This window comes from Monodelphis domestica, chromosome 7 (assembly GCF_027887165.1).
Source record: "Monodelphis domestica isolate mMonDom1 chromosome 7, mMonDom1.pri, whole genome shotgun sequence".
Lineage (NCBI taxonomy): Eukaryota > Metazoa > Chordata > Mammalia > Didelphimorphia > Didelphidae > Monodelphis > Monodelphis domestica.
This window is the reverse complement of record NC_077233.1, coordinates 1,704,482-1,770,747: the sequence shown is the minus strand read 5'-3', so window position 1 is coordinate 1,770,747 and position 66,266 is coordinate 1,704,482. Positions and strand designations below refer to the sequence as shown.

At 62.6% G+C, this 66,266-nt stretch overlaps 4 protein-coding genes across 4 annotated transcripts in view; all 4 read right to left on the bottom strand.

Moving 5' to 3' along the window:
- Window positions 1–6,995: 6,995 nt before the first annotated feature.
- OGN (osteoglycin) lies at window positions 6,996–13,680 on the bottom strand. The gene is made up of 7 exons (XM_056804024.1): window positions 13,440–13,680; window positions 12,590–12,819; window positions 9,477–9,555; window positions 8,870–9,028; window positions 8,135–8,337; window positions 7,875–7,970; window positions 6,996–7,329 (listed from the first exon to the last, which is right to left on the bottom strand). Exons 2-7 carry the CDS (start codon window positions 12,746–12,748, stop codon window positions 7,159–7,161), a joined length of 867 nt encoding a protein of 288 aa, XP_056660002.1. The 5' UTR covers window positions 12,749–12,819; window positions 13,440–13,680; the 3' UTR covers window positions 6,996–7,158.
- Window positions 13,681–19,469: 5,789 nt separating this feature from the next.
- On the bottom strand, window positions 19,470–28,013 carry OMD (osteomodulin). Its single transcript, XM_056804022.1, has 3 exons — window positions 27,528–28,013; window positions 20,196–21,153; window positions 19,470–19,912 (listed from the first exon to the last, which is right to left on the bottom strand). The coding sequence occupies exons 2-3, from the start codon at window positions 21,142–21,144 to the stop codon at window positions 19,599–19,601; spliced, it is 1,263 nt and encodes a 420-aa protein (XP_056660000.1). The 5' UTR covers window positions 21,145–21,153; window positions 27,528–28,013; the 3' UTR covers window positions 19,470–19,598.
- A 7,072-nt stretch (window positions 28,014–35,085) lies between these two features.
- On the bottom strand, window positions 35,086–48,032 carry ASPN (asporin). Its single transcript, XM_001362115.4, has 8 exons — window positions 47,772–48,032; window positions 43,034–43,319; window positions 42,041–42,153; window positions 39,710–39,923; window positions 38,293–38,403; window positions 37,182–37,275; window positions 36,936–37,074; window positions 35,086–35,454 (listed from the first exon to the last, which is right to left on the bottom strand). Exons 2-8 carry the CDS (start codon window positions 43,293–43,295, stop codon window positions 35,251–35,253), a joined length of 1,137 nt encoding a protein of 378 aa, XP_001362152.1. The 5' UTR covers window positions 43,296–43,319; window positions 47,772–48,032; the 3' UTR covers window positions 35,086–35,250.
- Window positions 48,033–55,120: 7,088 nt separating this feature from the next.
- The window catches only part of ECM2 (extracellular matrix protein 2), a 12,496-nt gene continuing 1,350 nt past the window's right edge, over window positions 55,121–66,266 (bottom strand). The window contains 9 exon segments of the mRNA XM_056804023.1: window positions 55,121–55,919; window positions 56,141–56,467; window positions 57,551–57,690; window positions 61,889–62,046; window positions 63,541–63,676; window positions 64,542–64,657; window positions 64,851–65,175; window positions 65,178–65,446; window positions 66,030–66,218. Of these exon segments, the coding sequence (XP_056660001.1) occupies window positions 55,754–55,919; window positions 56,141–56,467; window positions 57,551–57,690; window positions 61,889–62,046; window positions 63,541–63,676; window positions 64,542–64,657; window positions 64,851–65,175; window positions 65,178–65,446; window positions 66,030–66,218 (1,826 nt within the window). The 3' untranslated portion in view covers window positions 55,121–55,753.

The window sequence follows — 66,266 nt, the reverse complement described above, 5'->3', positions numbered from 1 at the left end:
CATCCCTCCATCTCTGTATCATCCCTCCATCTCTGTACCATCCCTCCATCCCTCCATCTCTGTACCATCCCTCCATCCCTCCATCTCTGTACCATCCCTCCATCCCTCCATCTCTGTACCATCCCTCCATCCCTCCATCTCTGTATCATCCCTCCATCTCTGTACCATCCCTCCATCCCTCCATCTCTGTACCATCCCTCCATCCCTCCATCTCTGTATCATCCCTCCATCTCTGTACCATCCCTCCATCCCTCCATCTCTGTACCATCCCTCCATCTCTGTACCATCCCTCCATCTCTGTACCATCCCTCCATCCCTCCATCTCTGTACCATCCCTCCATCCCTCCATCTCTGTACTATCCCTCCATCCCTCCATCTCTGTACCATCCCTCCATCCCTCCATCTCTGTACCATCCCTCCATCCCTCCATCTCTGTACCATCCCTCCATCCCTCCATCTCTGTACCATCCCTCCATCCCTCCATCTCTGTATCATCCCTCCATCTCTGTACCATCCCTCCATCCCTCCATCTCTGTACCATCCCTCCATCTCTGTACCATCCCTCCATCTCTGTACCATCCCTCCATCCCTCCATCTCTGTACTATCCCTCCATCCCTCCATCTCTGTACTATCCCTCCATCCCTCCATCTCTGTACCATCCCTCCATCCCTCCATCTCTGTACCATCCCTCCATCCCTCCATCTCTGTACCATCCCTCCATCCCTCCATCTCTGTACCATCCCTCCATCCCTCCATCTCTGTACCATCCCTCCATCCCTCCATCTCTGTACCATCCCTCCATCCCTCCATCTCTGTACCATCCCTCCATCTCTGTACCATCCCTCCATCCCTCCATCTCTGTACCATCCCTCCATCTCTGTACCATCCCTCCATCTCTGTACCATCCCTCCATCCCTCCATCTCTGTACTATCCCTCCATCCCTCCATCTCTGTACTATCCCTCCATCCCTCCATCTCTGTACCATCCCTCCATCCCTCCATCTCTGTACCATCCCTCCATCCCTCCATCTCTGTACCATCCCTCCATCCCTCCATCTCTGTACCATCCCTCCATCCCTCCATCTCTGTACCATCCCTCCATCCCTCCATCTCTGTACCATCCCTCCATCCCTCCATCTCTGTACCATCCCTCCATCTCTGTACCATCCCTCCATCCCTCCATCTCTGTACCATCCCTCCATCTCTGTATCATCCCTCCATCTCTGTACCATCCCTCCATCTCTGTACCATCCCTCCATCCCTCCGTCATTATCTCTCTTTGTCCAGCTGTCATCTGTTCCTATCCATCTCTACCATCTGTCTCACTAGCCTTCAGCATTCTTGGTGAGGGTTTGGGAATGGTGGCCCCATTCCCCTCCCAGTCCTCAGGTCTCCCCCTGCCCCATATCACTTGGGGCTCCATAAACTCTAGGATTCCATATTGATTTCTTAGCCAGGCTTAAGCGCCCGCTTCATCTCACACCGTTCTCCAGTGGCTGCAGTGGACGCCAAAAGGCCCTGCTTCGGACCCCTGTTGACTGAAGGGCCCTGGCCCAGCCACTTGATTTCTCTGTGCTTCGACGGTCCAATGGGATTCAAAGAGCACCAGCCTGCTAGGGTGCACGGGTGAGGATCCGCTGAGATGCTATCTGTGAAGCGCTCGGCACCGTGACTGGCACGCGGTGGCCCCTTTCCCTCTTCCCTAAGGTGGACAATCGCGCTTGTGGCCCGCCCGCTTCCATGTGACTCTCTGTTGTGTCTCGCCTGAAGTTCTTTGGGGTAAATCACCCTCTGTGCCCCCGGAGGGCCTTCCCCGCCCTTCCAGTTCCCCTGCCCTGCCCAAGGGGCGGCTGTGTTGGGGATGCCCTCAGGAGAAGGCGGCACTTCCCCTCTTTACTGTACTCCCTCCAGTTCGTTTCTCCCTAAACAGAAACATTCCCGAGGACGGACCTCTCTGACTCGGTGTCTCCCCTCCCACTGAGCCAGCTCTGAGAGCAAAGAATTCAAAAAGAAAAACCCGTTTAGCAACCCACTGAAAAGTCTGACGCTTGGCATGGTGGGAAACTCCTCCAACGGGCCCCCAGCCTGGCGCAGGCCCTCCTCCCCTCCCACAGCAGCCGCTGGGCGTCTCCAGCCTCCATGCAGGGCTTTCCTCACCCCCAGGGGCAAGTGCAGAGCCTCCCGCCCCCCTGCCCCTCCTCCCTCTCCTGTCTTCACACACCTCCACCCGCTGACTTTCTGGCTCTTCCATCTGTGACCGCCCCCTTCCTGCCCCTTCTCCAGGAAGCCTTCGCTGCCCTCTGCCTTGCGGCCTATTGCTTCGCTTTGTATGGAGTGGTTTGCTCACCTTCTCTCCCTGTTAGACCATGAGCTCTGGGGGAGGGGGGAGGGGGCAGGCTCTTCCCTTTCCTCGGGGTCCCCAGAGCCTGGCTCATAATTGATGGCTGGTGGCCACGGACGTGTCCCCGCTTCCCGCCTCCCTCTGGGCCAGCCCTCAGTCAGGATCATTTGGGGGCTTATCGTGCCCGTTGTGTTCCTGGCTATGGGTGTCGTCCTCACGGCGCTTCTGATGGCTTTTATTCCTCCAGGACCGAAGAGAAGCGAGACCTTTTCCTGTTCTTTAGAAGCCTTCACTTCTTCCTGGAGTGGTGCGAATGCCGGAAGCGCACATTTAAGTACTTCAAGGTAAGTCCCTAGACTGCCTGTCCTTCCTCTTGGCCCCCGGCACCGCCAAGGAGCCTTCTTGTGCGCGTTTCACTCTTGGCTCCCTCCTGGAGAATGGCGCCCCTTCAGAGTTGGGCCTCTGTGGCTCCTGGGCCCGGGGCTCTCACGGACCCCTCTGAGGAGACCAGTCCTGTTTTGGGGGGCTCTTGACAGACGCCGTCTCTTTCTGCGTGCTCCGTGTCCGCTTTTCTGTTGGACAGTCCGTCTCCCTTGGAACTCAGTGGGGGCCGACGTGTCCAGTTGGACGCGCAGACTTTCGCCAGTGTTGGCGGCCGCCTTGCTTCATAGATGATAGAGTTCCATCTCTGGTCTTGGCCGCTTCCTCCTACGTGTTGCCTCGTGACAGAGGACCGACTGGCGCTCTGCTTGCGCTTCTATGGGATGTTTTCCCTCCTGTGCGATCGATCGGTCAGACGCTGCGCCCGTGCCATTGGCCGTCGCTCTTTTCCGGGCCCTCGTGTTCCCCCAGGACTCTTCCCCCCGGCCTCCCCTGCTGCCGCGGGCTGGCCCGGCCCAGGCTCCCCTCCTGGGCCCCTTCATTCCAATTCCGGCGGCTGGTCATCTCTATTTCTGTTGCTTGTGGCGTGGCCAGAACTCGGAACCTTTGTGAAGGGGGGCGCGTCGCTGCAGAACTTATGGGCCCCAAGGCTGCGTGAGCACCCCCTAATCCACGGGGCGCTCACCACCAGGCGAGCCTGGCTCCTCGCCCCCCTGGGGGTGCAGCAACGATCGTGAGACTGGCCACATCACGGCTTTAGCGGAGGACTAGCCAGGCGTGCGGGGCATCACGTCCACCCCTCTGGCCGGGCAGGGCACTGTGTGAATTCTGGGGTACCAGACGGGATGGCGCCTGGCATGAGGGAAGGCCGCGTGGCGTCTGCCAGGATGAGGGCTAAGGACGGCGCCGACGTCATTCAGCTTCCCAGAGACAAAATCGAGACCTGAAGAGCAAAGATTAAATCAGCCTCCGCTTCTAGCAGCACCTGCCAGGCCAGCTGAGCCTCGGCCGAGGTCAGAGACTGGACGGTGGCTTAAGCAGTTACGGGACAAAAGGCACCCCCTGTAAATAGGGTCAGTGAGAGAGGGATGAGGGCAGGCAGGCCTTGCATTTCCTCTCTTTTACACCAGGAGGATACTGGTCCTATGAGAAGAACGTGTGTGTGTGTGTGCGCGCGTGTGTGCGTGCGTACATGCATACATGTGTGCACATGCGTGTGTGCACATGCGTGTGCATGTGTGTGCTCACGTGTGTGTGTATTCTTGCTCGCTTTCTCCCCATGGAAGAGTGGTGTCCCTGAATGTCTTCAAGTAGCAGAAACTCAGGCGTCTTTGATTGCCTGTGAGGAATTTCCCTCCCATGATCCAGGTCTTGGGGAACCTTTGCGACTGTCCACGCAGTCCTGCCGGGGTCCGAATTGTTGCCCAGAGTTCCTGTTCCTGGTGTTGGTGTCAGAGGGATCTCTCGGGGCATGATGGGTAACAGAACCGCACGGATTCTGCTTGTGGCTTCAGCTTTTGTTTCTTTGCGTTTGGAGCGTGTTTCCTCCATCCTTTTTCATTTGGGAGTCAGCGGCGCTCTTTGGGCTCCCTTTTCTAGCGCTGGGCCATCCGGCCCCTTGGAAAGCACGTCCAGCGGGCCTGCCCAGGGTTCGGTCCGTGGGGCAGAGACCACGAGGCTGGGCACGTGGAGAGCCACGTTGGGTAAGTGTCTGGGAAGGCTGGAGAATCGAGGGCGCGCTGGCCTTCGTGGTCGAGGCCGGACGCGCGCTGACCCCGCTTCCTGTCCCAGGGGGCGGGCAGGCTCCCGCGGGGCTGCGTGCGCACCGGGTTCTTCCTCGCCCGGCTGCTGGGAGAGCTGGGAAGCAGCCCCTGGCCCGGGGAGAGCGGCCGACGTCTGCACTCTTCCTGACTCCTAGTCTTCCATCTCTTCGGCCTTCCTTCGTGGCCCCCTGAACGCGGGTGCTGTTCAGTCCCGCCTCTGCAGCGGCGTGCCCCGCAAAGCTGGCTCGTGCGTTTGCGAGTGGAGGGCGGAAATCGCAGGGCGCCACCGGAAGTGACTCGCTCCTACGGGCAGGGCAGGCCGAGTCCCCGCTCTCCGGGGACGGGAAGACACCTGCGAGGCGGAGTCCAGCTAAAGGGGAGGCTGTTAGGAACGCCGCGCCACACTGGGACGACAGCAGCGTTGGGCAGAGGAGGGGACGCGGGGCTGCTGCTGGGCCTTTCTCCCTTGGAGACATGATGATCCTGTTCTGTGGGGGAGGTTCGGAGGGGTCTGAGGCGGCCCAGGAGCCCCCAGAGACAGGCCGATGGAAGAGAAGGCGGGGAGGAGGAGGCCCCACGGGGGCTGTGCGCGGCTGATCTGTGAAGACGGGGCCGAGGCCCGGTGCTTTGGTCATCCGTCCCCTGCGAGGCCTCCTCTTCCCGCCAAGGCCTGCCCTGCCGTGGCTCCTAGTCCATGAGGAATGATTGGCCCGCGTTCCAGTGACCATGAGAAGGCCAGTCCGGCAGGAATGGACGGCCTGGGGGGGCCTCGGGGAGGAGAGCTCCGAGCCCCGCTTGGAGCCTGGCAGAGCCGTCCCGTGTCGTGGCTGACTGGATCTGACATCTGGCCACGAGGAAGCTCCTTCTGGGTCCCGCTCAGCGTCTTGTCAGACGCACGGCGGCAGCGGCTCGGACAGCTTCGTGCCGTTCCCGCCCCCCGAGGTGCGGCCCTCAGAGCCTGAGAGGGTCCGGAGACAAAGGCTCTGGGCGGAGGCCGGCTGAGAAGCCAGGCTGAGACCAGCTGTCACGGGGCCTCTCAGCACCTTCCAAGCGAGGCCAGCGAATGTGTTCATGGGATCGAGAAGCTTTTAGGCCATGAGGCTGTGTAGACGGTCTGAGGATCGGCCAAGACACGAAGATGGCGTTTGAGTCTTCCCCTTGCAGGAATGGCCGAGAGCCTGGAAAAGCATTCTGGGAACGGGACGGCCTCAGAAGCCGTCCCGGCAGTGCCTCCCCCGCTCGAGCCGCCTGCGTGAACGTGCGTCGTATCGGGGCGCCGCCAAGGGCGGGCACGTTGGAAAGTTGGGCGCAACATGTGAATCCGTGTTTCGTGGCATAAAGCAGGGAGAGCTCTGCCTCCCGGAGGGCAGTCCGGCTTGCAGAAGCGGTGGGTGCCTCCTCAGGCAAACGCCGCTCCCGCTGGTGTTTCCCTTTGCGCCAGGGTAAGGGCACGGAGGCCTCCCTGCGGCACAGAAGCTTTAGGGCCTCCGGCAAGAACAAGAAAGACAGACATCAGAGAGGTGGTCCTTCTACACTGACAGCGTCCTAGTGAGGAGGAGGAGGGAGGGGAGGAAGGGGGAGGGGGAGGAGGGAGAGAAGGAGGGGGGGAGGAAGGGGGAGGGGGAGGAGGGAGAGGAGGAGAAGGAGGAGGAAGAAGAGGAGGAGCAGGACGAAGGGGAGGAAGAAGAGGAGAAGGAAGGGGAGGAGGAGGAGGAAGAGGAGGAGGAGGAAGAGGAAGAAGAGGAGGAAGAAGAAGAGGAAGAGGAGCAGAAGGAGGAAGAAGAGAAGGAGAAGAAGGAAAGGGAGGAGGAGGAGGAAGAGGAGGAGGAGGAGGAGGAGAGGAGGAGGACGGGAAGGAGGAGGAGGGAAGAGGAGGGGGAGGAGGAAGAAGAGGAGGAGAAGGAGGAGGAGCAGAAGGAGGAAGAAGAGGAGGAGCAGGACAAAGGGGAGGAAGAAGAGGAGAAGGAAGGGGAGGAGGAGGAGGAAGAAGAAGAGGAGGAAGGGGAGGAGGAGGAGGAGGAGGAGGAGGAAGAAGAGGAGGAGCAGGACGAAGGGGAGGAAGAAGAGGAGAAGGAAGGGGAGGAGGAGGAGGAAGAGGAGGAGGAGGAGGAGGAAGAGGAAGAAGAGGAGGAAGAAGAAGAGGAAGAGGAGCAGAAGGAGGAAGAAGAGAAGGAGAAGAAGGAAAGGGAGGAGGAGGAGGAGAGGAGGAGGACGGGAAGGAGGAGGAGGGAAGAGGAGGGGGAGGAGGAAGAAGAGGAGGAGAAGGAGGAGGAGCAGAAGGAGGAAGAAGAGGAGGAGCAGGACGAAGGGGAGGAAGAAGAGGAGAAGGAAGGGGAGGAGGAGGAGGAAGAAGAAGAGGAGGAAGGGGAGGAGGGGAAGGAGGCACCCAAGTTAGGCACGGATACCAAGGCGCATGATAGTGTGCCCAGCTTCATCCAGGAACCAAGTGGGTGCAGTGGCGATGTTCAGATTGACTAGTCTAAGAGGAACTCGAAACATAAAGGAGACGTAAAGTTTTCTAAATATTTTAGCTTAAAAACAGGACAAAGCCAGCCAAAGGCAAGTGCCTGGACGCGGCCGGGGGGTATACAAAAATAGAACTCAACTGGACTCCGGGACCCTTCAAACGAGGGGTGGGGCAGGCCGGCCAGCTCCTGCGCCCGCGAGGGGGCTCAATAGTATGTCCCCGTGGGGAGTCTTTTCAGGCAGATAAAGCTGTTGGGGTGCTTGGCCAGGAGGATCGGGTTGCCTTCCAGCCGGATCTCATCCACGCGGCTCCGAATGTAGCGCGTATCATTGGATCTGCAGAAGGTGTCGTCCGTGATGCCGGCTATGTTGTTGAACTGGAACGCAAAGGAGAGAGGTTGGGACGCGAACGTCAGCCCCGGGGGCTCACGCCAAGGGGACCCTGAGGAAACCAGGAAGGAGATGAAAAGGGGGTGCGCGCGAGGCTGCACACCTCTGCTTGGGCTGCAGGGATGAGGGTGATTCCAAGGCGCTGCGCACTCCCCGCTTGTTCTTAGTGGAACAAGACAAAAGCTACGTCATTCCTTGGTTTGGGGCCCTCAGAGGGGGAAGCGGGCCTCGGGAGCCCCCAAGGCTTCTAGGCTGCCGAAGCCATGCGGGCTGGAGTAGAAGGTCCCGGGCAGCAACAAAGGTGGGATTTGAACTTGGGTCCTTTGACTGCAGAACCTGGCTTGTCCCGCTTCCTTCCTTCCCACTCTTCCTGGGTCGGAACCAAGGCTTGCAGAGGACAAGGGAGGCCTCACTGACATTGAAAAGGATCTCAGTTAACTAAGCAGCAGCAGGCAGTCAGCCCCCGGCAGGCTCAGGCAACGCGGGGCTTCCTGGGGATTCCGGCTCAAAGAGCGGCCAACCATCGTCCTACCTGCAGGTGGAGGACTCGCAGGCTCTCGGGCAGGTGCGGCGGCACAGACTCGAGCTCGTTGTGGTCCAGATAGAGGTAGGACAGATTGGTCAGCTTCTGTAGGAGGAGAGGGGAGACCCCCGGCTGTCCTCAGGTGGCCCGGGCTCGTTTCTGTGCTAGTGCTCCCACCGGGGCCCGTTTCTGTGGTTCAGATCCGAGGCCTTTGGGCCGGCCCGCTGCCGCCCGCCTCCCCGGAGAGCTCTGCCCTTGGCGGGGCTCACCTTGAAAGTGTTGGCTTTGATGCCTTTGCTCCTGAGCTTGTTCTGCCTCGCGTTAAACAGCGTCAGCTTCGAAGGCAGCGCCGGAAGCTTGACCAGCAGGTTCTCGGCCAGGGAGAGCTCCTCGAGCAGCGAGAGCCTGGAGAAGGCCCCGTCCTCGATGTCCTCGATGACGTTCCCGGTGAAATCGAGTCTCCTCAGGTTAGCTTGCAGGAAAGGAGACAGAAGTTCTGAAACGGCACGTTTTTAGCCCATCCCCTCTGAAAAGCAGAGGGGCTCAGCAGATAGGGCCGGGCCCAGAGTGAGGTCCTGGGTTCCAATCTGGCCTCAGACACTTCCTAGCGGGGTGACCCTGAGCAAGTCACCTAGTGCCCATTGCCCAGCCCTTACTGCTCTTCTGCCTCGGAGCCAATACACTGTATTGATACCAAGACAGAAGGTGAGGGTTTCAGAGGTGTCCTTCAAGGCTTCTCTGAAACCTTCCCCTTGACGGCTTCTTATGGCACCGTCACTCAGGCACAGGAATTGGAGCCCAGTGTGTGCCTGGCATGGAAGATTGAGAAGGAGGCGGGCCCCGGCCTCCAGGAGCTCCCACAGGGATTCGCCCAGGCACTCTTCTCAGACTAGCTCAGAGCAGAGAGACTGGTCGCCCCCGCGGTCGCCCCTCTGTGGTCTCCCGCAGACGCAGTACGGACCCTCTGGGCCGTGTGCAGGAGAAGAGGAGCCCCGGTCACTTACGGATGTCTGCAAAGTCCTTGGCCGTGATCTTCTTGATCTTGTTGAAGCGGGCGTACAGGTACGAGGTCTCCTTGGGCAGAGGGGGCACGGCGTCGATGTCCGTCTCCTCGCAGTACACAGACCCACTGAGGCAGACGCACAGGAGGCACGTGGGCATTTCTACGGGACAGCAGGCCTGTGAGCCCCCCGAGCTCCCCAGGCTTCCCTATCGGCCGGAGGCCTCTCTGCCTTGGGTCTCTGGCTTCCGTCCCCCGCCTGGCCCCAGCCGGGTCCTGCCCTGGTGCCAGTTTCCCCCCAAACCCCTCTTTTCCTGGGGGATTTCTTTGTCCTCTGAAAACTTCCTCCCCCAGAGCACATGTACACACACGGACATACACACAGGGGCTCAAAGGCACACACACAGACATCCCACCCCAGACAATCTTGGCTCTCGGTAAAGGCCGTCATTGGCCCTGGCAGCGGCCGCACTCTGACTGTGTCCTGTGACCCATCGGCAGGTCTGGCCCAGGACTTGGCCCCGATCTTTGCCCCTAAGAGATGACATCTCTAAGGGCCATCTTCAGAGCTGGCCCGGCCCCCAGGCTGGACTGTCCACTTGTTCCCTTACCCCCATCGTCATTTCTGGCTGGCTGCTCCAGGCTACCTTCATCTCCTCGTGCGTCCCTCGGAATCATCAGGTCTTTTTTCTACAGGAAAAACAAGGATGATCAGGAAGTGAGTGGGATGGAGCCCCATTGTCAGGGTTCTTGGGGCCTAGTGTGGAGAGCTCTCCTGGGGGGCCATCCCAGCAGTCTCTATTGTCGGGGGACCCTGGCACTGCTATAACAATAACTGCTGCTGGAGAGCGGGAGCGCCTGCACATTCCCCCACTCCCCCACCTCCACACAGCAATCTCCGGGAGGCTGGAGGATTCAGAGGAGAGAGAGGCCTGGGGGAGAAGGAAACCCAGAGTGGGAGGAGACAAGCAGGCTTAGTTCTGATTCTTGGCTCTGGCAGATGGGCCCAACGAGTCAGATTGCGTGAACTCCTGGGACAGTGTGAGGGCCTGGCTGGCCCCAGGAGAAGCCTGGGTGGTCAGGCATGGAGGGAGAGTCTACCGCTGTCTGGAAACCACGCCTAGACCTGGGGGGCCTCAGACCCCCATTCTGATCTAGGCAGTGCCCATCCTGGGAGGGTCATGCTGGGTTTCCAGAGGGTCTCTTGGGAGGGTAGCTCAGTGCCTCCTCCAGCCCTGGGGCGGGCTGCAGCCCATTCAGACAGCCCCAGCTCTGGGCTCTTGTCCACGTTCTCCCATCAGTTTGGAAGAAAGAACTAGGTCGTTTCTCCCAAAGACAGCATCCTCCTAGTGTAGTGATGGCAGACCTATGGCACAGGTGCCTAAGATGGCATGCAGAGTGCTCTCTGTGGGCACCCTCCCCCACTCCACCATGCCTGACATTTTTTCACATCCCCACCCCTCCACCCAGCACCCAATGGAAACATTTCTGCCCCTGGGTAGGGTAAGGGGGAGGGCAGGGCCCAGCCCTTGGTCGGGGGGGGGGGGGGAGTTGGAGCCTGGCACTCCATCTCTAAAAGGTTCACCATCACTGTCCTAGTAGAACCCTGGCTGCTGCCCAGCCATTGGCCCTCCTGCCTTTTCCTTCCACTCTTCATGTCCTCGAGGCCCTCTCACTGCGCGATAAATGAATGAATAAAAAAATCATTAATTAAGCAACTGGACGCTACATCCTGTGGACACAGAGCGGCGGATAGCCCTGCCCTCGGGGGGCTCCCCCTCTAATGGGCAGGGTCCCTGCTGCGGTCAGACACTCTGGCCTTCCCTTCCCGTCGTTTCCTCTGACAAAGTCCCATCCATTCCTGATGGGAGTCATTGGATGGCCCATGGCGCTACGGACACGCTGGTCTGGAGTCACTGAGGCCGGGGGGGTGGGGGTGGGCAGTGGGGCCGTCTCCAGCCCGTGTGTCCACAGGGGTGGCTCCTGGGGATGGCGGTCAGGCTCTGCAGGGAGACAGCGGTTTGACTTGGGTGACCCAGGCTGCCTCGTGCAGCTCGCTCGGGAAAGCGGGCCAGTTCTCTAAGTAGGGCAGGTGGTCCTGCCAGGTGGAATGGAACGGCCTCTTACAGGAAGGCCCGATGCCTCTCTGGGAGCTACCTTGGCTCCTCCCTCCGGGGCCGCTCCATCCCCGGCCTCTAGGGAGTCTCGCTGCCGGGCCTCAGACTGGCCTCTTTCTCTCTGTTCTGTGCTCGCCGGCCTCTTGCGCCTCCTAGTCAGACGCCGAGGACGGGACTCCTTGCCAGGCTGTTCTCGTCTCTGATGTTAGCCCAGACATCGGTGCTTTAGGGGCAACTCCTGTTCACAGCCACTAAAGGGGGTGCCATCACCCTGCGTGCTGCTGGACAAGCGTGCTGAGACAGCTCTCAGATGGGAAAATATTCCGGCGGTCTTAGTGGACCACAAGTGCAGGGTGGACATTTATATACGTGGACACAGTGTCAGCACGAGGGAGGCTCCCTTGCCTGGCTCAGCCGTGCCTTCTTCAGGGTCAAAAAGGGGGCGGATGCCTAGAGTGCCCCACCCAAGAACACAGGAAGCATGAGGGGACGTGAGGTCTTGGGTCACGCATTGGAGAGGCCGTCCTGGGGAAGAGGCACTGGGGCTGGTCCTCCGAGGCCCAGGGACTGTTTTGGGCTGGAGAGAATGGAAGCATCCTCAGAAGGAGGGAATTGGCTCACCCATTTCTGGAGATCTTCCTGGACTTGTAGTCCAGCGGAGCCAAATTCAAATCCTGACTCATAATGCTGGCTGGATGGCTCTGAACAAGTCACTTGACTTTTCTCTGCCTCAGTTTCCTGATCTATAAAATGGGACGAGCCACAACACCTCCCTCCTAGGGTGGCTGTGAGGGCAGACTTGGCTCCTCTCTAAGCGCTTCGTCAATCGGAAGCACCAGGGAAACCTTGGTGGGTGGTATTTATTATTGCTATTTTTCTGTGAAGCTGAAGCCCACTGGTGGGGCTGTGTTGGGCCCAGAGAGGGTTAGAGGACTCAGAGGACTCTGGAAGTTGGATCCGGAGCTCCCTGAGGTCCCACTGAGTGTCCCACTTGGGAATTGTTCAATGGAGGTCAAGACAAAGTCCGTGTCCACTAGGAGGTCCTCCCTGCAATCATCCCTCAGTTCGAGAGTCCTTTCCCAAATCCAGCATCCCCAGGAAGCCTTGAAGGACGTCTTGGACAGCCTCACTGCATTGCCTGGCTTGTGCAGACGCCTTTGGGGGTGATGGGACCAGAACAGGAATTCTTGTGGGGTCAGAGGGATGGGGGACGGCGCTAGCCTCGGTTCCCCGGCTGGGCGGTTGTGGTTCCTTCTCTGGGAAGCTCCCCCGGCCCCTAACAACCCCTCTCGGCGTCTGGTCACAGTGAGAGGGATTTACAAGCCCCCTCCCCAATGGACCCCGCCCCGGCTGTGCATCCCCAGGAGGGTCTCCTCCCCTTTCCCCCGGCCTAGGTGTGCCCACATGGACAGGGAGAGCCTTGCCCAGGCGCCTCTGCCCAGGTTCTCCTTCCCCTACTATGGGAATGCAGCTGGACGTCTCCCACTTGGTCCAGAGGCTCCTGGAGATCTGCTTACTTTGGGGTCTTCCTTGTGGGCACCTATGACAGTCATTCGGGGCAAACGGGCTCAGAGTGGGTCTGGCTTAGACGAAGGGAAACACGGTACCTTCATGGGCTTCCCATCGGGCAATGGCTCTGCGTCGTCCCATATTTCCTCAGATGTCCTAGAGCCGGCTGGAGCCCGGGGGCTCTGGGTAGTGGATGGGGCCGGTTTTGCCCAGGGCACCAAGAGAAACCAGAAGAAGAGGGCCTGAAGGGTCTTCATCTCGGCCCAGCCCCAGGTGCCACGTGCCAGGTGCGAGGAACTCTGGAGGTGTCTCCCTGCCCTCTGGGTGCCTGGGGTAGAGACAGCCTGTGAGAGCCTGGAAGGGACAATCTGAGGAATCTGGGGACACAGGGCCCTTCAGGTGTGGCTCCCCAAAAAACCCAAAGCACCCCTTGACCAGAATGGGGTCCTGCTGCTGTGGCTATGAGCCACCGCTTCTGGCTGCATTTGTATCCAGGCTATCGAAAGCCGGGAAGAATGGGACACATCCCCCGTGGCAGAGTGTCCAGTTAATCCTGGGGCTAAGAATTCCTGGTATTACAAAGGCCCATTTCCCTTAAGAGAAGCAGAACTGTTCCTTGTGCTACTTTTTAAAGCCATGGATCTGTCCCGCTCTGGCCCCTTTCAGAGAACTCAGCTGCCCTGGCCTTCCTGGGGGTGGCAGGGAGCCCTCCTAAGCAGGCTCTTGCACTTGGTGCCAGCTGGCCGGAATGTCCTCCGCCCCACAGGAGGACCCGCTCTGCAGCACCTCGTCCCCAGCGTCAGGATCTGGATGTTGACCAGAGGGCCCCCCCCCCCCCCCGCGGTATTCCCTCCACAGCGACTTTTAAAGCCAACGGACTCCTGAAAGGGTCCCTCCCAGGGTTCCCACCACCTCCTGGGAGCCCTCCCCAAGCCAGAGCGAGCCTACCGTGTTCCACTGCTCCCGGGCTCGGCAGTTCTCTGTAGCAGATGCTCGCTGTGTGCCTGAGCCCACAGTGGGAGGGCGCAGGCAGCCGGGAAGCTGGGGATGCTTTTGGGGGCGGACAGCTTGAAAAGCACTTTCCATGAGGGAGCCGACGCTGCCAACATTCCTTCTGGTGGACGAAACAGCACCGGAGGAGAACATGCTCGGAACATTCTGGACCAGAGCCAGGCCGTCTAGTGCAGACTTCCCGCCCCCTTCAGGGGCCTCTCCTTGAGGAAGATGCCCGGCACGTTCAGGGCTCGGGAGCCCCCCGAGCCCAGGTGTTTGCAGCCTGTTCGGGGACCTCCCCAGAGTTCGTGGCTTCTCGGGGCTGAGTGGGATCCGTTCCAGTTTTCCCTGTTGTTTCCCTACAGTTACTTTTATGGGGAATTTCTCTGTGTGTGCACATATGGCCACGCTGGCTTTGCTTTTCTTCAGCAGCGTCTCCCTCCGTGCTTCGGGGGCCCAGAGATGCTTCCTGGGCTTTGGTTCGCCCCCGGCCACGCCGAGGGCCATCCTGTTCTGGAAACCGTTTCTCGATTTCCCTGTGCTGTGTAGATGGTGCCGTGACTGTCTGAGCCAGTCCTTAGCGGGTTAAAAATCACATCTTTCTTTTTCTTTGTCCTGAACTCTGAACGGCCATGCTAATGGCAACGCCTCTCTTGGGCGAGCCGGGGTTCCTGGAAGGAGAACCCAACGGGGAAGTGTTCCCTGGGAGTGATGGCAGAACAAGGGCTCGCCTCCTCCTCCTCGGCTTTGTCCTCCAATTGATTATTTGCACCCACGCTGAGACTTTACTTGTTGCTCCCCCCACACACTTTTCCAGAACCTTTCCATCGGGCCCCCTTCCTCGGCGTGCTGGGTCCGGCCAAGCCGGGCACCTTCCTGCCCCTTACCCGGGGCGCCCTCCTACGGGGTGGGCATTCTGCTGCTGGGAGTCTCTGGTCTGAATGGAGGAGTTTGGGTTGGCATCCCGTAGGCCTTCCCTGGTCCCTCCGCCGAGCCGCTCCACCCACAGAGCCTGGACTTCTCTTTGGGGCTTGTGCTCGGGAGGAGGAGCACCAGCAGTCACTCAGAGCCATCAACAAGCACTTACTGATCCCCTTACTGTGGGCCAGGCATTATGCCGGGGCTGTGAGTACAAGGAATAGTAATAACTCACAAGGCAGAGCCATGGCTTGGTGGATAGAGTGCTGGGTCTGGAGCTGGAAAGATCTGGGTTTAAATCTGCCCTCAGGCACTTCCTAGCGGTGTGACCCTGGACAAGTCACTTAACCCTGTCTGCCTAGCTCGTGCCCTTGTGTCTTAGACTTGTTCGCCTGACCGAAAGGAAAGGCTCAAACGCCGTTTGCCTAGCCCTCCTTTCGGGGGCCTCCTTTTCCTCCTCTTCCCCCTGCCTCTCCCTCCCAGCTCCCCTCGATTGTTGGCTCTGCCCCGTCACCTGTCTTTCCAGGCTCCTCTGGGCTCTGACCTTCCACTCTCGCGTCCCTCCTCTGCTCCAGGCTTCTCAGCAGGCGTGCTTGAGGCTCCTCTGTCCCCCACGAGGGGTCCTTTCTCCCCACACGACCGCCGTGCTTGGAAAGCCTGGGCTTTTCCCTTTGGAGCCGGCTCTCCTGGCGCTCAGTGCGCGCCGCCAGACTTTGTTTGGTGCATCTGCCTGGCCCTCCTCCGGGCCATCTTTCTGGGTGTTTGCAGTGTTTTTCTTGGGGGATGGGAGCCCTGCTTGGGTCCGGGGCATTCCTGGGACTTCTTTGGTGGCTCCTCTCGACGGGGATCAGGTATTCTTTCCGGCCTCGCTTTGCCCTCCTCTAGGGCTGTGGCATGGGGAGGTTTATAGCGATGCCTTCCCGCGTGGGGGCATGCAGAGATTTCTTCCAGGGTGCTCAGGACGTCCGGCCATGTTGACGGTCTCTAAGCGGGTTTCCCAGGACTCCTCTCTGGATAGGAGGGGCCTCGTTTTCCTGCTCTTTTGAGTTTGCTCTCCTGTTTCTGGCTGTCTCGTGAAGTCCAGGCTTGGTCCTGGTCTAGTCTAGTTTGCAGGGACTACGTCCTCGATAAAGGCTCCGTTCTTCTCTCCGGCCCCTTTGGGCCACCTGCAAAGGGAAGGGCTTTTCTGTCCTGAGACTCGCCCCCTCCTTGGACTCGAGCCCCGCCTGAGGGTTTGCGGGGAGGGCACTCATGCAAAAAGGCCAGCGTTTCCTAAGGGGGTCCTGTGTGCCAGGCGCTGTGCTAAGCGTCTGTGGTCCCCTGGGGGAGGAAGGGGCCCCCAGGCGTGAGTGGGGGAGGCCCGAAGCTCTCCTGACATCCTCGGCACCGGCACCCTGGGGAGAAAAGCAGCGCTTGTCACTGGCGTGGACAAGCCTCCTGGACAGCGTGGCAAGGAAGCACCTCACTCACGGGGTGGAGGCCCAGCAGGAGGAGCAACATCCTGTGGAGGGCACAAGGGGGCTTTCAGAGAGATCCTGGGCTGGGAGGGAGCTCCTGCAGGTGCCTGAGGCCCAGAGGCTTGAGGCAGGATGACCCACCTCAAGGCTGCTGCCATAGTGGTGGGGGATGCTGCCGGAGGACCAGCCCCAGGGGGGAGGCTGTCAGGAGGGAAGGCGAGGCCTGGACGAGAGCAGTGGTGAAGGCAGAGGCCGCCGGTGGATAGGGGGGATGAGAGACGGGGGGAGTCGAGGAGGACCTCAGGGGGCCCTCGGCAGGAACAGGGAAGCCGGGGAGAGGAGGGGAGGGGATGGGGGAGACCACGGATCCCTTTGGGCACGTCAGAGGCGGTTTGGGATGGGAGGCTGGCGCTGGAGCCGTGCCGCGGCTAGCGAGGGACATCTGGGAGTCATCCACGTGGAGAGGTGACAAGCAGGGCCCTGGGGGACAGCTATGGGCAGGAGGCTCCACTCGGAACAGAGATGCAGCGGGGGAGGGGGGAAGGAGCAGGAGCCAGCAGGGCCCCCGAGGGGCCCCGATTGCCGTGCAGGTCGCAGCCTGCAGAGGTCAGGAAGGAGGGCCGAGGAGAGGCTGAGATTGGGCAGCTCCCTGCCAGCGCAATGACGAGGTGGGAAGCGGGGCGACCTGGGACCTGCCGCTCCTTGTGGGCGGGAGAAGGGCGACGGCTTCGTTTGAGGGGCCTCTGAGACCCCCTGGGGCCCCATCTCCGCTGGCTCGAGCCCGGGGCGGCATGGAGCTCCCTCCCACCACCCCGAGCACGTGCCCGTTCTGGGCGAGGCACTTGGCGGAGCTCCAGGGGCGCAGGACAGAGAGGGGGTGCGGCCGCGTCCCCAAACCCTCCTGGCCCGACAACGCTTCGCCCTGATTAGGAAATGAAGGCGGCTCCCTCGGGAGGGAGAAAGGCCTCCTCCTGCCCCGTCTCCCGGCCCTTCTCCTCCCGCTCGGACAGTTGTGGCCCAACTTACACTGTAGAGCTCGTGGAGTGTCACAGTCAGGGATCAGGCCCGCAGCATGGCAGCAGGTCCCAGTGGAGGGCCCCGGGGTCTGGGGGAGGCGCAGAGGGCAGCAAGAGGAGGTCCTCCGGGGGTCTGGGGGAGGCGCAGAGGGCAGCAAGAGGAGGTCCTCCGGGGGTCTGGGGGAGGCGCAGAGGGCAGCAAGAGGAGGTCCTCCGGGGGTCTGGGGGAGGCGCGGAGGGCAGCAAGAGGAGGTCCTCCGGGGGTCTGGGGGAGGCGCGGAGGGCAGCAAGAGGAGGTCCTCCAGGGAATCGCTGTCGGCTCTCCCACTGGGGCCGCCGAGAAAGAGACGGGCGCCACGGAGCCCCCGAGCTGCCCCTGGAGTCTGGGTGGCACCGGCCACACCAGGTGCCACCATGACGAAGAGAGCATCAGCACACGTGGACGAGGGCCGTGAAAGGCTGTGGCAGAAGGAGGCCTTTAGCAGGGGGCTGAGGAGGGAGACGATGGCCTGGGGGGGCAGACAGCCGAGGCTCGGGGGCTGAGGAGGGAGACCATGGCCTCGCAGGGGCAGACAGCCGAGGCTCGGGGGCTGAGGAGGGAGACCATGGCCTGGGGGGGCAGACAGCCGTGGCTCGGGGGCTGAGGAGGGAGACGATGGCCTCGCGGGGGGCAGACAGCCGTGGCTCGGGGGCTGCAGGGCTGACGAGGGAGACGATGGCCTCGCGGGGGCAGACAGCCGTGGCTCGGGGGCTGAGGAGGGAGACGATGGTCTGGGGGGGCAGACAGCCGTGGCTCGGGGGCTGAGGAGGGAGACGATGGCCTGGGGGGGCAGACAGCCGTGGCTCGGGGGCTGAGGAGGGAGACGATGGCCTGGGGGGGCAGACAGCCGTGGCTCGGGGGCTGAGGAGGGAGACGATGGCCTGGGGGGGCAGACAGCCGTGGCTCGGGGGCTGAGGAGGGAGACCATGGCCTCGCGGGGGCAGACAGCCGTGGCTCGGGGGCTGAGGAGGGAGACGATGGCCTCGCGGGGGCAGACAGCCGTGGCTCGGGGGCTGAGGAGGGAGACCATGGCCTCGCGGGGGCAGACAGCCGTGGCTCGGGGGCTGAGGAGGGAGACGATGGCCTCGCGGGGGCAGACAGCCGTGGCTCGGGGGGCCGGCGTCCCTGGATCGGGAGTGGGCTCAGAAGCCTGCGGGAGGAGATGGGTTGTGAGGAGCCCTGAAGGCCAGCCAGAGTATTTCATAGCATTTGATTGTGGAGGTGATAGGGAGCCACTGACAGTTATCGGTGAGGGGGTGATACAGTCAGCCTGTGCTTCGGGAGATCAGGTGGGCAGCTGATAGAGGATGGCCTAGAGTGGGAATGTCCACACTGAAGGGAAGGAAAGAGGACAAGACGTCTCTGGGGAGCCAGTTTGTAGGCTTCCCGGGGAGGTTGAGGCAGGAGGGAAAGCAAGGAGGAGTTCAAGGGCCCCGAGAACCCCCCTTACGATAGTGAATTGGCACCCACTACCCCAGAAGGGCAGAGCGGAGAGTTCGGAGGACGAGGAGGCGGCGGCTGGCTACCTCGAGGGTGGCAGCTTGGAGAGTGGGGCAGTGTTTGGGGAAGATGGAGAGAAGAGATCTGGCCCGCGTGGGGCACGGATCGTGGTAGGCCGTGGGTCTGTCCGGGGGATACGCAGAGCAGCCAACAGGCAAGTGGGAAGGGTGCCACTTGGTGTAAGCTGTCCGGGAAGGGCCCAAGGGACCTCGGAGGCTGAACTCCAGAGCAGGAGGGAGCCCGGAAGCTTCGGGGACGGAGAGGTGCTTTAGGCTCCTCAGGAAGCCCCCGTCTTGGAGGAAGAAGGAGCGAGTGCAGCAGGTCCTACTGTGTTCAAAGGCTGCCCTGAAAGAGGGAAGGCGTGGGGGGCCCTTTCACTCAAGTGGGAGCCGTAGAGGGAAGGGGGCGGGCCAAGGGCGGGAGAGGGAGGCATGGAGGATGGCTCCCGGGTCGAGTCTGGCCCCTGGGAGAAGGGTGGTGCTCCTGAGAGCCCCGGGGAAGTGCGGGAGAGAGGCTGGCTTCAGCTTTGGGTGTGGGGCGCGAGACGCCTGGGACACAGCCTGCCCTTGGACCCTGCGCCTTTCTGCTTTGGGTTACTGCTGTGGAATGGAGGGACTCCTGGACAGTGGGGGGTGGGGGGCATCCTGCACTTGGCCTTCTGACCTCGGGCAGGTTGGGCTGGGCCCGGGCCCCCGGCACTTCTAGCTTCCTCCCGCTGCCCTGACTCGGGTGCCAGAGAATCAGATATGCAAGTCACGTCACATCTCCGGGGTTCAGTGGGGTTCGGGGACAAGCAGTGAGGCAGGGGTGCAGCCGGCCTCCTCCAGGGGGTGACTCGCTTTCGATCTTCACGGAGCGACCGTCGCTCGCTGGGGACGTGAAAGGGTCGAGTGCGGAGCCCTCTGCTTTGTCCCTTCCGAGCTCCTTGAATGCTGAGGGGGCACCTTCCCTAACCATTAAGAAACTGAGGAGGGGGCAGTGAGAGTCCCGCTGCCCCTGGGGGCGGCAGCGCGGGCTTGGGGGGGCTCCCAAAGGGTCAGACACGAACACGGAGTCGGAGCGATGCTGGCTTGTGTTTATTTGTAGTCGCGAGAGGGGAGAAGGAGGGCCGCCGCCTCAGCAGGGGCTGGTGAGCCTGGGGGAGGGAAGAGGCAGCCCCACGTCAGCCTCGTGCTGGGGCAGCTCAATAGAAGGAGGGATCCAAGTAGGGATCCTCTGCCGGGCCGGCCGGCTCCTGCCCTTCGGGGTCTCTTCCCTCTGCGTCCTCCTCTTCTTCGTCGTCAGCCCGAAAGCTGCGGAACAGCTGGGTCTTGAGGTGCACCGTCTGCCCGTCGGGCCTTCTCTGCTCACCGTAATAAATGCTGTGGATGTAGGGGAAGCACGAGAAGACGGAGGAGCCGATCGGCTCCTGGAGCCGATTTTGGTCCAGGCGGAGGTAGGTTAAGCGGTGATAATGGAGCGGATCAACGGACGGACACATCAGGGAGACGTTGATGTCTGCCAAGGCAAAACCGAGGGATTATTGGGGCTCCGTGCGGCGGCCCGCCCTGCCTCAGAAGCTCCCCTCCACAGGGCCCCCCGCCTCGCCAGCAGCCTCGGCCCCGGGAGAAGAGGTCATCCGAGAGGGCCCGACTCGGCAGCCACGCGCGAGGCTGCCTCGTCAGGGCCCCCCTCGGCCCTCTCGCCTTCCGTCTTAGGGTCAGTAGCGCGGATGGGTCCCAAGGCAGAAAGAAGAGGCGCCGCCCCCCCCCCCCCCCCCCCCCCGGCAAGCCCGACGTACGCTCCATCTCGTTGCCTTCCAGGTACAGGTGCTCCAAGCTCCTCGGGACGTAGAAGGCTCGCCGCAGGCGGTTATGGCCGGCGTGGAGCTCCACGAGGCTGGAGACGTTGAAGACGTCGTAGGGAACGTCTCTCAGCTGGTTGTGGGATATCCTCAGCGCCAGAAGGTTGGGGAATCTTTGGAAGTACTTGTCCGGGACCAGCGCCACGGAATTGTTTTCCAGAGACAGCTGCAGGAGCGAGGGAGGCAGCCAGGGAGGCAGCGAGCGCAGCCTGTTGCTGCCCAAGTTCAGCTGCCTCAGGTTGGCGCTCTGGGAAAGCGTCCCTTTGAACGAGGCGTCGTGCAGCCGGTTGTGGCCGAGGTCCAGCGTGGTCAGATTGGGCAAGGCCCGCAGGGCGTGCTCCGCCACTCGGGAGATCTCGTTGTGGCCCAGGAGGAGGCTCTCCACAGAGCCGGGGAGAGGGCCCGGGAAGTCTTCCAGGCCGTTGTGATCCAGGTGCAGCTGCCGCAGGCTGCGCAGCGCGCCGAAGGCGTCGCGCTCCATCTTGGGAGACCGGATCTTGTTGTGGCCCAGGTGGATTTCCCTCAGGCCGGTGGCGTTGGCGAAGGAGCGGCTGCTCACGGCTTCTATGTCGTTGAACTGAAGATAGACTTGTTGGATGTGCGGCGGGATCGTCGGGACGGTCTTGAGCTGGCGGTTGTCGCAGTACATGGCCGTCGGGAAGGCCAGCGGGCAGAAGCATTCGGCGGCACAGCCGAACGGACTGGGGCGGGCAGAGGCCTCGTCGTCGTCGTCGTCGTCTCGGTCTGCACGGAAGTAAAACGCGGGCGAGTGCGCGTCGCCCCCTTCGTCGTCGTATTCCTCGTCCACTTGGTACGGGTCGTGCTGACCAGAGACGGCGGCCGCCAAGAAGAAGAAAGCGACGGAGAGCTGACGGAGGAGGCTCATGTTCTCGCCCTGATGAAGCCAAAAGAGAAGGAAGTCAAAGGGGAGAAGCGCAGCCGACCCTAAAGCGACCGTCACGCATACACGAAGAGCATCGTTTTGCCCACAGAAACAGACCGTGTGGGAAGAGAGGGCCACAACGCAGGGCTTCCTGCTTTGCCCACAGAAGGCACCAGAACTCTCAGGACAAAATGGCTTCTCCTCCGGTCCACGCTCGGGTTTGATGCGAGCCAAAATGGGGACCACCAAACTTGGGCCACCGAGTGACTTAGAAAACCCCCATTGCCGTAGCACTTGTGGGTTATTTCCTTCACTGTTTCCAGTTACATGTTTGAATCAATACAACATGTTGGTTCCAAGGCAGAAGAGCAGTAGGGGCCAGGCAATTGGGGTGAAAGGACTTGCCCAGGGTCACCCCACCCAACAGCTGTGTGTTTGACCCAAGATCCAGCCTTGGGCCTTGCTGAATCACAGCAGCAGCTTAAGCTTTCCTGGAGATGCTGCCCCGGGCCCCAGGGCTTGAGTCTGTTTCTACTTAATGAGCCCTCAGAGATGTCCAGCCCCCAAGCAAGGCACAGAGCCTCCAGGCCTTTTCCTTCCTTCCTGCATTCCTGCCCCCTCCCCTTGCCTTTCCACTTTTCTGGCTTTGCCACTGTGGCTGACCGCCCGATTCTGGCCTTCCTGCTCCTGTCGACTCTGCGCTCAGGACCACGAGACACCGTTGGTTTTTCTAGCATTTATTCATGAGGGAATCTGCAGATCCAGAAGTGGGAGCCCCGGGTGACCCTTAATGACGCGAGGGGCTCCGGGTTCTCTCCCTCCTCACCGTCACCGCCCACAAACTGTGGCTGCGGCAGTAGCGGTGCTCACTCTGCTCTGGCTCTTTGTTCTGGGGGAGCCCGAGCCACTCTGAGGGGAGCGCCTGCCTTGGGACTCCCACCATCGGTTCTGAGCATTTCTTCACAGCTGCCACCCCCCAGCCGTGGGTGTCCCCGAGGGTCCGGCCTGGGCTCTCCTGCCTTCTGTCTGCCAGATCGGACCTGGTTCGGGGGTCACCTGGATACGGCCCCAGATCCATCCATTCTGTTCTCACCTCTCACGTCACCCGCGGCCTGTTGGACCTTCTGAACAGGCCTTCCCGGCGCCATCTTGAATCGCACGGTCCGGGCATCTTCTGAAACTCGACGTAGCCCGCACAGAATGCTTCATGTTTTCTCCCCAAACCCTCCCCTCTTCCAGTCTCTCCTCCTACTGTCCAGGGCCCCACCCCCCCTCCCGTCCACTCAGGCTTGCGAGCCCACTGCCCCCCTTGACTCCCCACCCGCGTGTCCAGTCGGTGGCCAAGCCTCGTCGTTTCTACCTTCACAAGATGCCTCGTGCACGCCTTTCCCCAGGACGGAATTCTTGCGGCGGCCTTCTGGTGGGTCTTTGTGCCCCCCCCCCCCCCCGTGCCTGGGTCTGTGGGGCCTGTCCATGCCACCGTGCCCTGTCCCGCCCCCACAGCTCCTTGTCCTCTGCCCGTCTGCCCTTGCTGCTCTTGGCTTCTCTTCGCCCTCTCTCCGGCCCTGGCTTGCCCTCACTTCAGCAGCTACCCAGGCAGATGGTGGTGCCCCGAACAGCAGGACGGACGGTTTGGGAGAGACAGAACGAAGTCCGTTTGTGACGCAGAGTTTGGGGACCCTCTTAAGACTCAGCCGCTCGTTGGCTGGCCTCACAGCCAAGGCCTTCCTACACACTCAGCGTTGGAAAGGGGCCTCTCCAGGCCGAGCCCAGAAGGCATCTCCGAGCAGGGATGGCCCACCACGACGCAGGGGACCAGAGACCAGGTGGGAGAGCTGGGCCCAGAGGCTGCTCCCACGGGCTGCCGGCCTTCCCCCTTGCAAGGGGCGCTCTAGAAACACTTGAAATGAGCCCTGCAGGTGCGTTGCGTAGGACCCCCAAGAACAACGCCCCCCAGTTCTCCTCTGCGTGGGAGTGAAGCTAGTCCTGCCTCTCTGAGCTGTTGGGGTCCCTGCTGGCCTCTTGCCCCACCTCCCAGCCTCCGCGGTTCACGGATTGTGGAAACAGAAGGTTGTTTGGGGAAGTGCTTGGGGGTGGGTTGGCAGCGGGCCGCTGGGTTGTCTGGCACAGCGACTGGCAGCGCCCGCCGCATGCACGGTTTCTCTGTCAGAGTTCCCTTTAAGCAGTGGGGCCCGTATGAAACCCTCGATGATCCCCCTGGAGCCTGCCCTTCCCCCAAGATGGTGAACGCTGCTGGAGCCTTGGGCCGTCATGGCAGCCAGAGGGGCCTCCGGGACGAAGGAGGCAGCGCTCCCAGGAGTCCCGTTCTAGGGTGCTGAACGGGCCATAGACTCCACCCTTTGGGAAATCCACCCCGATTTAGTCAATCGTCGATTCCAAATGAGAGTTCGGGGAGAAGCCAAGCCTGGGGAGAGATCTGGCGCCATCGAGTCAGCTGATGGTGAAAGCAGCTCCCCAAAGCAGCGGGCAAAGGGGGGGGGATGGAGGGGGAAGAAGGCAGAGAAGACGTTGACTGTGAGCCTGCAGGGGACGTGGCAATGCGGAAATCCGAGGAGCCAAGAGATTGGGGGAGGGGGGTCGCCACACATCGCCTGTCCAAGGAGAGTCCCTCGAGCCTGCCTGTGCCGAGGCTCGATTTTGTGATGACGGGAGACTTCGGTTATCCAGACGTCTGCAGGAGGGAGAACCTCTTCTGGACCAGATGCTCCGTCTCTTTTGCCTGGATTTAGGAAAAGCAGCTTTCAAAAGAAAAATGGGATGCCATCCACTAAAACGTCACCAGGGAGTCCGCCAGGAGGGATGGGGGATGCTCCGGAGTGAACTCCAGAGACACAAAGGGAGATGACTGCATGGAGGAGGGATGGGTGGCTTTAAGAGACCTCTGGGGATGCTCCAGGAAATCACCGACCAACGGGGGTTTTCAGAAGCACACAAAACGCAGCATCAAGGCCAGGTCACAGAGTGAGTACGAGGCTCCCGTAAAGCGGCGTCTAGGGGGCTTTTCAGAGCTTTTGGGAAGAAAAAGAGGGATCAGATACGCTAAAAGGATTTGTTTGCTGTGGATGGGACCGCCACGGCCGACCCACTCAGCTCTGAGATTCGCTTCTGTTTCCTCTGTCAACAAGAGCCCCTGCATTGGAAATGCCTGAAGAGGAGGGATGGACACGAGTGCCTCGAGAGGGGGCATTTGGCTGCCCGTGTGGAATGATGAGGGCCTGGGGCTTGATAGGAAATACAAGCATGGAGCCCCTTCTGTGTGCCAGCAGCCCCATATGGTCAGGGGTGAGCTTGGAGGCTCAATCATTTGGAACAGACCCTGGAAGTAAGGCAGTCGTGAGCTCTCCAACAGCAGCCTGGGAGGAGCCATGGTCCACATTCACAGCATCAATAATTGTGGCTCCCAGGGGTGGACTGTGTTGTGGCAGAGGTCTTGGTGATGCTTTCGATGGCCTAGCCTTCCCGATGCCGCTCCTGGCTGTTGGGTGAAGCAGGTCTGCTCCGGCTGTCTCCGTGAGGTCGTGTCACGGCTCACAGCATCCTTGATGAGCTGCAGCCACTTCTAGACTCTTGATCTCCCCTTCCGGAGAATGAGGCCCCGAGCTCAGGCTCCAGGATAAAATTGGGGTCGTTCCTTCATTTGTCTTGACTTCTTTTAAGCGGGGATTCCCTCCAGATGTGTGAGTGGCAGTCCGTCCCTGCTGGGCCATCCTCAGGGATGCTCATCTCCCCTGAACCAGAGGTCCATGTTTTTACCTCCTTTTCCTCTGCTGATGTCAGGCCACGAGTCCTGTAGCCTTGGGGGTACCTTGGTCAGTGGTACTGAAAGAGCCATATGGGTTGGAAAGGTCATCCCGGGCAGCAAGGGGGCTCCGTGGATAGAAAGCCAGGCCTGGAGAGGAAAGTCCTGGGTTCAAATGTGGCCTCAGACACATCCTAGCTGTGTGACCCTGGACACGTCCCTTCACAGAAGGTGAGCATTTAAAAAAAGGTAGAGGCAGCATCTCCTCTTCCAGGTAGCAGCTCTTTATCCCGCCCCATCCCCGGTCATCGATGGCTGGCCCACACCAGTCACGAGACACCTCTTGTCTGTGGAAGTGGAGCCCCCTTCACCGAGCACCTTGCGGACCTCTCGAAGGGAAAATCTTAGTGGCGTTTGCTCTCCGCGCACTGCCCCGGCCTTGCTTGGCTCTCTTGCTTCTTTGCTCTCTCCCACGGCCCCCTTGGCACAGAAGATACTGAGGGTCCAAAGCTGAGCTGGTTGACTGTGGAGGACTCTATCGAGTCCTCCCTGCCTCCGTGGCCCGTGCCAGCAGCCTTTCTCCCCGTGGCTCCCCTGACCGTGGCCACTGCTGGATGACCAAATGAGGAGTCTTGTTGCTTTCTGCGCAATGTCTGCGGGCCTCTGCACGCACTGTGATGTGGAAGCCCACAAAGAGACGGTGGGCTTGGGCTCCCTTCAGAGGGGACGTCGGGGTGACGGTCCTGGGCTCGGCCCTCGGGGGGCGCCGTGGTGTGAGGACGGCTCGGATGGGTGGAGGGCAGCCAGGACGGCCTAGAGCCTCGAGTTGTGGGCGGAGGGGACGGGACCGCTTAGTGTGAGCGGCCCCTGCAGGTAAAGAAGGGACGCACTAGACCGGCTCCCTTGGCGCTCCGAGCCGGGAGCCGCTGGTGACGGCTGGAGCGGAAGATACCCTGACGTAGGCCTTGCTGACCGTGGCAGCCCTCCCAGTGTGGAGCCGTCGGGAAGAAGGGGGCGACGGTGGCTCCAGCCAGGCGGGCCGGGCTCCTTCGCTCTCACTCGGAGATACCGCCGGCCCCCAGCGGCCGCCTCTCTCGGTTGTGTGCCTGCCGACAGCGCCGGGACCGGAGCGGCACCATCTCGCCTTCTGAATCCCAGCGGCCCAGCTGGGGTTTGTCCGCGGCTGCGGGCCCCGCAGAAGCGGCGGGGCTGGGCGGCCTGGGCAGCCAGCGTCCGAGTTCTCCTTGTTCCCTGGCTGGAGAAGGCCAGAGAATTCACCGCCGCCACGGGCGTCTCCCTTCGGGCTGGGTTCAGGAAGCAGGCTCGCAGTGGCAGGACCTTCCGGGCTTTGGGCGCTTTTCCTCATGGAGCCTTCGCGGAGCCCCTCCGGGCCACGCGCTCAGACAGCCCTTCTCGGCAGCCGTCAAGGCCGAGATCCGCACGTGGCTGGGATGGAAGAAGCCCCCGCGTTGGGCCTCGGGTCTCCTCTCCACTCTTTCGGGCCGCGTCCGAGCTCGGCTTGACTGCCGGACTTGCAGAAGCCCTGCGGCCCCGGAAGCTATGACTGACTGACTTTCTGTCTGAGGCTCGTGGCCACGCGGGGCCTCTCGACTCCCAAGGCCGGTGCCGGCCTCCGGGGGCCCGTGCCCCCTCCCCCCTCAGCACAGGCCCACTCCTGCCCCCCAAGCCGAACGTCCTGCTGGGCTCTAGGACGGGGCCGGGAGCCCCCCGTCTGCGGCGGCCCCTTCCCTGGACAGTTGGCTGCTATGTTCCCCTTCATCGGGGTCTGCCTCTGGGCCATCTCTTGCATTGGGGCGAGCTGCAGCCTCCCATTCCGCTTCCTCTTTCTCTCCATCTCTGTGCGGTGTAGATGGGGCCCCTCAAGCCCGGAGCACCCCCGTGGCCTCCTGCCAGCCCCCAGCTCTCGCCCGCCGTGGGGCCGGCACCACTTCAGCCCAGCCCCCGACTCCGGGCTTTGTCACGGACGTTTCAGGAGCCCCAGGGGTGCCTCTCCCTCCCGCGCCCCCGCTGGGGCCCCCCCAGCTCGGGGGGGGGGGGGGGGTCTCTCAGCGTTCCAGCACAGAGCCGGCCGTTGTGAGTTCAGAAACAAGCTCTCCCCTTCGCCAGCCTCTCCTGCCCTTTGTGGGGATCTCAGACATGAGTCACAAGTTCCAGCGTCCCCTCTGCCTGCTGCTCAGGACTCCTGCTCTCATTTCGCTGGAGCTCCCGGGAAGAATCCCCTTAGGGTGAAGGGCCGTGAGGGGGAGAAGCCGAGCCCGCGGACGGCCTCCCCCGGGCACAAAGGAAGCGCTAGAAAAGGCCTCTCGGGAGGGGGCTGCAGAGACCTGGCCCTACTTCTAGGGAAAGGCCTCGCTCAGGAACCCCTTGGGGCCCCAGCGGGGGGGGGATTCCCAGAGCCCCGGCCTCCCCACAGCTGCCCTCTCCCCCTCGACTGATTTTAGGGAAAGGGGGCGGATGGCAGGAGACCCCCTGCCCGAATAAGCTTCCGGGGGCAGTTCCGGTCTCCCCTCCAGCTAGAGTGAGGCGAAAGGCCCCTCGATAGCGGAGGTCCTGCCCAAGCCCGGGCTTCCCGCGCCTGACGCTCTGCCAGTTGGTCCCGCCCTACCTGATCGGCCGCCCCGACCCCAAGTTCCTGCAGTCCGTCTCGGCGTCTCCTCCGAATGCCCAGAGCTCGTCCCCAGACAGGGATGGCCTTGGAATGCGGCGCAAGTGGAGCCAAAGTATCATTTGCTGTAGCGGCGTTTGGGCTGCCTGAAATTAGAGGGTTCTTTGTGAGGGCAGAGCGCCGGGGCCAGCCCTGGCAGGGCCTGCGGTCTCGGGCTGCTGCTCTGAGGGGCGGCCTGGATTTCCTCCCATCTGAGCGGCCACCAGGAAGAGATGGCGGCGGGAGACCCGGAAAGCCCGAGAGGGCGAGAGCGTGGGCGGCAGCAGGGAATGAGCTCGGCTTCCAGAACGTGGCGGGACCTCGGCCAGCATCTGGATACGCACGCCCGGTGTTTACAAATGAATAAACTGAGGCCCGAGAACTGATGTCACAGCCATGAGCCCAAGTCTCCCAGCTTCTGTGATGACCGGGAAGCAAGTCTACACTTCAAGCTGTCCGTCCTCCTCCTCCCCCCAAAATACCAAAACTCACCCAAAGCCACCCTTCAGCCTAGCATCCCTCCCGGAGAGGGGAGGTCCTGGGTTCCTGCCTGGCCTCAGACACCTCCTAGCTGTGTGACCTTGGACAAGTCACTTCATCCCCAGTGCCGAGCCCTTACCACCCTTCTGCCTTGGAATGAGTGCCCAGTGCCCAGAGATGGAAGGGAAACCTTCGCTCTTGGGCGCTGGACAAGGGGGCCCTGTCCCTGCCAGGTCCCCCGTTTTCTTGGCAGGGTAGAAAGTTTGCCCATCTTGCTCCCCTCCCGGGGCTAACAAGCAACGGCGAACACCCTGGTGGCTACTTGAGAGCTGCTGGATTCGCACCCCTCCCCACAGCGAGTCGGGTGCGGTGCCTCTTGGCCAGCCTCGGGACCTTCTCGCTCGCTTGTGCACTGAGGGCGAGGGGCTCCCGCACTGGGCTCCCCTCCTCTCCCAAGTCCTTAAGAAAGGAAAGGAGACCAGGAGCCCCTGCTGAACCGAGGCCTGGTTCTGGGGTCTGGGATTCTGTTGGACATATAAGGTAAAGGTCGGGCCTGGCCTCTTACTCAGGACTTAGGAATGTGAAACGTGGCTCGTGGCCCTCCCTCAGGGTCTCGCTTCTTCCATCCACATCCTTCCCAGCTGTTTCTGATTAGCCGCCTCGTTCTTAACCCTCAGGCTGCCGGAGTGTCCTCCTTAAGTGCCCCTCCCTCCACCAGGGGAGGCCCCCCGCTGCTGGGCGATGCCGAGCCTTGAGCTTTGGGCCTGAGAGACTTGTGGCCCGAAGCACGGCTCTGGAACTCTCCGGGCCTGCATTCAGCCTTTCTTCAGAATTGCTGCAAACGGGAAGAGCAGAAGGTTGTGGCTCGGAGTGCCCAGAACCAGCACCCAGAAGATGAAGGCTAAAAAGGGAGCCCCAGAACGGGGAGGGGAGCGGCTGTGCCGCCACACGTTTCCGTCTTAGCACTTGCTCATCAGAACGTGGAGGCCGAGTTCCAGACAGACAGCTTAGGAAGGGCTTTGAACCCCAAGTGGCAGGTTTGGGGGTTGATCCTGGAGGGAAGAGGGAGCCCCTGGAATTTACCGAATTGGGCAGGGAGCTGGAGGGAGTGTCACGGTCAGTCTACACTACAGGAAGCTCTTTGGTGGCTAAGCAGAGGATGGGTCAGAACACAAAGAGGCCTCCCAGCATCTGTGGCCGAAACCCAGGCAGGAGGTGCTGAGGGTCTGTCCCAGGGAGGGGCAGGCTCTGAGGAGAGAGGAGAGGAAGGTGAAGTGGACAGGCCATGGCACCTGGCTAGGAAGGGTGACTCCTAGGGTGGGGGCAGGGGTCGTGGCACCCCCGACAGTGATAGAGGTGACAGGGTGGGAACATTTATGAGGGGAGACAGCGGGTTCCATTTTGGTCAGGTCAAATTCCAAATGCCAACCAGACATCTGGTTGGAGATGTCTGAGAGGCAGTTGGAGCTGCAAGTGTGGAGATTTCGAGAGAGGTCAGGGCTGGATAATCGTTTTGAGAATCAGCAACATGCAGATGAAAATTGAAACTATGGCAGCTGATGAGGTCACTGAAGGAAAGAGAGTAGAGGGAAAAGAGAAGAGGGTCCGGGACAGAGGCCCAGAGCCTGAGGAAGTGCACGGTAGGGGGGAACAAGAGGACCCAGAGGGGGATTGGCTGGGTCAGGGACTGCAGAGAGCTCAAGAAGGACCAAGATGCCTACAGTTGTGCGTGGGGCAGACTTAGATGGCTTTTCCTGGACTCTGGGTCTTTGTCGGAATGGTAGTTTGTTTTTTTTTTTCATTGGGGGGGGGGGGGACAACTGAATTCCTGAGAGGATTGTCCCCAAAAAGCAAAAAAGAAAGAAAAGAGGAAGTTGGAGGCCCAAGAAGAGGACAAAGGGGAGGGGAGAGGCTGGCCAGCCCAGGGGAAAAGCTTCGAAAGGACCTCGGCTTTCTTGGGCCCTGAAAACAAACCAACAAGCCAGGTATCCAAGCCTCCAGTTTTCACACACAAGCCTTTTTCATTTCCATTCTTGGTAGCCAAGGGCTGGGCGGGGGAAGGTAGTCCCAAAAAAACCTTTCTAAAGAAAGCCGGCCTCCTCCCATATACCTACCCCAGCGTATTCCTAACCCCCTCTTCCGAGCTCCTGGTGGGCCTTGTTTTCCTCTCGCTTGGGCTTTTCTTTTGTTTCCAATGCTATTTCAACATTCATTTCACTTCGGAACGGCTGCTCAGGAAAAGCGAATCTCTAGCCAGATCCCTTCAGGGATCTCAGGTTGGTGAAACGGGGATTCCCATGGCTTTGCTGTGGTTAGTGTGAGGAGCTAAGCAGCAGGCCCAAGAACTTGCAGCCCATGGGGTGGCCTTTGGCGATCAGAGGCCCAGTGCTCTCCTTCATCAGCCTGGAATAGCGCCAGCCCGTGATGACGACGGGGATGCCGGCCGTTGGCCAGGCATCCAGAGCTACCTTTGTTTGTAGTGGGGAAGCCAGACTTGAGGCCATCTGTGCAGGCTGAATGCTTCGCATCATCATCAGTCAGGCAGTGGTTATTGGTCACTAGGCAAGGCAGAAGGAGCCATTGACTAGTTGCGAGTGCTGGGTTTCCCCTCTGAGAACTACAGTCCAAGTGCGCCTTCTGGGGAGGATTTCTTTTTTTAAGTGTTTTTCCATGGTTACATGATTCATGTTCTTTCCTTCCCCTTTCCCATCCCCCCTCCCAAAGCTGATAGGCAATTCCACTGGGTTATACATGTGTTATCACTTGATACTTCTTTCCATATTATTCATTTTTGTAATCAAATAATCTCTTAAAGCCTAAACCCCAAAGCCTGTATCCATATACATCATATTTTTCTTCTAGGTTTCCACTCCCACAGTTCTTTCTCTGGATGTAGATACATTCTTTCTCCTAAGTTTCTCCAGATTGTCTGGGTCTTTGCATTGCTGCTAGTAGCGAAGTCAGTTACATTCTATTGTGCTACTATGTATCAGTCTCTGTGTAAATGTTCTCCTGGTTCTGCTCTTTTCACTCTGCATCAGTTCCTGGAGGTCGTCCCAGTTCACATGGAATCCCTCCAGGTCATTATTCCTTTGAACACAATAGTATTCCATCACCAACAGATATCACAATGTGTTCAGCCATTCCCCAATCAAGGGACACCCCCTTTTCCCAATTTTCTGCCACCACAAAGAGCGCAGCTATGAATATTTTTGTACAAATATTTTTCCTTATTATCTCTTTAGGATACAAACCCTGCAGTGGTATTGCTGGATCAAAGGGCAGGAAATCTTTTAGAGCCCTTTGGGCATAGTTCCAAATTACCTTCCTGAATGGCTGGATCAATTCACAACCCCACCAGCAATGTGGGGAGGAATTCTGTAAGGACAGAGCAACATGGTGCTGGAGAAACCTGCCTGCTCTACTTGGGCAAAAGACAACCCTCCCTGAGCTTCAGTTGTTCCATTTGTTAAATAGGAGTTTTGATTAAGTGGCCTCAGAGGCCACTCTTAGCCCTGGAGACATCCAGGTGGAGCAGACAGTTGGATCCAAAAAAGTCAAGAAGACCCGAGTTGAAATCCAGCCTCAGACACTTATGTCTGTGGGACTCTGGGCAAGACACTGAACTTCTACCTGCCTCCATCTTCTTATCTATAAAATGGGGGCAACAATATCACCGTGTGAAGTGGAACAGTGTTTGTAAAGTACTGGACCCACACTTGTTAATATTTCTTTGATCCCATGGACATCTCTGTCCAAGGAGGGAAGGTGTGCAGGATCCCCCTAACTCTCTCCCCTGCCTTCTCTCTAAGCAGACTCCCTCTCCTGCCCACCCTCAGGACCCTGGGCTGAGGCTGCCCTCCTCTGGCCAGCACTCATTCTCTCAGGCCCAGACCTGCTTCAGTTTCCCTCTTCTGTCACAAAAGATGAAACTTGCTCATTGCCGCCTGCTGACCAGGCTGTCCGTGGCCCTCTGTTGGGTTCCTGTCAACATCTCAGATTGGACCAGTGAATTCATTTGAAGTGTGAAGGATCATTTACACTTTTAAAAAGACATGCAATGGCTGGGTAAACACCTGGCTTTGGAATCCGAGGGACCTGCTTCAAACCCTCCCTTCCCCACTTCTGACTGACCCTCAACAAGTTCCTCACAGATGGCGTGGGGGTCCCCAGGCCAGGGAAGGCATCGGTCCAGCCCCCCTCCCCCCCCCCCCCCCCCCCGACACATCAGTGATCTCATTCGGACCCCGCACTCCCAGCTTTGTTCTTGGCTGGAATATGAATGGGTAGGACCAGTTCTGGGCTCTTCCCCTTCTCTGTCTATGAGCCTTTTGGCCTGTTGAAGGGCCTGGAGACAAGAAGACTCAGGGGAAGAGGTGGGGGCCCGAGTATTCAAAGGACTGTCTCATGGTGCAGTGGGAGGCCGGGCATCCGGCCAAACTGCCCAGCACAGAGGATGGAGCTGCCTTGAAGAAGGGAGAGATGCTGGCTTTGCCCTCTTCATTGGTCTTCAAGCTGAGTTTGGGCAGATGAAGAAACTGAGGCAAACAGGAAGTACCCAAGCCATAATGAACTCGGTCTTCCATACTCTAGGCCCTGGGCCTCTGACAGCCTCAGAGCAGACACTTACTAAGGACTCGTCAGTTGTGGCGCCCACTGACTACCAGCTCAGTCTGGGTCAGCCATGGGGTGAGATAGCCCCAGGAGCCGACCAGCGTTGGACTCCATTAAGAGGCCGAGCTCCCAGGCGCCCAGTTCTGGGCAGTGGTCCAAGGCCCTTGTGAAGGGGGGAGACAAACTGAGGCTGGGTTGGAGGGGAAATGTCCTCCTGATGACGACTGCCGTGGGAGGGGCTGAGGGGCTTCCCCTCCAGAGCCAGGCTGCAGTGGGGATCCCTCATGGTGTGTGCTTGGTACCGATGCCGCCTTGAGTAATTTACTTCCTGAGAAAGGCCTAGGCCGAACAACCTATAGGCCTAGCAATCTGAGTTCAAATCCAGCCTCGGATACTTCCTAGCTGTGTGACTCTGGGCAAGCCACTTCACCCTGTTTGCCTTGGTTTCCCCATCCGTCAAATGATTTGGAGAAGGAAATGGCATCTTTGCCAAGAACCCTCCCCCCAGGAGGGTCAGACTGAACCATAACCAGCCCCACCACTCCCTTATTCAAGAATCTTCCGTAGCTCCCTATAACCCGACTGGATAGGGGCTCAGATCTGCATTCAAAGATGCGTCAAGACCGACCACATTTGTTAAGCACCTGCCTTGTTGAGGACAGGAAGAACAGGTTCCTGGGGCTTCCTGAAAGGGGACCAGCGTGGTGGGACTGTAGGAAGCCCTCTGGTGGCTCGCTGGAGAAGGGACTAGAGAAGGGGGCGGGAGGTGTCTGAGAGGTCTCTTGTCATGGGGGCGCCGGACTCTTCAGGACCCCCTTTGGGGATTTCTTGGCAAAAATACTGGAGCGGTTGGCCATTTTACAGATGAGAGAACTGAGGCCAACAGGGTAAGAGACTTGCCCGGGGTGAGAGAGGGAGGATGGCCCCTGGCTAGGAGTCCGAAGGCCGGGGAAGGTAAGAGAGGTGGGGGGCCGGAAGAGAGCCAGCGAGTTCCATTGGGAATAGGGGCGCCCAGTTGCCATCTGAGGAGAGCCTCCGGGGCAAGGTAGGCAGCCAGCTAGCACGTCTCAAGCAGCAGCCGTGTGCCCAGCACCGTGCTTAGCTGTGGGGATTTCTGAGAAAGCCGGCGCTGCTCGCAGGAGCCCCCAGGCCTCGGGGTGCCGATCCCAACGTCCGTGGTCCCCCACAGAGAGCAGACGGCCAGGGATTAGGAGGGGGGAAGAGGGTGAGCCGGGACGGGAGGGCTTTCCGGAATGGGGGAGGCGGTCCGGCAGGATAGAGGGCGGGCAGGGACCTGCTGGAGAAGGGGGTGGAGGGTCGCTTCTCGTCCTCCAGCCGCCTGTGCCCTCGAGACTTGCTGCCCACCGTCGGGGCTCCTCCTCCCCCTCACGTCCGCCCCTTCTGCCCCCTTTGGGCCTCTGCCCAGCCGCCTTGCTTGTCTGGGACCTCCAGAGTCCTGAAGCTTCTTCGGCACCCGGGTCAGCCTTCACGGCCATTCTGGGCCTTCTCCTCCACTTGTGGCAAGCTTTGTCCGGCCCTTCCTGATGTCCCTGTCCGTAGGTCGTGGCTTCTCCGTCTCGTGGCGGCGCCTGACCGGACCCCATCAGTGAGGGGAGGGGTTGGGCCAGGCTCGCAGCCGCAAACACCCGCCTCTGAGGGGACTCTGCCCCCCCCCCCCCAACCATTTACCGTCGGTGCCAGCAGCCAGTCCGGGAGCGCCTATCGCAGAGGGAGGAGGAGCAGAAAACCTCCTGTCCGCCTTCTGGTGCTCCCTGGCTTTCCAGAAGTCCCCTCGTGCTGGCTCCTCCCCCCAAGCAGCCCCGCCCCCTACGGCCATTGGTCACGTGGCGCCTCCGAATGTGGGAATCGGTGGGCCATCCCGGCCCTCCCTAGCTCTTCCGTTTCCCCAGGACACCCCGAGCGCCCGCACTCTGCCGGGATGGCTCCCATTGGGCATCTCCAGAGAAATGTGGTTCCCAGCTGGGCGCAAAGAGCAGGACTGCGCAGGCCGAGGAGGGATCCTGCCGGCCTGTCGTCTCCGAGGGTTTACACGGCGCCGCCCGAGCGCCCCACGAGGAGGGTTTCGTCCTCTCCCCACGACCCGGCCACGGGCGCATGTCGTCCCCCAACAACGTGAATTTGGGTGATTCTCTCAGCCATCGCTCCGGCGCTCTTGGGCGCCCTGAGGACCTGCCCTGTGGCCAGTGTGGACACCCCGTGGCCGCACGTGGATCACGTCACCACGTAGGCAGACCCTGGATGGCCCGTGCGGTGTGCACTGTGTGGATGCTCCCACGAGTGTACCATGTGCGTGTGGCGTGGTACACAGCAGGGGCCGCTTCCTCCCACCAGGGAGGGTCGGAACCCCACCCCGCCCCCGCCCCCGCCGCCCAGGGAGAGGCCAGAGGAAGACTCGGAGAGGAGCTGCTCTGCGAATGAGACCTTTTAATAGTGGCATCCTCGTTCCCAAGCGTGGCTTCGCGGCTCTGGGAGGCCACCAATAAATAGAGGCGAGGAGCCCGGAAGCAGGAAAGCGAGCTGGCGGCTGCATGCATAGCTGTCTCCCTGGGCGCGGCGCGCCCCTCCCCCGCTACTTCCGGAAGTTCCCCAGCTGGAGGCTCAGGGGGCTCAGCACGCAGCGGAAGGCGGCCGGCTGCAGCTCCCAGTACTTCACGGGGTTGTTGAACAGGCTGATGGCGCTGTACAGGGACTTCTTCTTCCGCGCCGCCCCCGCCAACGGGCAGAAGTCGTTGACGCCCACTTTGGTGATGTTGTTGTGGTGAAGGAAGATGATCTGCGGGGACAGAAGAGACGCGGCTGGAGGCCCACCGTGGCGGCCCTTTATTTCCCCAAGAACAGGATCCTCCCGGCGGCCCTGCAAGGTTTGGGGGCCCTCCGCGAGCGGCCTGCCGGGCCCACGTGGGGGCTGGCGAAGGAGCAGAAACAGGCCGCTCCCTGGGGAGGCGGGCCAGGAAATGCCCCGCCCCCAGCGGCCCGGCCTCCAGTCAGAGCGAGGCTGGGGCCACAGCCTCGGGGGCTCCTTTTCTTCGGCCTCCTTCTCCAGGGCCGCCTCCGGGAGGGAGGAGCCCCCTTCAGAGGCGACCCTGTCCGGACCCCCGTCATAGACAAGATCCTCCGGCCGGCGGCCTGGCCTCATTGTGTGGTCCGGAGTGGGGCCAGACCGGGCCGGCCTCGGTGCGGCGCCGCCAATTCCACGCCGTTCCAGCCTCGCGGCCTCCGCCCACCTACGCTGCCACCACGGAGTCTGCCCAGAGCCCTGCTGTCCTGGCTCCCCCGAGACCCGGAGCTCTTCTTTCACCCCATCCCCTCCGGCACCCCGGCACCGACCGGCTCCCAGGGCGGCCTCAAGCGCGAGGCCCTCCGTGCCCACTCGCGTGTGGCTCTCGTGAGCGCCTGGCGACTGAGGCTCCAAAGCCCGCTCCCTCCGCCCTCCCGCCTCACCCACATCCAAACTGTGCTGGGAGGCCCGCCGACTCCCCGGAGGCCAGTGGGTTCTGTGGCTTGTCCAGGGCCACCCGGCTGCCCTGGCACCCGCCGCGCCTTCCCCTTTCTCATAGCCGGGAAGGAGAGGCTTCCCCAGGGCTGCTCGGCCTGAGAACGTGGCTTGGCCCTCCGAGGCCGGCCCTGACCGCCACAGAGGCCGCCTCTAGGCCGCCTGGCCTCAGGCCTTCCCTGACCGCTGCAGAGGCTGCCTGGCCTCAGGCCTTCCCTGACCGCCACCTCGGGCCTTCCCTGACCGACACCTCGGGCCTTCCCTGCCCCGCCTGGCCTCGGGCCTTCCCTGACCGCCACCTCGGGCCTTCCCTGACCGCTGCAGAGGCCGGCTGGCCTTGGGCCTTCCCTGACCGCCACCTCGGGCCTTCCCTGACCACCACCTCGGGCCTTCCCTGCCCCGCCTGGCCTCGGGCCTTCCCTGACCGCCACCTCGGGCCTTCCCTGACCGACACCTCGGGCCTTCCCTGCCCCGCCTGGCCTCGGGCCTTCCCTGACCGCCACCTCGGGCCTTCCCTGACCGCTGCAGAGGCCGGCTGGCCTTGGGCCTTCCCTGACCGCCACCTCGGGCCTTCCCTGACCACCACCTCGGGCCTTCCCTGCCCCGCCTGGCCTTGGGCCTTCCCTGACCACCACCTGGGGCCTTCCCTGCCCCGCCTGGCCTCGGGCCTTCCCTGACCGCTGCAGAGGCCGCCTGGCCTCGGGCCTTCCCTGACCTCCGCAGAGGCCCGGATGAGAGGGAGGCCAGGGCGGCCGCCTTACCTGCAGGTACTTCAGGTCCGGTAGCCCCGGGGGCACCTTTCTCAGCTTGTTTCTCTCCAAGTGGATTTCCCGCACGCGGGGGATGTTGGCCAGACTTCCGTTCTCCACGTCCTTGATCTTGTTGTTCCCCAGGCCCAGCCTGCCAGGAAAGCAAAGGGCGGCCGGGCTCCCGCGGGGGCTTGGATTCCCCAAGCCCCCCCCTCCGAGCCCCCAGCGCCCCCCCAGGAAGCCCCGAGGCGTCCCTACCTCTGGAGGTCTTTGTACCGCTTGAAGTCCTCAAGTTCCACCGTGGAGATCTTGTTGTCATCCAAGTGAAGCTCCAGGAGAGACGACGGGAGGCCTGATGGGAAGGGCAGAGGCAGCCGGTCATGGCGGCGGCCTCCCTCCCGCCCTCCCTCCCACGCTGGCGGCTCTGATTACTGGGACAATCGGGGAGAAACATGGCTGGGCGCTTCCCCACCTCCCAGCCCTGTGCCGGCTCTCCGCTCTCCGAGCCTTTGCGCTTGCCGGCCCTCCCTCATGCCCTCCCTGCTCCGGCTGCGGTGACCAGCATAAACAGGGTCTCCAGCCCCGGAGGCAGGGGCCACTGTCATCCCATTTTACAGAGAAGGAAACTGAGGCGAGCAGCCGGGAAGCGATTTCCCAGGCTCCCACGGCCGGGAAGGGTCTGGGGCTTTTGGACTCTCCCCCCGCTGCTGCAGGGGTGGGAGTCAGGGTTCGAGGGAGAAGCAGAGGGTCCTGGGGAGGGCCAGGAAGGGCTCAGAGCCGCTGTCCCACAGCAGAGCCCGCCTCCGGGGCTCAGGAAGGGCCAGGCCCGTCCAAGGCTCACCCCTGCACGTCCGGGCCCAGAGGGGCCGGCCCCTCCCTTCTCCTTGGGGAGGGGGAGCTGACTGGGGGCCCCAGAGCATTTGCTGCCCCTCCCCATCTCGCCCCCGAGCCGCTCGTCCTGGCCGACTTCCCGGGGGGTCTGGGACCGGACGTTCTCCCAGGCCTTGGCTGACCCCTGCTGGGGGAAGCGGGGCTTGGCCTGGGCTTCCCAAGAAGCCGGGCATTGGGACGGAGGCCCGAGGAGGGCGGGCGGGATGGGCAGCAGCCTGGAAAGGAGGCTTCCACCCCGGAGAGCCTGGCCGCCTCCGCTGGGCCCTGAGCCGAGGTGGGGTTTCCGGGGAAGGAGGGCCTCCTCGCCTCCCCCGCAGCCCCTGAAGGAAGGGGCAGCTCCGGGACAAGATCCGTCACAGCCGCTGGTGCCCGGCCCGGCCCCGCTTCGCCGGGATGTCGGGTGGGAGGGGACGTCTGGGCCTCTGCTCCGCCCCCGAGCCGAGGGCAGGGCCGGGCGAGGCAGGACGCGGACACCCACCTTTGGGCACCGAGGTCAGCTTGGCGTCGGCGATTCGGATGTGGAAGACGGTGACGCCTTCGAAGGCCGCTGGGTCGATGCCGTCGTTGTCCAGAGGGTTGGCGCTCATTTCTGGGGAGAGAGAGGCCCTGAGCCCGCGGCTGGGGAGGCCGGCCAGCGAGCCGCAGACGCCCGGGACGGCGCGTCGAGATGCCGGCGTCCGGCAGGGCGGCCTGCGCAGGTTCGGGCCTTCCCACACCCGACGTTTGCCTTTTGGCCCGAGAGCCCGGCTCGGACTTGGACGCCGCACGCCCTGGCCTGGCATCCCGGTGCCTCGGGGGGCCGCGCTCGAGGGAGCCCCCGGAGCAGAGCCCGGCCCCCCGCCGGCCCCCGAGTGCACGGGGCCGCCCGGGCCTCGAGCCCAGCCTGCATGCTGCCGTTTCCTGGGAGGCGCTCGGCGGTGCCCGCTGGGCGAGGCCGCTGGCTCTTGTCGCCCCACCACACCCGCTGAATGAATGCACACAAGTGCGTTTTTCTTGCCCGCGAGAGAAAGAGCCCCGGAAGTGCCGGGAATGCCCGCCGCGTGCCTGCCGGGGGGAGCCCCGAGGGGGCCGCGTGCCTGCTGGGGGGAGCCCCAAGGGGGCCGCGTGCCTGCTGGGGGGAGCCCCGAGGGGGCCGCGTGCCGGCCGGGGGGAGCCCCGAGGGGCCGCGTGCCTGCCGGGGGGAGCCCCGAGGGGGCCGCGTGCCTGCCGGGGGGAGCCCCGAGGGGGCCGCGTGCCTGCCGGGGGGAGCCCCGAGGGGGCCGCGTGCCGGCCGGGGGGAGCCCCGAGGGGGCCGCGTGCGGGGGGAGCCCCGAGGGGGCCGCGTAACTGCCGGGGGGAGTCCCGAGGGGGCTGCGTGCCTGCCAGGGGGAGCCCCGAGGGGGCCGCGTGCCGGCCGGGGGGAGCCCCAAGGGGCCGCGTGCCTGCCGGGGGGAGCCCCAAGGGGGCCAGCCGGGGGGAGCCCCGTTGGGGCCGCGTGCCAGGGAGAGCCCCGAGAGGGCCGCGTGCGGGGGGAGCCCCAAGGGGGCCATGTGCTGGCCGGGGGAGCCCTGAGGGGGCCGCGTGCTGGCCGGGGAGAGCCCCGAGGGGGCCGCGTGCGGGGGGAGCCCCGAGGGGGCCGCGTAACTGCCGGGGGGAGCCCCGAGGGGGCCATGTAACTGCCGGGGGGAGCCCCGAGGGGGCCGCATGCCGGGGGGAGCCCCGAGGGGGCCACGTAACTGCCGGGGGGAGCCCCGAGGGGGCCGCATGCCGGGGGGAGCCCTGAGGGGGCCGCGTGCCGGCCGGGGGGAGCCCCGAGGGGGCTGCGTGCGTGAGGCCGTCCCGGTCCGCTTCCCGGCCTTTGTGAGGCCATAAAGCGGGGGCTGGTCCCGTGGGCCGCCCCCGGGCCAAGCACTCACCCAGCACGTGCAGGGCCGTCATCCCCTTGAAGGCCTCCTTCTGGATCTTCTTCACTTTGTTGTCGTGAATCCTGAGCTCGGCCAGCGCCTTGGGGAGGTTGGCGGGAATCTCGGTGAGCAGGTTGTGGGACAGGTAGAGGCGCCGCAGCTTCGGGACGGGCAGAAAGGCTTTGGGGTGGATCTTGGTCAGCTTGTTGTTGTTCAGGATGAGGCCCTGAAGGAGGGGCAGAAGGCCTGAGCCCGGCTCCAGGGCTGCCCACAGAGGCTCTTCGGAGGGAGGAGGGGGTGGGGAGGAGGCGGGGGGGGGCCCTTCCCCTTCCCCTTCCCCTTCCCCTTCCCCTTCCCCTTCCCCTTCCCCTTCCCTTTGTCCCTGGAGGCACCACTAAGGAGAGGCCAGCGGGTGGGCGGCATCGCTGAGCCCGAGGGAGGCCCGCGGAAGGGGCTGAGAGCTGCCCTGGCGGGAGAGCCCCGGCCTCACGCCCGACTCCTGCCAGTTTGCTCAGGGTGGCCCGGCCGGCCGGCCACAGCTTGTTGGAGGGACTCGAAAGTGGGTTTGGGCCTGGCAGCCGCCCTGCTGCCTCAGCTCGTTGGCCTGGCCCTCTGTCGCCAGCTCGACGGCCCTCACTGGGAAATGCCAAGAGCCGAGGCCCACCGGGAGGCCCAGATTTCATCATGACAGAATAATGTGGCTGGAAAAGAGCCCACGATCAAGCCCAGGTCTCTGGGGGTCCCCAAAAGTCCCCCAAAGCTACTCCAGCCCCATCCAGACCCCGCCTCAAGGCCCTGCAATCACCGCTAGCCCCGGGAACTCAGGAAGGGACTTGCCCAGGGTCACACAGCTAGGAACTCAGGCCTCGAGGCACCTGCTAGCTGTCCCTAGCAGAGAGACCACTGTCTAGTCCTAAGACCCAAAGGGAGGTTCAGACTCGCACCTGGCCACATCCCCAAAGCCCTCCTCCTACAGGAAGCCTTCCCTCTGCCCATGCCCAAAGGGCAGCCCCTCGAGAGCAGGGTCAGAGGAGTCCCTCATTAGATGTCTTCTGACTTGCTTCCAAACCAGGCCGGAGGAGGCGTGAGTCTGGGTCTGTCAGGGAAGCCCTTCCAGCAGGAATGTCTCGGGCAGGAGCCTCCTGGTTTGGGGAGATCCCACTGAGTAGCCTTCTCTCTGCAGAGGCATGGCCCAGGTGCTGGGAAAGGGTGCCATTTTACGGGGCCTCTGGGAGGTGGGCAGCCGTGCCCTCTGTGTGGGCAGCTCTGGGGGCCCCCAAGCCTCACCACCAGCACCAGGGAGACCCTTGGGCCAGACCGACTCTCCCGCAGGTCGGCTTGTATCTGGGACCAGCCTAGGCAGTAGGCACTGCTCAGGACAGCAGATAGAGGGGGAAGAGATCCGGCCTTGACCAGTCTGAGCTCTATCTGTGGGCCTGTGTTGAGGGCTCTGTGGCTTTGGATGGGCGAAAAAATGGCCTCTTTGTGTTCACTCCCCTCTGAATGGGTTCAAATCTGGCCTCAGACATTTCCTATCTGTGGGACCCTGGGCAAGTCACTTAGCCCCCAGTGCCTCATCCTTAATGTTCTTCTGCCTTGGAACCTATGCACGATATTAATTCTATAACAGAAAATGAGGGAAAGAGAGGAAGGAAGAAAGGAGGGGGGAGGGAGGGAGGGAAGGAAGGAGGGAGGGAGGGAGGGAAGGAAGGAAGGGAGGGACAGAGGGAAGGAGGGAGGGAAGAAAGGAAAGAGGGAAGGAAGGGAGAGAAGAGAGGAAGGAGGGAAGGAAGGAAGGGAGGGTGGATGGAGGGATGGGCAGGCAGGCAGACAGATAACCTGGAGGGCAGCCAGGAAGGGGAAGGCCCAGCATCCGTGTCCCGTGAAGATGATCTGAAGGACATGGGCCTGTTTAGGGACTCCATAGCTCTTGCCAGCAGTGGAAGGGCCCATTGCAGACATGCACTGGCGTTTGGGGAAAGCTTCCTAACTAAGGGAGCTGCCCGAGGGGCAGGGAGGGGGTTCTCCCATCTCAGAGGCCTTCGAGCAAGGCTGGGGGTGGCGTGGGGGGAGACCTTCACCGCTGAGGTCCAGGAAGGGCCTCCCTTGGGTCTGGTCTCCAGTGGAGGCCAGTGAGGCACCTTCCACCTCTTTTGCCTTCCTGGGCTCGTCGGGGCTGCCAAAGGCCTTTGGCCTCCTAGAAGTCGCCGCCCAAACCAGGCTATTTCTCCTTCGGACGGGACCAGAGCTTTCCTTTCCGCCCCCAGAGGGGCGGTGGAGCCCAGAGATGTGCTCAGACGGTCCGAGCCCCCGGCCCCGGGGAGCTGGCGCGCCTGGCCTTACGTAGAGGGAGGTGAGCCCTCGGAAGTCGTTCTCCTTGATCTCCTTGATCCTGTTGTTCTGGAGGTCCATCATTCTCGTGTCGAAGGGGATGTTGCTCGGGACCGAGGTCAAACCTGGGCAGTGAACAGACAGACAGACAGACAAAGGCGTCACTCTTTTTTAGGAGAAAACCTGCAAGTCCTGAAACAGGATCGTCAGGCCAACCGAGGCTGGACCTCGGCCTCCTTCCGCCTCCTTTGCTGGGCAATCTTGTACATCAAGTCTAGGACGACCCACAGATTACGTCAAGAGTTCATCTTGTGAGTTTGGCCTCTCGGGTCTTTGAGACGGCCGCCTCCTCCAGGAGGCACACCAAGCATCCCCCTGAACAAGAAGCCTTTCTGCCTGGGCCTCGCCCCTACCCCAGCATGCATTTATTCTGTCTGTCGGTGTGCGTGTGGTTTGCTCCGGCCAATCCGGGCCCGTCGAGCACAGGGACTGTTCCTTCCCTGTCCGGTGTTCCCCGGCCAGGCCGGCGCTAAAGAAGAAGCCCTCGGATTGGCCGGCTGCCGGGCAGCTCGTCCCCTCCTTTGGAGGCTGGCGGGATGCTTGGCGCAGCTCCTCTTCCAGGCCTCGGAGCCAGCCCACAGCAATCCACGGGGCCGCCCAGCTCGTCGCCGTGTAAGCAAGGCTGGGTTCCTGGCCACATGCAAGCGCCGCCAAACAATCGGGTGTTCTTGGGCGCTCTGCAGCCCTTGGACCGGGGCTCCCCCCGAGCCCCGCAGGCCCTGCCCCCAGCACGGTGCCAGGCAGGGAGGGGGGAGGGGCCGAGGCTGGGGGGGCCAGGAGCGGCCGAGGCTGTCAGAGGCAGGGAGGGGGGAGGGGCCGAGGCTGGGGGGGCCAGGAGCGGCCGAGGCGGTCAGAGGCAGGGAGGGGGGAGGGGGCGAGGCTGGGGGGCCAGGTGGGGGCCCAGCCTGGTCCAAGGGGCACGGGGGAGCGGGACAGAGGCCTTACCCAGGTCGGAGCAGTGGACCACTCTCGAGTAGCACTGGCACCCAAAGGGGCACGATGGAAACAAGTCAAAGGGAAAGAAGGGCATTATCGGCTGTCGTGTCGGAAAGAGAGAATTGTCGTCCTCGTCATCCTCGTCCTCGTCGTCGTCGTCCTCGTCCGTGTCTTGGAGCATCATGTTCTTGAGGGCCAGAGAGGCAGGGCCGGAGAAGGGTTTGGCAGCGCCCAAGGCCAGAAGCAGGAGGAGGAAGAAGAGCTCCTTCATGGCTGCTCAGAGAAGGTCCCCAACCTGGAAGGACAGAGAAGGAGACCGCGTGGGGGGGGCTGACGCCGATGGCCCCCCGCTTCCCTCCCCAGGCTCTTCTGGGCCAGCAGCTCCGGTCCCAAAGGAGACTCCTGGGGCCACTCTGGAAGCCCCCGTTGTGGGCCCTCGTGTTGGGGCGCTTCCGTCCTGCAGGCCTCGGGCACTCCTTCCCTTTCCGAGCAGCCGCCCCTCGCCTCCCCCCCCCAGGGCCCTTTGGGGAGAGCCTCCGTGGAAGACCCACGGGGCCCACGCCAGGGGTGGAGCGTGGTGGTTGGGCCGAGGTTGGGCCCACCCTGAGGGAGCCCCCATCGCTGAGGCTGGAAACGCTCGGAAGGCCCGGCGTGCCAGAGACGGCGCCTTTGTGGTTCGAGTCGGCACATCCTGAACGATCTGGGCCTTCGGAACCATCCGGGTCCTCCGCCTCCCCCCCTCGTCACCCTCCGGCACCAAGCAGAAAGTCGAGGCTTGGGGCCTCCGCCGGCCCCGGCTGCTCCCCACGTCTCTGCCCAGGCCGCGCCTGGCACCAACGGGGCCTTTTCTTACTTGGGGCAGATTTTGATCTTGGTGCCGCCGGGCAAGTGGCTGCTTTTCCGCCACTACAGAGCAGCAGCTGAAGCATCGGAGAAGGCCAAGTCCTCCACTGTCCCTCGGGAGGGGGAGAGGCTCCCAGGCCCCTGGCCGGAGGGACTGACCGCCGCGTGAGTCCGGTGGTGGAGGGAAGCCTTTCTGTCCGGTCTGGCCTGGCTCCTGTGCGTCCTTGGCACCCGATCGCAGCTGCCAGGCTTGGCCGATTCCCGCATGTGCCTCCCTGGGGCACCGCCGGATGGCAGAGTCGGACCTGTGCCGGCGAGGGAAGCCCGGCCACCTCCTTTCCCAGGGAGGATGCGGACGCCCCTCCGCCAGGCCCCCGAGGAAGTGAGGGAGGCCTTGGAGCTGCGGGGGCTCTGGAGGGCAGAGGAGAGGGAGGCGCTAGCACCCACGGGAGCAATGGGGGGCGTCACTTCCCCGGGGACCTGGGCTGGGAGAGACCCCTGTGCCCAAGCCAGCCACCTTCGAGCCCCCCGGAGCCCATACTTGTCCTTCGTCCTCCGGGGACAGCGGCCGGCCAAGGCTGGCTCAAGCAGCGTCTCGTGACTCCTTGGAAGCGCTCCGGCCCGGCGGTGCCCCCTCTTCAGCCCCGTCTGCCCCACATTCGCTGGTGCTCCTCCTGGGCCCCTCGACATTCGTCCCCTCGGTCAGGCCGCCCTTTGTCCTCGGTCTCCCCCCTGCTCCGTCCTGGGAGGAAGCCTGCGTGGCCGATTTGGGAGAAGAGGCGCCCCGTGTGCGGTTCTCCCGAGGCCCGCCGAGACGCTTTGTCCCTCTCGTGGCGCTGACGTGCTCGCCTGCTCGCCCCCTCCTCGCGGCCGCCCGCGTGGGGGCTGCTCAGCCAGGGGCTTCCGGCCGCTTCTTGTCCCCTCCTCGCGGCCCTCGTCCAGGCCGCCCGCGTGGGGGCTGCTCAGCCAGGGGCTTCCGGCCGCTTCTTGTCCCCTCCTCGCGGCCCTCGTCCAGGCCGCCCGCGTGGGGGCTTCCGGCCGCTTCTTCCCCTCCTCGCGGCCCTCGTCCAGGCCGCCCGCGTGGGGGCTTCCGGCCGCTTCTTCCCCTCCTCGCGGCCCTCGTCCAGGCCGCCCGCGTGGGGGCTTCCGGCCGCTTCTTTCCCTCCTCGCGGCCCTCGTCCAGGCCGCCCGCGTGGGGGCTTCCGGCCGCTCGGGACGCGTCCAGCCTCCTCCCGGGCTCTGGCCGCCGTCCTTCTTGCCCTCCCCTCGCAGCCGCTCTCTTCTGGGGCTTTAGGAGCGCCAGCCGGAGCCCCCAGGAGTTGGGCCGCCCACAAATAGCCGAGTCGGGGATCCCCGCGCGGCCCAGGAAAGCCTTTTCCTCTGTTCGGAGGGAGCGAACGTCCCTGCTCTTCCGCTGCCCGGTGCCAGCCAGGCGACCCCCGAGCGCCCTCGGCCCCGCCTGGGGAGCAGCCCGTGGCTCTTGGGGGCCCCGGAGAGCCCACACCCCACGCCGCTGTTTGGGGGAGGCCTTGCAGGGACTTTGTGCCACCTACAACGAACCTTAGCCTCGACAAGGCACCCGCCGGGCGCCGGGCAGGACCCGCCTCCAGTCAGGAACTGTCCGGGAAGGCGGCTCCGAAGGGGTGCCCAAATCCGGACAGGAGCCTCCGCTGGGTCCGAGGCCCTCCTCCCGGGCCCCCTCCCCAGACCGGGAACCCCCGCGAGGAGCTCCCTGCCGAGGGCAGGACGCAGACGGGCTTTGGCGGAGAAATGGGGGCGTCGCTGAGGGGCCCCCCGGCCCGGGAGGGAGTGACCGAGCTTCCCCGCGCGGGCAGCCCTGCAGACCGTCCCCCAAAGCTCAGGCTGGCCTCCACAGATAACCGGGTGCAGGCCATTAGCAAAGGAGACGATGCTCGGGGGTGCTGGCAGCAGGCGACCTCAAAGAAGGGAGACTCGGGGGGGCGGGGGACCCCGGGTCCTGTGAAAAGGGGGGAGCACAAAAACAGAAACATCTGCTGTGTGCCTAGCACTGTGCTGAGCGCTTTAGACTCACCTCATTTTCATAACTACCCTGGGAGGCGAGGACTGTGGATCGTGACACCCATTTTACAGGGGAAGAAACTGAGGCAGAATAAGACTAAGTGACTTGCCCAGGGTCACACAGCTAGGGACTGTTTGAAGCAGGCCCAGGGCAGTCCACTCGAGAGATCCTTGTGCCAAGGGCTTCCTCCAGGCACCACGGGCCTCCGTGGACGGAGCCCTGGCTAAGGATCCAGGCAGGAGCCCCCTCCCTGCGTGGGAATGGCCTGTACCCCATTTATTCTGCATGTGGCCTAGCCTTCCACCCTGATTATTTACATTCATCTTCCCCATCCTGAGCCCAAGCGGGCCCCGCACTTCCCAGCTCTGTGGCCCTAAGCAGCTCACCACGTGTTTCTGAGCCTCAGTTTCCTCTCCTGGAAAATGGGTATGATAATCACTCCCACCTGAGAGGACCAAGCGCCTGCACAGCAGCTCTTTTATTATCAGGTTTACACCATAGGCAGCATCTCCTGGGATCCCCGGGTCCACTCGGACCCTCTGTCTCAGGGCAGTGAGACTGACACAGTCACTCTGAGGGCCTGCCAGGAGCAGTTGGGGCTCCCTTAACTAGGATCCTCACTCTGGGGGTGGGGTGGTAGGAGGAAGGGAGGGGGAGGAAGAGGAGGAAGAAGAGGAGGAGGAAGGGGGAAGAAGAGGAGGAGAAGGAGGAAGGGGAGGAGGAGGAGGAAGGGAGAGAAAGAAGAGAAGGAGGAAGGGAAGGAGGAAGAAGGGGAGGAGGAAGGGAGAAGAAGAGGAGGAGGAGGAGGAGGAGGAGGAGGCGAAGGAAGAGAAAAGAAACCCAGGACCAGGATGTGTTCTGTGGGGCTGACTCGGGACAGAGCGGGGAGCCCCGGCTGCCTTGTATGGGGAGCTGGGGGGGAGCCCCCTTCCCGGGTGCAGGGTGGCTCCTTGCAGAATCTCCCTGCCCACCACCCAGAAATAAGGCGATGCCTCCGCTGGCCGCGAGTGTCTCAGCATGTGGCAGGCAGATTTCTGGCTTCCCGAGGAGGTCTCCCCTCCCCACCGGGAGGTGCCGTGTGCGAATTCTCCAAGCACGCTTTGCTTTCCAAAACAGATGTGGGAGCCGGGCGGGGCGGGGACTTCCCGGGAGAGAAGGGATGGCTCTGAGCCCGGACAGGCGGGGTGCCCTCCCTCCGGCCCCGCGTCCCCCGCTAACACATCCCCCGTCCCCGCTCTCGGAGCAGGTGAACGGCACGCACGTCTGTGCCCCCGGAAACAGTGCCCAGGAGCCTCTGGCCGGGCTCTTTCCTCCAGAGCCGGTAGCCCTCGCGAGGGAAAGCCCGAGCAGCCGCTCCCTCGGGGCCCAAGCCCGTCTGTTCCAGGATCGCAGCCGCCTCCTCCTCCTCGCCGCTTTGGGCTTTCTGCTCCCTCCTCCTCCTCCTCGCGGAGGGAAGAAGCTCGCTGACTGCTGGAGGGATCCCAGCCCCGCGCTGGGGTTCGGGGCTTCCCCTCGGAAGAGCGCCGGCAGCGGAGCCGCCCCCGCGAGCGAAGGCGAGCTCTCAGAGGTCCTTCTCTGCCGTCGAGGCTCCCAAGAGGCGCCAGCAGGCAGGCAGGGGAGGGAAGGCGGAGCTCCTGGGCCCTAGAGTGCGGGGAGGGACGCGCTGCGCTGCGCTGCGCTCCGCAGGGGCTTCCAGGATGAGGCAGCCTGCGGAGCCTCAGGAGCGCCCGCCCGCCGCCGCCCGGCCTTGGCTGGGGCTCTTGGTCGCGCACAGCTTGTCTCGTGCCGCTGCCGCCGCCGCTCTCCCCGCTCCGCTCCGCGGAGGAGGACGCCCAGGCGCACCCAGCCACCAAGAAGACGTACCTCGGCAGCAAACAGCCCAGCGTCGGAGCGCGCGACCGTCCAGCAGGCTCGGGCGGGCCCGGGGCGCTTCTCTCCCTGCCGGCAGTGGCACCGAGGCGAGACTCGCAGCTGCGTCTCTGCACTAAACCATGTTCGAACTGAGGGGCGCGATCCAGCCTGTCGTGGCTCATGTGTTTTCCATCACTCTTTGTACCGCGGCCAAGACTGCTGTTAGACGCCAGACGTCTACTGGGAGGGTCTGGAGGGGACGAGCCGACACTTAAAGCGCGGCGCGTGCGTCCGGCGGGGCACTGGGGGGGGCAGCTGCTAAAGCTCCCCGCCCGGCGCGGAATGGGGGGGAGCAGCCGTCGGGGAGCGCTTGCCTGCCTGCCAGGAGCGCCCGGGTCGAGCGCACCACTCAGGCCCCGCCCTTTGGCATGTTTCCGACCCGACCTGCCGCCCCCCACAGGTTTGCGGCACGCAGGAGCCTCCAGAGGGCTCTGGGGTCAGCAGGGGCGTCGGAAGCAGGGCGGGCCGCTTGGGGGCCGCAATAAGCCCCGCCCCCGGGAGAGGATCTCGCGAGAAGCTTACTAGGGGCACCACGTGCCGCCCGACCTTAGCGGAGCCGCGGAGCAAGCCGAGCCAGGGCCAGGGAGGACGAGGCGGGGTTATTGCGCGACGGCCTTCAGGCCACGCAGCTCCCGGCTGGCCCTGCCACGGTGCCGACCGCTCTCCGCAGCTGTGGGTCGTTGAGAAGCCGGCGGGCAGGGCCGGCCCCAAAGCTCGACCTCAGAAGGCCTTCTGAGCGGCCGCCAGGCGGACGGGAACAGCTGTGACTTTGGCCTCCCTCCGGCCCAGCCGTGCCCTGGAGGCTGCCCCCCCTCCCGGGGAGCCCCAGGCTTGTCCGCTCCGGTCTTCTCCTCTGTAAAGTGGGCAGAAGATCACCCCAGGTCCGGGGTCCCAGGAACACCCTCCATGACAGGCACCAGAGGCTTCGGGGCCAGCCTCCACAGGGAGGCCGCAGCCTGTCTCAGTGCTGCCTTGTGCCCGGGCTCCAGCGCCTCCCAGCTCTCTCTCCCCAGGCCCAGGTCCGTCTTCCCAGGGTGGGAGCTCACAGGCCGGCTCGCCTGGGTCTTCCAGCCCCTTTGGGTGCCCTTCACTCGGCGTGTGGCCTCCTGGGGATCCGCTTGGGGGCGGCCCCTCCCGGGGAGCTGGAGACGCACTCGCTCTGCAGGGGAAACGAGGGCCAGAAGGAGCCGAGGAGGGGAGACGCCTGTGCTCGGGGGATCCGAGGGGGACCCACGTGTGTGCCAGGCTGGGCCGGAGGAGGCGGGCCAGGAGGGTGACGCTGCCCCGGCCCAGCCGTGCAGCGAGACGTCTCGGGGCATCTCTGCTCGGGGGCCTAGTCGGGGCCTCTGTCGAGTGACTCCTGCCGGGCTCGGGACAGGCCTCCTCTCCGTCCTCTTCTTTCCCCTCATCGGGCCTCCCTGCGCCCAGGGGCAGCCCCTTCCTCAGTGAGCCTCCCCTCCCCCCGGGCACTCCTTCCCCCACGTGCCATCTCCCTTCGGGTAAGCCCTTCTCCGGCTGCCGCCAGCCTTTCTGTTGGACTCGCGCTCTCTGTGGCCATCTGCACCGACCCGCTCCAACTCGGCTCAGGGGACACCTCCTCCAGGAAGGCTCCCTGCACGTGTCTTTGTGCATTTGGTCTCTGCCCAGTAGAGTGCAAACTGGGGAAATGGGGCCCGGCGTGGGTGCGTCTTTCTGGCCGGCACATAGTAGGTGCGCAGGGGATGCCTGCCGGATTGAGTTCCGCCGTTCTGGGACTTTTCCCAGGTACGTTTCTCTTCTTCTCCTCCTGTGCCTTTTCGAGCGGCAAGACGGGCACAGCCGGTCCCACGTGGGCCCTCCTGGGCTCCGAGTGCGAGCCCTTTGGGCCTGGCTTCTGTCTGAGCCCTCTTTGTCCTGGGCTCCCCTCATCTCCCCCAGGCCGTGTGGGCCTTAGCTTCGGTCCGAGGGAAGCTTGACATGATCTGGTGTTGGGAAGACGGCAAAGCCAGGGGGGGCAGCAGCCTGGGCGGGGCTGTGTGGGGCGTTCCTGCCCAGCAGCTGCCCCCAGGCCCCCCTCCCAGCTGACTGCCCCGAGGCCACCCCCACACTGTCCTCTCCTTTCCCTGAAGCCGCTCTTCCTCCCAAATGAGCCCGAACCCAGCGTCCGAACCAGGACGCCCCCATTCTAGAGACGGGAAACTGAGGCCCCGCGACAGGAAGTAGAAATCTCCATTGCCGGGGCTGGGCACAATGGCGGCCCCCAGAGGCTGTGGCTTTTCCGGGAGCAAAACGCAGCGCGGGGAGGGTTCCCCCTCGTGTCTGAGCGCGGTTTGACCTTCCCACGATCCCAAAGGGAAAGGTGAATCGGAGGCCCGGCGAACATGGAAAAGAATCCCGAAAGGGAGCGTCTGGAAAAGAAATCCGGGCCCTGAGCGAGGAAGCGGATGCTCTGATCCAGGGCAGACGCGGCTTTGGAACGGGCTCGTGAGCCTCCTCAGACTTTCCGCTTGGACCCGGGCGGGGGGGGGGGGGGGGTCGGCAGCGTCGTGGGTGAGGACAGACACGGCCGATGGGCAGGGCCAGGCTGCGAAGGGCCTCAGCCTGGAGACTGCCAGGAATCCAGGGAAGGGGCGAAGACGCGGAGGGAGAAGCCGCCACCTCTGGGGGCCCGTCGGATGATGGGGTGACGGACGGCGAGCGGGGGCGGTAATGCTGGGGGAGCATCCGAGACTCCCAGCGTGGGGGGGTGAGCAGGTGAGACTCGGTGTCAGGGGCATCCAGCCTGGGGAGCAGAGATGGCCAGAGGGAAGGTCCAGGGCAGGGGGGCAGGGGGGGAGGGGGAGGAGGACTGGCCCAGATCCCTGACTGGCTACCTAGTGGCCATCTCACAAGCATTTTGGACTAACTGTGTCTCTGGCACGAAGGACAGTTGTTTCCCCAAAGCCGCCTCCTAGTCGTCCCCCCAGCTTCCTCCCTGTTGGACCCCAGTCTTCAGGGGCTCCCTTGAAAAGAGGCTCCACCTGGCCTCCAGGCTTGTAGCTCGCACCCCACCATTGGCCTGCCTTCGACCCCCTCGATCTCCAAGCGCTCTTTGTTCTCGCCCCCCCCCCATCCCAACACGTCTCCGTCCCTCGATGTCAAGGGACCGCCTGCGCCCTTGCAGTGTATCTCCAGCACTTGGGCCTGGCCTGGCTCACTGACCAGACCCGGGTCCCTCGTGTAGCTCCCAGGAAGGGTCACCCGGAGGATGGGCTCCCGGCAAGCTCTCGGGTGCGGCGTGGACCAGACTCGCCCACGAGGGGAAGCCCCCAACGGGTTTCGTCCTGCGGCCTCCGAGGCTGTTCCCAGATCCAGACGGGAGGGGGGGCGGCTCCCAGCCTCCCCGTGGGGTGAGATAAGGGGGGGCAGCTCTCGGGGGTCTGAGGTTTGGACTGGCGTGCCAAGCCTTTCCTTCCTGCCTTCCAACGCGACATTTCTTCCAGTCATTAAGGGTGAGTGCTGGAGAACTTTGCATCTGGGCCGCAGCACACGAGCCTCCTCCTCCCCCTCCCTCCGGCGCAGACAGTCATGGCTCCCGTCGGCCCAGATGCTGAGGATCCTGTTCCTTTGTTTGACCACAAGATTCCTGTTGCTGGGAAACCCAGCATGCCATGGGAATGCCGTGACGTCGGCCTTTCCCTGCCTTGCTCCCGTGGAGTAGCTCATGCTGAGGTTCCAGCTTGAACCACGTTCTGCCCCTCCACATTCCTCCCGGGCGCGCCAGCTCTCGGAGGAGGAGGAGGAGGTCAGCTCGTGGTGGAAAGACAGAGCTTGCAGGGAGGGAGCTCGCGCCTCCTCGTTTGGGACGCTCTTTTTCCTGAGCTTGGAATAGTCTTCCCTAAAGCCCAAAGATCGCAGGCTGTGCGCGGCCAAGAAGCCAATTCCCAGTTGGGACTGCCAGTCCCCAGAACTTGTTTGGGCCCGTGGGATGGCCGCTGCCTCAGAGACGTGATTAGGGTCTCCTTGGGTTGGGGTGAGCCATCCAGAACGACTTGTGGCCACGTGGCCTGGGTGAAGGCAGCCTCTCCCCCGAGAGCCTGGACATGCCCACCGAGTTCAGGTTCCTGCGCTCCAAATACTCTGCCAAGTTCTTACCTCTTTGAGGAAAACGACTGGCCAGCTCAGCCTCCTTGGGAAAGTGGCTGACATGGTGGAAGGCCCAAAGCAAAACCTCCCCAGAGCCACTTGGTGGCTGTGTGACCTGCGCAGCTCCACGTCAAGCCCCCCGATCCCCACCAGGGAAGAGCAGCTGCATCTCAGGGTCTCACCCTGTGGGAGTCTTCCAGATAAGGCCTGGGAGAGACCGTAAAGGCCGCTGGAGAAGCCAGCAAGTGACTGTGAGGGTCTCCATCCTTGCCCAGACAGAAATAGGCCTAGTCCACAAAAACCACGAGTGAGACCAAACTAATTCCTGGGTCCGTCCCCTCTGTCGGGAGGTGGACACCATTCGTCATCAGCAAGCCTCAGGGACGAGTCATGGCTGGGCACTGCCCAGATTCCTTCTATGTGACAACAACGCTAGTTAAGGCCGAGCCCTTCTGCCCACGTCCCTGGGCATCCGTCCGTGCAAGTCTTCTCTTTCATCGCTCCTTAGAGCACCAGAGCAAGCCCTCCTGCTCTGAACTTGCTTAGCGTTTCCGGGTGCTTTGCCGCCATTTTAAGATAGTTCACATTTTCTTCCTTGGGGCAGGCCCCTGGCTGTACCAGAGCTGGACCAGTTCACAGTCACGCCAGCGACTCCAGATGGCTTGGTTGGTGAGCCATCAGTGAGCTTCCCAAAGCTGACTGTTTTCATTTGTCATCTTTGCCCGTCTCACGGGTAGGAGGAGCTGGAACCTCCTTCCCTCCTGGGAGCGCCCTTTCCTAGGCTTGTTTGGAGCCTAGATTTCTTCCTTTAAAAACTGCTTGTTCAAATCCACTTACTGCTTATGAATGGAGAGTCACATGGAGCCCTGCCGGCCCTTTGCAATCACCTTTCCCCTTTGTAGATTTTACTCATTGATTCTTCAGTGATCCAGCTAGAAGGTTTCTAGGAAGTGACTTCAAGTTCACTGGCCTAGCGTGTGCAGACTGTTACTACCTTCTTTAGGAAAACGAGACATTTGCCCCTTCGGATGTTAACGAGACCGTTTCCGCAGGCACACGTGCCTGTGTTTCTCTTGAGTTCATTAGTTGCCGCCACGTCCTTCCTTACCTCGGCTCCCCATTTGCCTTTTGCAGTGCAGAGGTCCCTCTCGTTGGCAGAGAAAGCAGGAAGGAGCACAGGAAGACTCGAGCTCCCTCCCCTTCTTTCTGTCAATGATCGGGTTCCATCCCGGTGGTCCTGCTGGCCCTTGTCTGAGCCTCCTCTTCCCCCAACATTGCTTGCAAATCTCACCCCAGCCCAGCAGCCTTGACTCGGGCAGAGGCTGGGCGGTCAGCGGGGTGCCACTTTCTCAGGCCCATCCTGAACCCCTCTTCCTCCTCCTGTTTGTCAGCTTCCTTTCCACCTTGCTCGCCTTGGTTGGTGAGCTCTGTGTAGCTATTCGGGTCTCTTCAGACAAACGTCTGGCTTCTCCTGCAGAATTTTATTTTGCTCCACACCCACGTTGTGTCTAAGCCTTGGAAAGCGTCTTTCTGCGGCTTCTCCGTCACAAGCCCTAGGAAAGGAAAGTCACCGTCGGGGTGCCCAGTAAATTATTCTTCCAGCTAGTAAAGATCAGATTCCTGCGTGGATTCCTTCACCTTTTGGAAGAGGAACCAAGATGGAGGTGAGCCAAGGATCTGCTTCGGAGAGAGAGAGCCCCGCAGGACTTCCGCGTCTCTGACGTCCCTGTCGCTGTTCTGCCGGGCCTCCTGCCTGCCTTGGGATCCGCTGGCCACGCTCCTCCCTGGCTTCCCTGACAAACTGTGTGGGAGCTGCAGAGCGGTGCTAGGGAAGCTCGTTATCCAGAACATCCTCCAGGCCACAGGGAAGGGGTGGGGAGAAGGCTGGTGTGGGATCGTCAGGTCTTGGGGAGGCCGGACCCCCACACTCACCGGCACGCGTCTCTGCTTGAGTTCCGAAGGGACCAGATGGATGTCTCGCCAGCCTTGCCCCACGTCCCGTGGCAGCTTCACAGGAGCGGGCTTCCTCTCCCAGATCGCTGCACTAATACTGCAAGCTTACATTTGCTTCTTTGCCTTTGGAAAGCGTGGCCTCTCGTGGCCCGCTGCCTCTGTGTGGCCATCGTTCCTAGGAGCTCCTGTGACTTCTGAGTGTTCCCTTCCCTGCAGCCGCCCTCGGGGGCCTCGAGCTGGGTGGACAGAGAGATCCATTTGGCTGGGCTGCTTCCCCCCGCCGAGGAGCCAGTGAGCTGCGGCCCGCAGCCCCCAATCTCCTGTTCTCACCTCCCAAAGGAGTCGTCCCCTTTGGCATCCCTCGCATGGTCCGCTGGGCTGGTCTTCATCATGTTTGGCGGAAAGGAGGGAGAACGAGGTCTGAACAGACGGGCAGAGCTCTTGGAGGAAGCAGGCCCTCGCAGCCCCATGCCAGGGCTTGTGGTCATCCCGTCTGGTCTTGGAGGGCCGAGGGGTCAGTGCCTGGGCCGGCCCAGACATCTGCCACTTTGGAAACTTGGGGCACCCAGGTAGGAGGAAGAGAAAAGCCTGCGGCATTTAGATCCCAACGACAAGGGTTCAAAATCTGTTGTGCCACAGAGGGCCTGCATGACCTGGGTCAAGTCATTTAAGCACTCAGGACCTTAGTCTCTCGTGCCCCCCAAAGTGGGAGTGATCAGGAGGGTCTCCATGGCCCATTGAGTGGCATCATAGGGCCTGGGTTCAGATCCTGCCTCTGACACTCCCCTGGGTGAGGGGAGGGCCGGGGACAAGGTACAAATCTTGAAAGCCCGGCTCTTCTGGGAAGGATGGAGAAGGGAGAAGGGGGTGGCTTGCTCTGGGTCAAGTTCATTTGTTGAAAGCAACGGAGCCCCGGCCTTTCCCACCAAACACCCCCCTGAAGGAAGGAGCCGGCCTGGCCTGCCTGTCAGGAAGGGGGAAAGCTGGCGAGGGCTGGAAAGGGTTCCGGCTCTCTTTCCGTGATCAGCTAGCAGGGAAAGCTGGGGTTCCCTGATCCACAAGTCAGTGAAGGGAGAGGTCCCCCCACATGTCTCTGCCCCATGGGATCCGGGGAGGGGCTGGGGGGCTCCCGAGGACCCTGATCTCCTGGCCTGGGGCTCCTCGGACCCTCACACCCCCAAACCCTGGGCACCCTGGACACCCGCCCAGCGCCAATCACTTCAGACAATGACTCACAAACCCCAGAAAATGAAGAAAGGTTATAATTCAGGGCTGTCCAAAGCATACACTCGTTAATGGGGAGAAACAAGGGTGGGTGGTTCCCGCAGGAGGAAGAAAGGGAGGGCAGAGTCCAAGAGGACCCGCCTCCTCGGGGCCCAGGTGAGGAGGCACCAGTGGGCTTCTGCCGGCGCCCAGGCCTAGGGGCGGCAGGGAAGCCCGAGTCTGCTCCCTCCGGGCCTCGCTGGGGACCGCCACGTGGCTTCCACAAAGTGCTGTGACACGAGAGTGGCCCGGGAGCCTGTGCTCTCCTGGGCCTTGGGGGCTGCCAGTGTAGACGCTCCCTCCATCTGTGCCCTGGCGGGGTCAGAGTCCAGCGGAGACCCCGGGCCACCCTTTAGGCCTTACGGGAACCTGCTAATGAGTGCTGGATCCCAGAATGACCGACCCCCCCGAGCCCTCTGGCGCCTTACTGGATGGGGTGGGGTGGGTTTTGGTGAACTATGGCTGCCCGAGTATGGCAGGACTTGGGGCTTCTGCTGCCCTGCCCCCTGCTCTTGGGGGGGCGCCCTAAGAGCCGTCCGCCCCTCGGGGGCCACGGTGCTCTGGAGCCCCAAGAAAGAGACGCTCACGTCGGACCCGAGGCAGGAGCCCCGCTCCTATTTGGCCTTCTGTGGCCTCAGGACGATGCTGGCATACGATCGCAGGCAGGAAAACAGGTGAAGCGGAAGGTCTCGAAGGCGGATGTAATTGTTTTCGAGATGCAGCTGTTCCAGAGGAGAGTCTCTGCCCTTGGCCCTGCAGACTCGCTGCGGGAGAACGTTCCTGAGGAAACAGGCAAAAACGAGGGACCCCAGAAGTGGCGCCAAAGAGGGAGCAGAGGGCCCCCCGCCACACCCCCCCCGAGCCGCTCAGCCTCCATCTCCTCCCCTCTGCTCTAGACCCCTGCTTCCCCCTCAGAGTGCGGACAGAAGCGGCAAAGAAGCTCCAGCCGTCCTGTTTCCGCCCGCGTTTTAGCCATCCCAACAACGGCAAGAAAAAGTTACCGAATCTTGTTGTTGTTGAGTCTCAGAAGATGCAGCGACGTCATGCGCGAGATCCCGAAGGGCACAGCCTGCAGTTCATTGTGATCCAGGAAGACCTCTCTCAAAGAGTGGTAGGCCCCGAAGAACGAGACGGGGTGCACGCCGTCGTCGCGCAGGCGGTTGAAGGAGAGGTACAAGTACTCGAGGCCCGGCTTCATGTGGCCGAAGACATAGCCAGGGATTCGCTCGATCTGGTTCCCGACCAGCACCAAGTGCAGCAGGGACTTGGGTAGGTAGGAGGGAACGTGATAGAGTTTGTTGTAGGAAAGATCAACAGATTCCAGGTTTCTGTTGGGGAGACAGAGAGGGACACAGAGAGAGAGAGAGAGAGAGAGAGAGAGACAGAGGGGGGGGGAGAGACAGAGAGAGAGGGAGAGACAGAGAGAGGAGGGAGAGACAGAGAGAGAGAGGGAGAGACAGAGAGAGAGAGAGAGACAGAGGGGGGGGGAGAGAGAGACAGAGAGGGAGAGACAGAGAGAGAGAGGAGGGAGAGACAGACAGAGAGAGGGAGAGACAGAGAGAGAGAGACAGAGAGTGAGTGAGAGAGACAGAGAGAGAGGGAGAGAGAGAGTGAGTGAGAGAGACAGAGAGAGAGGGAGAGACAGAGGGGGGGGGGAGAGAGACAGAGAGGGAGAGAGAGAGAGAGGAGGGAGAGACAGAGAGAGAGACAGAGAGAGGGAGAGACAGAGAGAAGGGAGAGACAGACAGGGAGAGACAGAGAGAAAGAGAGAGGAGGGAGAGACACAGAGAGAGAGAGAGAAAGAGAGAGACAGGGGGGGGGAGAGAGAGACAGAGAGAGGAGGGAGAGACAGAGAGAGGAGGGAGAGACAGAGAGAGGGAGAGACAGAGAGAGGGAGAGACAGAGAGAAGGGAGAGACAGACAGGGAGAGACAGAGAGAGAGAGAGAGGAGGAAGAGACACAGAGAGAGAGAGAGAGGGAGGGAGAGACAGAGAGAGGAGGGAGAGACACAGAGAGAGAGGAGGGAGAGACAGAGACAGACAGAGAGAGGGAGAGAGAGAGAGAGGGGGAGAGAGAGAGAGACAGAGAGAGAGAAGGGAGAGACAGAGAGGAGGGAGAGACAGAGAGAGAGAGGAGGGAGAGACAGACAGAGAGAGGGAGAGGCAGACAGACAGAGAGAGGGAGAGACAGAGACAGACAGGGAGGGAGAGGGAGAGAGCAGGTCATTTGGACTGTACCCTGGTGTCCCAGCCTGGTTTCTCTGAGTTCATCCCTCCCCGGGGTCCTTCCTGGCCCTTCATCCTCGGTCACCCCTTTCTGTGGATGGCTGCTCTCCACCTGCAGTGGAGTCCCCAGTCCCCACCCCGATTATCTGGAGGGCCTCTTGGCACAGGCACACTCTACGTACTCACTTGTGGTGGATCCATGCTAAAGGGTCAATCCTGTTTTCTTCGATCTTATTATGACTTAATACGATGACGTTGATATTTCGGGTATGGTTGAAAGACGTTTCTTTGATTTCTTCGATCTGGTTGCTCTCCAGGTATAATTCCTGGAGTTAACAAAAAACACAGTTGGGAAGGTGCCGCCGTTGTCTTCTGTCCGGTGTGTTTGTTCTAACATCACATGACCTGGCTTGGGCACAGCCAGTTGCATTTGGAAATCTTTGGGTTCCTTTGATTTCTCCTAACAGACCAGAAGCGAGGGCTCCTGGGAGTCGTGTCATTATAGGCTCACATCTAATCAGTGCCTGTGAAAAGAAGCCAGAATTATCGCCTGCCCTAGGATTGATTTGTTGGGCAAAAGAGAGTATTTTCTTTTTTTTTTAACCCTCACCTTCTGTCTTGGTATCAATACTGTGTATTGGCTCTAAGGCAGAAGAGTGGTGAGGGCTAGGCCATGGGGGTCAAGCGACTTGCCCAGGGTCACCCAGCTGGGAAGTGTCTGAGGCCAGATTGGAACCCAGGACCGCCTGGCTCTAGGCCTGGCTCTCCATCCACTGAGCCACCGGCTGCCCCCAAAGAGAATATTTTCTGACAAGACTCCGCGTGCCCTTCTGATAGGATGCTTAGAGACAAGATGAGGTTCTGCTGGTCTTGGAGGTAGAGCTTTCTGTTCGTTCCAAGACAACCATCTCTTCCCATTGGCTTGGTTCCACAAGTCATTGCAAGCCAAGCCACACTGGGAGAGCCCCTCCTCACAGGGCCTGAATTTGCTGTTTGATCCCCTAAAACGAGCATGTGGAGAGGCTGCGTGGCATCGTGGACTCTGGGCAGGGGCTGATAGAGCGATCGATGGGCTTGACACCTAGTAGCTGGAGGCCAAAGGCTGCCTCTGCCGTGTGTCCTGGCCGTGGGCAAGTCACTTCATCGCTTGGTGCCCGGGAACTCCCCGAGACCCCAAGCCACCGAGCAGCCAGCAAAATGGATCCACCAAGAGTCAGACCAATGGAACTTGGGGGTTGGACCAGACAATGAAAACATCTACCTGATCTTCCAGGGCCCCTACCTTCCGCCTTAGAATCCGATCCAGGGCAGAAGAGCGAGAAGGGCACGGCTCTGGGGCTCAATGACTTGCCCAGGGTCACCCAGCTAGGAAGTATTCGAGGCCAGAATTGACCCCCAGACCTCCCGTCTCCAGGCCTGACTCTCTCCATGGAGCCACTCCTGCTTCATTTTTAATGTCATTGCAAAGGGTTGGGCTGTATCAATCTAAGAAATGGAATCCTTTCCCCGCTGGGCCTCGGTCACCCAGTTCCTGGTGGTTCTCAGTCTGGGAAGGGCAGCCCACGGCAGCGGTCTCTTCTTTCCTTCCTTTTCAAATGCTGTTCAAAGTGATTTCAGGTGCAGCCGTAAACTTGCATCATCCCCGGCAGTGAGCGGAGAGGCATTTCTGAAGGCCCCACTATGTGCCAAACACTGTGCTGGGCTTTGGGGCCACAGAAGGCAGGGAGAGCTCAGTCAGTGCAAAGGGGAGAAGAGGTCCCCTGGGACAGCCTCCGCAGCAACAGGCTGACGCACGTCAAATCGATTTCAGTAGAGGAAAAGGAGGAGCCGCGGACCAGCGCAGACGGGGCCTCCAGTTAGAGCAGAGAAGCTTCTCGCTCGTCTACAGGACCAGCTGCCTGGTAGCCAGGGTGCCGAGTAATCGTCCCGTTTGCTTACGAGTCCCTTCCTTTTTAAGGCCTCCCCTTGGATCTTGGTTTCGATCCTAAGGCAGAGGAGCAAGGTGAAGTGACTTGCCCAGGGTCACCCGGCAAGGAGCTGTCCGACCCAGGTCCCCCCTCTCCTCTGTCTGCATCACCTTCTACAAGACTTGCCACAACTCTTGACGTGGTTTTAGCTTGAGCTTAACTAAGGCATAAGTATGTTCCCCCGAAGCTTGAAGCCCCACAGAGGCACGTCGGACACCTGTACTTCTTTGTATTCCTTGAGACACCAGAATCCCGTTACTGCTCTGGCACCGTCCCTCTGTCTGCTTTGAATGTATTCTTGTGTAGAAAGATTGGTTTTTCCCATGGGTATCCCCGGGGTGTGGCCCCACCCTCCTCAGAGAGCACCGCAGACCCCTGAGGGAAGTTCTCCGAGCCTTTTTGTCTCCTGCCACAGCCGCCTCCGGAGGGCCTGAGCCCCTAAAGCCCCGCGAGCGAGCGTGCTCTTAAGAGGTGACAGCGGGGGTTGGCCATCACTTCTCCAGCGGCCACTGGCCCTTTGTGTTTCTTCTCTGGAGAACTGCTTGTTTGCACCTCGGGGAGAATGCCTGTTTGGCCATCTTGGCGGGGGACCCGCCAGCATTTCGGAGAGCAAATCTTTCCCCGGGGCTGCCTTCCAACTCTCCGCCATCCCCTTTGTCCCGCTGGCCCATTTTCCTGCTTTTCCTATAGCTACGGCCCTCACTTCGGCTATCATCTGAGACCCCCCCGTCGGTCAGTAGACTGGCCACGTCATTCCTTGTCAAAGCCTCATCGGTTCCTGGGATGTTGTGGATTATTTGTTGTTTCGTAGAAACGAACTCGCTTTGTCTGATTCTGTTCAGTATCCCATCGACAGGTGGGATGAGCTGACGCGGACGAGCCAAGGCGGGCCATAGGACCGTTCGGCCTGGTCGTTTTCACTGACAGTTTCAGCGATTGTTTCTTTCTGTTCCCTTGTTCGTGTCATCGCTAGGCCACGCCCCTTGGTGCTCCTCAGGGCAGCCGTGGTCTCGTCCCCTGGCAGATGGTGAGCAGCCTGAACAAAGGCCTTCTCTATTTCGTGCCTGTTTGCCTCTTTGTGGGGATGACTTTGGCTTGGGGCATTGAGCTGAAGCCACTCGTCAGCTCCCCTCCCTCTGTTGGCTTTTGCTAAGAAAGCCCCCTCCCATCGGGAGCTACTTGGGTGACTCGCCGTCTCCTCGGTCGATCCTGTTTCCAAAGTGAGGTTGAAACGTCCTGACAGACCCGGTTGTTAGTGGGAACGCCACGAATGGTTCGTCCCCCATTACTCATGCTAGCCTGTGGTTCCAAAGGCAAACCCTCCGCCTCCGCTATGTGGTCATTCCTTGTGTGCTCGCCACGGCCCCAATTCAGCCACGAGAATCCTGAGCCTTCTGCCGCTCTCGTTGCCGTTTGGGGTGTCGTGGGCTCGACTGCCCCCCATCTTTCGCTTTGTGGGTGTCCCTCGCACGGGAGCCTCTGGCACACTGCGTCAGTCACGCTTCCAAAAGGGGCCTCTCTGGGCCAGCGCTCAGCGGCCGGCCGGACTTGCCCCAGGATCGGGAAGCCGAGCCAGGTCGCGGCTCCTTGTCGGAGCCCTCCCTCAGGAGGGAGGCGGACGGCTCGGTTTGGCCAACGGTTTCTTCGAGTTCTTGGAGCATCCGATCTGGCTATGCCTCTCTCGGGCTCCAGGCTCGACCCTGCTGGGCACCCAGTGGACATGTGGTCAGTGCTCGTTGGCTGAGGGAGCGCGCGTCACCCTCTGCGTGTCTGTGCCCAGCTCAGGGAGCCCCCCACGGGGCCTCTGGGCCGCAAGACCAACTGTGCCGTGACTGTGAAGGCCTTCGCCCCTCCCCCGATGGCCTCGTGTCTGTCGTCTGGGGCGGCTGGGGGGAGGAGCGCCTTCCTCCAGAGCTCTTCTTGGTGCCCATTTTCCTGCCCTCCTGCCCAGGGAGGAGCCCGTCGCCCTTTCTTTGGCCCAGAATTTCCCAACAAGCTATTATTTCATGAATAGCAAAGGCTGGCCACAGGCTTGCAGAGGGGAAGCTGAGGCAGACAAAAGCCAAGGGACTGGCTCAGGGTCACACAACTGCTAAATGCCTGAGGCCAGATTCGGGCCTTCTCTGTCTTGTGCCACCTCACTACGTGCACGGAGACAGGTGGGAGACAGCCTGGGAAGGATTTTCAGTGCCGGGTTGAGTATTTTGTATTTTATCCTAGAGGCATTAGGGAGCCATTGAAGCTTGTAGAGAGCGAGAGGGCCGTGACAGGCACTGCGATGAGGAAATGGCACTTGGGCCATTGGAAGGGCCCAGCGGCAAGCTCTCCTCGGAGGCCGGTGATCGGGATGATCAGGAGTGGCGTTAGGAGCCGCCGCTTGTGAAGGGAAGCCTTCCGGCTCGGTGCCAGTGAGGCCAGGACGGGCACGACGAGCACGCGCCGGGGGAACGTCTTTGTGCCGCTCCCGACACGGGCTTTACAGGGGACCCGTAATGGCGGGTCCGTCCCACCAAGAGCGAACCCGCGGCCTGCCCGGAGCCCGGAGCCCGGCCCCTACCTCGATGGACGTCGGCAGGCCCTGCGGGATGATCCGGAAGCGATTCCTTCCCAGGCGCAGGTAAGACAGCCTCTGCAGCGGGCCGAAGGCCCAGGGACTCACGTTGGACTCGCTGAGCTCGTTCCCCTCCAGCTCCAGGGTGACGAGGTGCTTGAGCCCTAGGGAGCAGGACACAGAGCCGCTGGGCCCCGGGCGGGCGCTCGCCCCCGGCTGCCAGGGCCCCCGCCCTAATGGGGGCCGCCCCCCCCACACCCACACACACACCCCCACACCCACACACACACACACACAGCGGGCCGTGCCCTGGAGAGGCGCCCCCAGAACAACCTAAACAGAACGGGGTGTTTGGCCCACAGTTTAGGAGGCGAGGTCACTGTGGAGGCCGAATGAAGGAGGGGAGAGCCGGGAGGCAGGCAGAGCCCGGGGCCCCGCGGAGAGCATTCCAAGTGGGCGGTGAGGGCAGGGGTCCAGAGGCTCCCCTGGAAGGGAGGACGCACGAGGGGCTGCAGGCAGCCGTCCGTCACCCCCTCTGTCTGTCTGTCTGTGTGTCTCCCTCCCTCCCCGACAGCCAAGCGCAGGGCTTTCCTGGGCCGGCACCTCCCTTCGGCCGCTCCCAGCTTGGGCTCAGCCGTTGCCAAACCCCGTCTGTGGTCCGCCTTCCTGCGGACGCCTCCGCGATGCTCGCGATGCTTTGGGCGTCCCTGGCACGGCCTCTTCTCCCCAGCCGGGGGCACGTCGTGCCAGGCGGAGGCCCGAGGGGGAAGCCGCCCGCCGCGCAGCGGGGCACGAAGCGCCTCGTGACCGCCCGGCCTTCCGTCCGTCCCCGAGGACAGGCAACGTGGCGAGCCCCTCCGTGAGCGCTCTCGGGGGACACACAAGGCCAGCGAAGGCCGGAGCTGCCTGGGCCCCCGTGTAGGACGGCCCTCGACGTCGGGCCATCCAGGCGGGGCTGAGAATGGCCGAGGGAGCCCCGAGCGTCACCCCGAGCTTCTGAGGTCGGCCGTCTCCCGCCCTCGCGCCCGCTGAGGCGTCCTGGCTTGGCCGTTTGGGGCGGCCCTGGAGCGGGCCGAGCGCCCTCCTCGGAATGCTCGTAGGGCCGGCAGCAGGGCCCGGCTTCCGTTCCGCCACGTCCCCGGCCCGCCTCCCCCCCCCCCCCCCCCGTGGCCCCCTTCAGCCCTTGCCCTCCCTCCCCCGAAGGCCTTCCACAGCAAGGCCAGGTCCAGGCCGGGGCAGTTGGGGGGGAGGGGGCTGGAGAGAAGCCGGGCGAGGGGGAGGGGACTGGAGAGAAGCAGGGCGGAGGGGGGGGGGCTGGAGAGAAGCCGGGCGGGGGCTGGAGAGAAGGGGGGGGAGGGGGCTGGAGAGAAGCAGGGCGGGGGGGGGGGAGGGGGCTGGAGAGAAGCAGGGCGGGGGGGGAGGGGGCTGGAGAGAAGCCGGGCGGGGGGAGGGGGCTGGAGAGAAGCCTGGCGGGGGGGGGGGGCTGGAGAGAAGCCTGGCGGGGGGCGGGGGGGGGGGGGGCTGGAGCTTCGTGCCCAACGGCGGAGAATCTCCGGCTGTCGGAGCGGCCTCGCCCCAGGGGCAGAGAAGGGAGTCGGGGAGGCCGGACCCCGGGTGGGCAGAGTGGTGCCCCCGAGGTCTGGGCGAGCAGCACCCACCTGCCAGGCTGTCTTCGTCGAGGGAGCGCAGAGCGTTCTCGTTGACTTTCAGCTCCAGGAGCCCCGAGGGCAGCGCCGGCGGCAGCCGCACCAGGCCGTTGCCGTCCAGATACAGGCACGTCAGCTTCTTCAGGGGCTGCAAAGGGGAATCTCAGCCTCCCGCCAGCCCCTGCCCACAGCCAGCCTGGCCCCGAGCCGGCCAAAGGCCATCCGCCGCCACGGACAATGAGGAGGCACAAGGCCGGAAAGAGGCTGGGACTCTCCCTGTTTTACAGACGAGGAAACTGAGGCAGGCAGGGTTGGTCGGGGGACTCCTCCAGGGGCTCCTAGCTAGTGAGTGTCTGAGGCCAGATTGGAACCCGGGCTTCCTGCCTCAAAGGGGACGTCCCGCGGAGAAACCACACGCGCACGCACACGCACGCACGCATCCAGGCACTCACACGTCTTCTAGATCCAAAGGTGCCTGCCTACAAGCAGAGGCCAGGCGGGAGGCAGCCCCTTCCCTGTTCCTGACAGCCTCCCCGAGCTGCCTAGAGCAAAGGCTAGAGCTGGGCTCGCCTGTCGCCGTCCTGGGGCTCCGGCCGCCTCCCTGACCACTCGGCCACACTGCCTCTCCTGCCCACGGATGCCGAAAACTGCTATGGGATAGAGGCAGGTGGGGCAGAGAGGAGACGGCCTCCAGCCGCCAGGGCCTCCCTCCCTCCCTGGCCCTCGCCTCGGGGCCCGCACGCTTGCCAGCCGGCCCGGCTCTCCCAGGGCCATCTCCCGCTCAGCACAGATGGAGAGCTGCGGGGGCATGGCGGGGGCACGGCGGGGGCATGGTGAGGGCATGGCAGGGGCACGGCGGGGGCAGGGCAGGGGCATGGTGAGGGCACGGCGGGGGCAGGGCGGGGGCATGGTGAGGGCAGGGCGGGGGCAGGGCGGGGGCAGGGCGGGGGCACAGTGAGGGCACGGCAGGGGCACGGTGAGGGCACGGCAGGGGCATGGCGCAGCACCCTTACCTTGAACACGTTGGGGCTGATGCCAGAAGCAGTGATGGCGTTTCTGCGCAGGTCCAGCGTTTCCAGATTGGGTGTTCCCAGGAATGCTCCGTCCGGGATGCGGCGGATGGAATTCCCTAGGAGACAGTTTTTTGCCGTCTGTCTATGTCTGGGGACTGGGGGGGCCCTGACAGTTTCTGTCTGCCAGGGGATGTTCCCCCACCTGCCTGCCTCTGCCTGCCCCCTGCCCCCTGCCTCTGCCTGCCTTAATTGATTGCCTGGCTTGGTGCCCCCTCCTGGACAGAGCGCTGCGGCACGGACGGCCCTTACCGATGAGCTCCAAGCTCCTTAAGTCCGGGTCTGAAATGATGGGCACTTGGGTGAGGTTGGCATTGGTGCAGCTCATCTCGTGCTCCCAAATGGTGCACGCCCTGGGCACAGGTGGGGCCTCTGTATCGGGCTCAGACACTGGGGAATAGGGAACCTCGTAATGGTCGTCGTCATCGTCGTGGTCGTCGTTGTGGTCGTGGTCGTCATCGTGGTCGTCGTCGTCATTGTGGTCGTGGTCGTAGTAGTGGTCCTGGTCTTCGTGGTCTTCGTGGTCGTCGTGGTCGTCGTGGTCGTCGTCCTCCTCCTTGTCGCCCCTATCTCGGCTCCAGTGTTTCTGCGCCTCCTCCCCGACCCCCTGCGGCAGCGCCTTTGGCTCTTGGGGCCAGCGCTCATCTGGGTGGCCCGCTCTCCTCGCGCTCCCGGGGGCCTCTCCTCCAGGCGGCTCTGAGGCCGGGGCCTTCGCCCTTTGCCTTTCCTCTTCGGGACCTTCTCTCTGCCTTGTCGCCGGAGGTCTTCTTCCCCGGCCTCCTGCTCCTTCCTCTGGAGCACTTCCTGGCGCTGGGTTAAAGCATCCCCAGGAAGTTCTGGGCTGCCACCTAAGAAATGACCGCTATATAGTGAGGAGGGTGCTGGCCGGGGGTGCAGGGCGGGAGGGGAGGAGTGCCCGAAGCCCCCCTCCCTCCAGCACAGCGCCAGGCCTCGCGCTGGGACCCCAAAGCTTTGCCAAGAACGGCTGGGCTCTGTGTCCATCCTGCTTGGTGGAAGGCCTTCCGGCCCCCGATGTTGGAGCCGCCCCCCGCGCCAGGCCACGGAACAGCTGCGTGGCGCGCGTGCCCAGGTAGCGCTGCCGGGGCTCGTGGGGCAGGGCTGCTCACCTCCCTGGACTGCCCCTGGGCTGGCCTCAGCCGCCAACAGGAAGGAGAAGGGGGTCCCCCAGAACAGAGCCCTCCAGCCGGCACGCTCTTCCTGGTCGGGGCCAGCTCCCGGAGGGCTCCATCCTCGGCTCCGGCTCTCATGGGGCGATTGCGGGATGACTTGGGCTCCCCTGGATTCCTCGCGCCAAGCATGGGAGGCAGGAAGGGGCGCAGCCCTCCCCCCGGCCCCCCTTCCAGACCACGCCTCCCCCGATTCCCCAGAAGCGGAAGGGCCCGGCCGAGCCCCTGCGCGTCGCTTCCGTACCAGCGTCGGGGCAGAGCGGGCAGCATTCGCCCGCGGGGGTGACGGGCCGCGGGCACCGGCGAGGCGGGCACGTGGCCTCGTCACAGACGGCTGTGCCGCCGGAGCAGAGGCAGGTGACGCAGGGCTCGGGAGACCACACGGCTCCGTCGTACATCACGATCCCGCCGAAGGCGCACCGGCCCTTCCTGCCTGGGAGAGAAGAGCCACCGGAAGTCTGTGAAGAGGCCCGGGAGGGCT

Excerpts from the sequence above, each read along its gene's own strand:
- OMD (XM_056804022.1), bottom strand. The coding sequence starts at position 21,144 with ATGAGCCTCCTCCGTCAGCTCTCCGTCGCTTTCTTCTTCTTGGCGGCC. Across the intron at positions 19,913-20,195 it reads GGAAGGCAACGAGATGGAGC|ACATCAACGTCTCCCTGATG; the intron begins GTACGTCGGGCT and ends TTGCCTTGGCAG.
- ASPN (XM_001362115.4), bottom strand. The coding sequence starts at position 43,295 with ATGAAGGAGCTCTTCTTCCTCCTCCTGCTTCTGGCCTTGGGCGCTGCC. Across the intron at positions 42,154-43,033 it reads GGTCCACTGCTCCGACCTGG|GTTTGACCTCGGTCCCGAGC; the intron begins GTAAGGCCTCTG and ends TTCACTGCCCAG. Across the intron at positions 37,075-37,181 it reads CGGTACAAAGACCTCCAGAG|GCTGGGCCTGGGGAACAACA; the intron begins GTAGGGACGCCT and ends CTTTCCTGGCAG.
- OGN (XM_056804024.1), bottom strand. The coding sequence starts at position 12,748 with ATGAAGACCCTTCAGGCCCTCTTCTTCTGGTTTCTCTTGGTGCCCTGG. Across the intron at positions 9,029-9,476 it reads AGCCAGAAATGACGATGGGG|AAATGCCCACGTGCCTCCTG; the intron begins GTAAGGGAACAA and ends GCTGTCCCGTAG. Across the intron at positions 7,971-8,134 it reads TCAAAGCCAACACTTTCAAG|AAGCTGACCAATCTGTCCTA; the intron begins GTGAGCCCCGCC and ends CTCCTCCTACAG.